Source organism: Hemiscyllium ocellatum (genome assembly GCF_020745735.1).
Source record: "Hemiscyllium ocellatum isolate sHemOce1 chromosome 27 unlocalized genomic scaffold, sHemOce1.pat.X.cur. SUPER_27_unloc_2, whole genome shotgun sequence".
Classification (NCBI taxonomy): domain Eukaryota; kingdom Metazoa; phylum Chordata; class Chondrichthyes; order Orectolobiformes; family Hemiscylliidae; genus Hemiscyllium; species Hemiscyllium ocellatum.
The window spans coordinates 1,343,176-1,415,264 of record NW_026867487.1 but is presented as its reverse complement, the minus strand read 5'-3'; the positions used below and the strand labels follow the sequence as shown (position 1 = coordinate 1,415,264).

Below are 72,089 nucleotides of genomic sequence, written 5' to 3'. Positions count from 1 at the left end.
CTATACATCCCAGAACACTAAAGGCAATTTAGCACGGCCAATTTACCTAACCTGCATATCTTTGGATTCTGGGAGGGAACTGGAACTCCCGGAAGAACCCCACAAAGACACAGGACTAATGTACAGACTCCACATAGGCTTTCACCTGAGGCTGGAGTTGAGTACGGGTTTCGTAGCACTATGAGGCAGCAATACTTGCCGCCTGTTAGGCATTATTCATGACTGACCCTTGCTGCTGCTGTGTAGACGGGGAACACGATAAAACCTAATGTCTACGATGCCATATGCAACATTTAGAAAGAATCACTCATTTGCTGACTATTTATTGTGTATCATTGTCTCTTCCAGTTTTGTTCGAATGAAAACCTGACACTGCAGCAAGTGTTTGATAGGAGCGCCTTGTTTTGGCCACGAGGAAATATTAATGCTCTGCATGGGGTTCATAATTATGTTAAGTATGTAGTCAGTGCAGTACCGAGCAGAACAATAAGTAATTTTGTGAAAACTCCAAGCTGCCAACTCATAGATCACAAAGAGGCTCACCAGGTCTTAGTAGTGTGAAAACAATTTGATTAAATTATTGCAAAGAAATGAGCATCGATGTTTGCTGCATTAGTCACAATTCTTGATTTCTATGTATTACTTGACATCAGGATTTCACACTTCAATTTTTCATTTATTTCGAAAATTAATGACTATTATTACCTACAGTTTAGTTGCATATATCGAATTTCTTTCCAAGTGTTGCACTGATTCCTGACACTTTATTCTGATTCCTCTATTTCAGGCAGACTTGTCGACACTCAGGCCGAGAGCACAGGTAAATGCAGATCATTATCACATGGAATAGAACCGTAATATTCTGGTGCAACATTCGAAATACCATGCTGTGGTGTTCATCCTCATGCATTAAACTTCATGTGTTAAAATACCATGTCTATATAACTGAAGGGGATGCATTACACCTGAAGGTCTGTATTTCTAAGATTCCTGGTGATGACAGTGTGTGAGCTGTGATCTCCCACTCTCACTGCTGTTCTCAGGTAGAAAGTGAATGAATGAGGATTCCTTGGGTAGGAGAGTCTGAAGGATCAGCTTCCATTTGCATTGCTGTTCTCAGATAGAGAGACAATGAATGGGGAGAGTTTGAAAAATCACCTACAAACACACAGTGCCGCTGTTGGAAACTCATTTTTATTATTTCAGTCACTACTGAGCGGTGAGATCATTCCTGGCCCTTTCGGCTTCACTGAAGTTGAAATACTTTCTGAACACTTGCCTGGATGGGTGCAGCTTCAACATTACACAAGAGGTTCGACACCATTTAGGACAATGCAGCCCTCGCTTGATTGGTACAATATCAATAAACATCGACGCCCTCCATCATTGACGTTCAGTTGCAGCAGTGTGAACCATCGCCAACAGGCACTGCAGAAATGCACCAAAGCTCCTAGGTGAGCATCTGCCAAGCACTGGACCACTTCCATCGACAGGAACAAGAGACAGCAGATACATGGGATAATCACTGCTCGTGCACTCCCCTTCTGAACCACTCACTGTCCTGTCTTGGAGATATATTGCTGATTGAGAATCCTAGAATTCCCTCCCTAAGGACATTATGACTCTACCGACAGCACATGGACTGCAGTGGTTCACGTAGGCAGCTCACAATGATCTCCTGAATGAGGTGGGGAGGGATATTTGATAAATGCTGTCTCAGGCAGCAACGTCTATGTCCCATGAATGAATAATACAAATATTTTCAAGTTGGCCCGTTTAGAACAGTTGTTTGTTTGGAAACATTTCTCTGACACCCACTCTCTGTGAGTGAGCCCCATTCAATTCAACGTCCTTTGCACATTCAAGATATGCGGTTCATTTACTGAGTTGTATTATTGCGGAGTGTAGGGTGTGCCATCCCCTCACAGCTACTGCACGATGAAGTGGGGATTTAGGCTGTGATAAGACTTTTCATGTTTATGAGTTCTTAACCTCTGTTGCTATTCCTGTGTTTTACAGAGACGGTGAGGCTGAGACTTGAGAATGGAGGCAGTCCTTGTGCTGGTCGAGTGGGGATTTACTACCGTTCGCTGTGGGGGACTGTGTATGATGATAAATGGGACCTTCTGGATGCTTCTGTTGTTTGTAGGGAGCTGGACTGTGGGAGTGCGGTCTCTGCCCCAAGGCAGGCCTACTTTGGAGAAGGATCCGGACCTATTATGACCTGGAACGTTGAGTGCAATGGGATCGAGCGCGCTCTGCGGGATTGTCAATCAGAGAGTTGGGCTCACTACACCGGGTCATACACCAACAATGCTGGTGTCATCTGCTCAGGTAAAAATAGGCCGCCGTTTGAGTGTAGTTGTGTCGCAACCCGGCACTGTGTGAATTCAGAAAGTAATACTGTGACTGAACGGTAGTTGTTCAACAGCTATCAACATCATTATAACAGTACAACTGAGTTGTTCGTTACCATTACATAACGTGTTGAATATTTGAAGATAATGTGAGAAATGGGTACCTGCTGCTGTTTCCACTCTGGTGACGCAGCAGGAGCAGGTGTCCATTGTGATGTCATTTGAAGCCACATTGAGAGAGCCACACCGCTGCAACTATCATATATACATCCCAATGGGACATGCAATTCGATATTTTGCCTGCCCCAAGAATCACTTCGTGTCATTTATCTGCAGCATGAAAGTATTTTTTCCCTCTCTATCAGACCAGCTGAGGCTCCAGAATCTGATGGTGTCTACAAACGAGGTCGACAGTATACCAGACCCAAATAGAATGATGAAATATTTCATGAGCAAATGCACCAATTTGTCATTAGTCAGATGAATGTTCATCTGTCAATTATTGTTCCAGTTACTTGTTTTTTTTCTGATTGAGTGGACTTTTTTTCAGAGCACGTCCTTCCAAGATTGGTGCCTGGAAGTGCCGAATGCTTCGGCAGACTGGAGGTCCAGTCCAGTGACACCTGGGAAACAGTGTGTGGCCTTGACTGGGATTTGAAAAACTCTAATGTGGTCTGCGCACAGCTTCATTGTGGGGTCGCCGTGTCTGTGTCAAGCTCTGCTCATTCTGGAGGCGGTAATGTGCTCATGTCTACTGAGGTCTTTCAATGTACGGGCAACGAGACTCATCTTGGGAAGTGCCCTCTGTCTCCAGCCAATCACCAGGATTGCAGTGCACGCAACAATGTCACCCTGATATGTTCTGGTGAGTCCAGAGTCAATGGAAGAAAAAGAGATACTGTTTGCTTCAGATTTTGTGAAAGTGATGGCGCAGGGATTTCTTAATTTACCTTACAATATCAAATCTAAACCAATCCTTGTTATTTCCAATGTGATAATCAGTTAAGTACAATGTGGTAAAATATACCCGCAATTATTGGAAATTTAACATGTTTTGAAATGTCTGTATTTGCATTGGAAAATAATTATTTTCAAGTTCGTTAACTGTCTGCAGTCAACATAATTATTGTCTAGATTGTCTAAAGGTAGATCATCGCAGTAATAGTAAGCATGAGTGAATATATAGACATTGAAGTAAATATCGGACAATTGAATTTATGCCAAGACTGTCTTTCTTTTTGTCCCGATAATGATTTTGAACAACTTTTCTGAAAATGTTCGAAATTATTGAACATCACGCTTTCCATAAATTCTTCAGCAAGAACTTCCATCTCACAATACGTCATTATCAGACGTGTATCATCATGGTCATTTGTTCCACCATTGTATTCCGAACGGAACGTGCGTCCAAAAGCGAATATTTTCGATCCCTCACTTTCTATGTTGTTTTTCAGCGCCCTTGCCCTAATATCACTATGCATTTTACAATAATGCCCATATCATCCGGTATCCCACTGAGTATCATTCCAGTTCACACCACAACTCTTCCCGTAACTTTAATATTTATGTCCCTTACTCTTCCAATGATCAGCTCATGAGATCAATTATTTTTCTTCCCCTGCTTTGATGGAGCAAGTCACATTCTTGGGTGACTCTATCTGCACCAGCACCATCGCTTAAAAGCCCAAGACAATCTTGTCACAGATAGAAACCTTTCATATTTTTAGTCGAGTATCGCTCATTTGCACTTCCTGAAGGGTGATAACAATCTTTGTGAATCACACATTGCATAGAACTGTGCACAATATTTTTCTATCGGCCTGAGGAGAACTGGATAAAAAAATCATCATAACTTCTCTGTTTATTCACGACAGAATTCTATTGACAATTTTAAGTTTAAGTTGCATTGCTGATTATTCTGCCAGGTATTCTATCAAATTCAACCATCTCAGCCTTTGAAGGTGCTGGTCCTTCTGTCTGAGCACATCTAATCAATAAGTAAACGTTGAAGGAATTAAAAAAAAACTTTAAATATACCTTACAAGTAATTTCCTAGGCTGCCAAAATTTTCCCCACCACCTTTATTTGCCTTTCGTTCCAGCATTTGTCTGTCCTTCTGCTGTCCTTTGCAAGCCCAACTAAAATTGGTAGCTGTCATGGTCTGAACACATCAATGTCTGGTATCATGAGCTAATTTTGAACTTTTATCCACACGTTCATGCAAATTTTGGAAAGTCTGTGCCCTATTCTCAAAAAAATCACAATTGCACGGCTTGTTGTCTTTTGTCTGTCATGGAAGTTTTATAAGAGCTCTCCTTTTCCGATTTTATGACCATTTTGCACATTTTAGTTACTTAGCTTTCTCCAATAAAGTTAATTGGTTGGAGTGTAAAAACGAAACACTTGAGGCAGAAAGGAACAGATATCTAGGCTGTGAAGAAAAATGACAGAGGCTCGCTTGGAGATTAAAGATTGCCATTGGGAAAATTGCATATTTCAGATAATATCTGATGCAGTGTTCGGGCCTCCTGGGTTTCTCCAGCTTTCTCTTCCTTTCAGATTTCCAGCCTCCAGTGTACTTTCCTTTCGTCCGGTTGTTTACTTGCTTTGGTATTTTTGTGAACGGGTCCATATTGTTGGAACAGACAACCGTTAGAAAGCAGGGAAAGAAATCCTGAAATCCTTGGAGGTTATTTAATTTGAAACCTTTTGGTTTCACGTTGAAGTTGTGGTTCGATCCAAGACTAATTTGTCATGGAAAGCGAAATTGTTCAGAACAGTTGAAAGAAAAGTTTCTGCGTTTCGTTTTTTAGCCTTTGTGACCAGGAGTCTTTCATCAGAATTATGCAAATGATTAAAAATGCTGACCATGTCTAAGCTTCAGAGACACGAGTATTGCAGTCATACACCTCTCAGTTCTCAGAAAAGGAACTGAGATGAAGTCATCAAGGGAAGCCAGCAGATCTATTAGAGAAGCAAAATTACTCTGGGTCTGGGTGTCTTGTACATTATTTTATTTTATACAGTACTTTCCAATATTTCTAAGTTGTAAAATGGAAAAACAAAAATGATTTCTTGTCATACAATATTTATTTATACAATAATGAGAACATTGTCGGATCAGATGACAATAACATCACGGTGAGCAGTTCCATTCATTATGTTGTTGAAGTTGTGTTTGTTAAACAGTCACTGAAGTGCATGAAATACGTTCTTAGAAGTTGCATCAACCATTTTAATGTTCACCGCATACCAAAGTTATAAACAACTGACTCCTTGATACACGATTGCTCTTTTATAAATGTATTAATTCAAAAAGAAACAAATCAGAAAACGCTTTGAGGAAGCAATATTCACGTAAAATTGTTCTCGTTTATTGTGACTTGAATTCATCATGAACGAAATTCTTGCAGTTTTCGGGTATAATTCAAAATCCATTCGGCAGGTTGTTTTATTGTTAGTTAATGATGGAAATCATATAGATCAAGACAGGAATAATGCATTCAATACCGAGTATTTTATTTATTTCCTGTATTATTTTCGTTGATTCACATTCAAAAGTGACAACTGGTCTGCATTTCTCTCACTGTCAGTAATTTGTTTCTTTATAGTCTCCATCACGATTGACATTTGATTGAAGTACAGTGACTTCATTCAAACTGCGATTACATTTTGAAATCTAAATAAATGGTACATTAAAAATAAAAGCTCCAATCCCCATGTGTAGCTGAAGCAGATTGGAAATGAACTTGACATCTTCCTAGTTGCACTCATTTAGCTGGATGGAGGCAGAAGTCTGCGTAAGGATAAAGTATTTCAGTGTGACATGTGAAGAACACAGTGATTACACCTACTGCTAGATAATTCCACATTGAAAAGAGAATCGCACTTTCTGAAATTATTTGCTGACTAGTTACTTTGAATCGTTATTTATTTGAGCCTTGTTGCACGAACAGACATCTTAAACTTATGCAACCTATCGATGGGGGCGCCTTGCTTTGGTCATTGAGAAATATTAATGCTCTGTATGAGGATCATAACGATGTTGAGTAAGTCGGCAGCGCAGCACTGAGCAGAACGTTCAGTAATTTTCCAACAGCTTCACACTGACAACTCATGAATGCAAAGAGGCTCACCAGTGCCCCACCGCATTGCGTTGGCAGTGTGTCAGCCTGTGTATATAAAAAAAGTTACATTTATGAAGAAAAATGACTATATGTGTTTGCTCCTGAAAATTCATTTCCTGTTTTCTATATTTGCTTGAAGTTATGATTCCACAATACTGGTTATCATTTATTTCGCAAAATAATGACAATTGCTACTCTCGCTTTATTGATATTTATTGAATTCATTTCTAAGGGTTGCATTGCTCCTTGACAGTTTATTCTTATTCCTCTATTTCAGGCAGACCTGTCGATACTCAGGCTAATAGCACAGGTAATTTCATGTCATTATCATATGCATTGGCATCACTAAGTTCTGGTACATCCGTTCAACACGGAAGGGGGATGCATTACTCTCGAATTTCTCCATATTCAAGATTTCTGAAGAAGAGATTATGAGTGGTAATCTCCCATTGGACGTTCTCAGATAAAGAGACGGTGAATCAGGAGAGTGCAAAAGGTCAGCTAGAAACGCAACGCCGCTTTTTGAAACTCATTTAAATTATTTCATTGTGCATCAGTCTCATATAACCATACATCCGACAATAGTTATGGCCGTGATAGATGAAAGTACCGTGACATTTGCTGACGTTTCAGCGTGGGTCCATGTTTTTTCTTGCCAGTCAGGACTGAGCACAATGGAATGGAAACCATTACTGACCCGTTCCTTCGTTTTGCTGAAGTTGAAATATATTCTGAACACTTGCCTGGATGTGTGCACATTCAACAGTACACTGGAAGCTCGACACCATTCAGGGAAAAATCAGCCTGCTTGATTGGCACCACATCCATTCCCTTCACCATCGATGTACACTCGCAGCAGTGTAAACCAGCAGTGGGTGGCCCATGGCACAGTGGTTAGCACTGCTGCCTCACAGCGCTAGAGACCCGGGTTCGATTCTCCCTGTGTCTGCGCGGGTTTCGTTTGTGTGCTCTGGTTTCCCCCCAAGGTCCACAAATGTGCAGGGCAGGTGAATCCGCCAAGCTAAATTGCCCGTAGTGTTAGATGAAAGGATAAATGTAGGGGAATGGGTCTGAGTGGGTTGCGTTTCGGCGGGTCGGTGTGTACTTGTTGGGCCGAAGGGCCTGTTTCCACACTGTAATTAATCCAATCTAATTTCAACAAGAGGCTTTGCAGACATTCATCAAAGCTGCTGAGTTCTCCTCCATTTCGAAGGACAAGGGTCAGCAGGTAACCATCACCTGCAAGTCCCTCCTCTAAACCACTCACCATCCTGTGCTGGAGATATATTGCTGGGTCAGAATGCGAGAATTCCCCTCCCCACTTCTCCGAGGACAGTGTGACTCCACCTACAGCACCTGGACTACAGCAGTTCGACAAGGCAGCTCCTCCCCACGACCTACTCAAGGAGGCGACTCGGGATGTGTGATAAATGCTGACCCAGGCAGCGACGTCCATATCCTCTGAATGCACAATAACTATCTTCTCAACTTGGCCAGTTTAGAGTAAGTGTTTCTGTGGAAACATTTCTCTGACCCCCGTGTGTGATTATCCCTTATTAAAACGTCCCTTCCTCTTCCACCCAATACAGTTCGGTTTCTGAGTTATTTGTGGCAAAGTGCATTTGTCCCACTCCCTCAGAGCCATTGCATGCTGAACGGTGAATCTGGACTGTGTTGAGAGTTTTCATGTTTAAACATTATCTATCGTAGTTGCTATTTCTGTACTTTGCAGAAACGGTGAGTCTGAGACTGGAGAATGGGAGCAGTCCTTGCGCTGGCCGAGTGGAGATTCACTTCATGGGTCTGTGGGGGAGTGTGGGTGATGTTTATTGGAACATGTCAGATGCTACTGTTGTATGTCGTCAACTGGACTGTGGGATCGCGCTTTCTGCCCCACGTGGGGCCCACTTTGGACAAGGACCTGGACCCATTGTAACTGGAAAGTTTTGGTGCAGGGGGACAGAGCGCACTCTGCAGGACTGTCCATCACATGAATGGGGTCACTACACCATTCCACATTCCAATGATGCTGGTGTCATCTGTTCAGGTAAAAATCTACTGTTGTTTCTGTGTAGTTGCATCAGAACCTGTTACTGTCTCAAACAAGAATGGGATATGTTAACAGAATGGCAAGTGCCAGTCATAATTGATGTCGTAATAATAGAATCACTGATTTATTCGGTATCATTATATAAAGTGTTGAACTTGAAAAGGTAATCACAGAGTTGAGTTCCTGTTACTGTGTACACTCCGGTAAAGGTGCAGGACAGGTATACTTTGTGATTTCACTTGAAGATACATTGAAAGAGTTGCACCGCTGGAACCATCACACATTTAACTCAATGAGTAATAAGATTCTGCGTTGTGTTAGCTGACAGAATCAGTTTATATAATTTATCTACAGGCTGAAAATCGCTTTGTGTTGGACCAGTTGATGGGGAGGAATGTGGGAGGTGAATGTAAATTTTATTGTAGGGGGACTACACCAACACAGAGTGATGGAATTATTCACGTTCAAATCTGACATTAATCGAATGAATATTAATCGGTCAATAATGTTAATTATTGTTTTTGCAATTCACTATGATTCAGTGATCTTTCTACAGAGCAAGTCATGTTAGTACCTGAATATTCTCAATGCCACGGAAGACTGGAAGTCCTGTTTGAAGACACCTGGAAAACGGTGTGTGGTCTTGACTGGGATTTGAAAAACGCCAATGTGGTCTGTGCACAGCTTCATTGTGGAGTGGCCGTGTCTGTCTCAAGCTCTGCACATTCTGGAGGCAGTACTGTGCTCATGGGATCGAAAGTCTATGAATGTACGGGCAACGAGACTCAACTGGGGAATTGTCGTCGGTCTTCAACAACTCACTTCGATTGCAATAGACACAACAATGTCACCCTGATCTGTTCCGGTGAGTACAGACTTAACGGGAAAAAAAGACACGTTTCACTTTCATGTTGGCGAAAGTGATGGCGCTGGGATTTCTGGCATTGCTCGATCAGTGCCAAATTTAAACTACTCCCAGTGTTTTCCAATGTAGTCATGCATTAATTTTAATTGGTAAAATATACATGCAATTATTGGAAATTAAGATGTTTTGAAATGTATCACACTTGAATTGGAAAAGAGATTTCTTCATGATTGCAAATTGTCTGCACCCAACGTATTGTATTGTCCAGATTGTCTAAAAATCTATAATGAGAATACCATGATTTGGAGATGCCGGTGTTGGACTGGGGTGTACAAAGTCAAAAATCACACAACACCAGGTTATAGTCCCAACAGGTTTAATTGGAAGCACTGGCGTTTGGGGCGCTTCTCCTTCATCAGGTGGTTGTGATGAAGGAGCAAAGCTCCAAAAGCTATTGCTTCCAATTAAATCTGTTGGTACTATAATCTGTCGTTGTGTGATTCTTGAATAAGAATACCAGGAAGCACAAGTTAACATAAGTATATTGGAGTGAATATCGGACAATTAAATTCACACGAACACATTGTTTTTTTAGCTTCATGGCCCCAGTAATAGTTCGAAGGACGGTTCCAAACTCTCTAAAGCAATTGGAAACCTTTCTTTCCAACAAATCCTTTAGCAAGTATTTCTAGTTCTAATGCCTGGTCACCTGACATATGTCGTCATGGTCATTTGTTCCACCATCGTATTCTGAACCTAATATTGATCCTGAAGGCTACCATTTTAGTTCCATCACCTTTCACGATGATTTTAGTTTAATATCAATGTGTATTTGACAATAGTGTTCAGTTGTCCGAATCAATATGATTCAAATGCAGACCACATCTCTTGCCCTCGAACTTGACATGTGTGTCCACCATGCTTCTGGTGATCAACGATTATGATTAATTTTTTTTCTTCAACTTCCTTGTTCAAACAATTGATCTTCCCACATAAGTCTGTCTGTGCACTTATATTTGCTCCAAAACAGGAAACCATGGTCCCCGATTGGTTGGTGGGAAGAACAGGTGCTCTGGGCGAGTGGAGGTCCTGCACGGGGAGCAGTGGGGAACGCTGTGTGGTGATCTCTTTGACTCAAAAACCGCTAGAGTAGTCTGTGAACATCTTCAATGTGGGACTGTCAAGTCAATTCACAGCGATGATCGATTTGGGAGGGGAGCCGGACCAGTGTGGACGGATAAGTACAATTGCCATGGAAGTGCGAGACGATTGTGGGACTGTCCAATTTCACAGGGGGAAATGTTCAACTGCTCTTATGGAAATGTCGCCAATGTCATCTGCTCGGGTGTGTCTGGTAAGTCTGGTACATGTCCTTCCTGAGGGAAGATAGTTAATCAGGTGAAATTTGGCGATAATTGACGTTGGTTTCCATGCCACTGTTACTTCGGCTAAATTTCATGCTGGGACTATTCACTGAGTTTGAACACCATCAGCTGCCATTCTGAAATGTAAAAAAGTGACATCCTTCCTAAACCTCACATTCCATCGTTTTATTATTCAAAGTTTCATGTTTGATTTGGCACAACGGTGTTCTGAGATATCACAGCTTTTTTTTTGTCGGACTTAATGCGTCTTAAATCCGCTAAATCTTTTACAAATACCACGTGAGATGACACTTAACTATCTTCATCTCTGCATGTATCTCGAACATACTTCAAACGTCAAATCCCCTTTCTCTCCGACGATGTTTCCAGACTCACTGCGTTCCTCTAGCACATTCCATGCGTGCCTCAGAGGCGGTGAGGAAATCCGATTTAGAAATACTCTGACACATTGGCATGATGTCTGGGGGTGGAGGATGGGGGAAGTGGTGGGTGGGGGGGAGGGGCGGGGGGAGGGGAGTTTGCAGCATCAGAATGGACCTGACAGAAACAAAGACGTTGAGTGCATTGTTTGGAATTTTTACGAATGTTTCCTGAGATAAAATGTAGCCAGACTGCAGTGATCTGTTGGGAAAAGGCAGGGATCATTTCAATTCCCTGCTTCTCAGTTTCTTCGTGTCACCTCCAAACCGACATTCTGTGCCCTTCACAGGCCATTCCACTTCCTGTTCTCAAATGTTTGGAAAAGAAAGGTGATTGCAATACTAAAACTTTCTTTAAAACTATCGGAACAGCCATCACTAATGATTTTTAAACATGGTACATTTACCTATAATTGTTATTTCTCAATTGCATCTTGTTCAGTGCAATGATTGTTCTAACTAAATCTCATGTTGCAGATGATAGTTGGTCACCAAGACTGGTGAATGGGAGAAACCGCTGTGATGGCCAAGTTGAGGTTTACTACAATGGAATCTGGGGAAGAGTACAGGACTCCCTGTGGGATCTGAATGCTGCTCATGTTGTGTGCAGAGAGCTGGGATGCGGTTATGCCTTGGAAACGCATAACTCTTCAAACTACGTGGATAGCAATGAGCGTCCATTGATGCATAGTATCCAGTGTCACGGACAGGAATCACAGATCCGAGATTGCAACATTTCCAATTCTTTGAAATCGTCTGTGACTGACAGCGGGGGCGTAGGCATCCTCTGTTCAGGTGAGAAGATTCTTCACAGATGAAGGTCTGATTTAGTCTGCTCATGTTGCCAGATATTCTGTTTCAGGGTTTTATTCCATCTCGCAGGAAACTGTGAAACTCGCTTTACCAGCATCAATATGCCATGCTGGAATGAACGAGGAAGGGAGTGGGTATTGAAATTATAATCATCTGTGTTATTGTCAAACAGAACATATCCAGTTAAGGCTGTCAGATGGAGGAACCCGTTGTGCTGGTCGATTGGAAATTTACTACAAAGGGACATGGGGATCAGTTTGTGATGACTCCTGGGATGTGAGAGACGCTGAAGTGGTTTGTAAACAACTGGATTGTGGAGGTGCACTGGAAAGGGCCCTTCCTTCCTCCTGCGGGCCGGGCACAGGGCCAGTTTGGTTGAAAAATGTGAACTGTTCTGGAAACGAATCAGTTCTCTGGGAATGCCCTTCAGCACCATTCGGTCAGCAAGACGACTGTTCTCATAAAGAGGACGTAAGAATAATGTGCTCAGGTGAGGACACTCTCAATTTTGTTAGTGTCATACAATGTCATCAACAAAGCTTCATATATAGGATTGTATAGTGAATTAGGGAGTATTTACAGCAGAGGCAGCAATTGAATGCCGTGGTCCAAATCATGCTAATGCTGAATTGAGTTCAGAGTTTACTATGGAGAACGACATGGAAGACATAGAATGTGGGGAAATAGATGGTGACATCTTGAAAAATGTCCATTTTACAGAGGAGTAGTTACTGGATGTCTTGAAATTGATAAAAAGTGGTTACATCACCAGGAGTGATCAGGTGTACCCTAGAACCCTGTGGGATGCTAGCGAAGCGATTGCTGGCCCCCTTGCTGAGACATTTACACCGTCAATAGTCATAGGTGAGGGGCTGGGAGACTGGAGGTATGCTGATGTGGTACCACTACTTAAGAATTGTCATAAGGAAAAGCCAGGGAACGGGAGACCGAGGTGAGCCTGACATTGGTTCTGGGCAAGTTGTTGGAGGGCGTCCTGAGAGACAGAATTTACATGAATTTGGAAAGGCAAGGACAGATTATGGATAGTCAGCATGGCTTTGTGCACGGTATGTCATGTCTCACGAAATTGATTGATGCTTTTGAAGAAGTAACAAAGATGATTGATGGGGCAAAGCAGTAGAGGTGGTCTTTGTGGACTTCAGTAAGGTGTTCGACAATGTTTCCCATGGGAGACTGTTTAGCAAGGTTAGGCTTCACAGATTACAATGGGAACTAAACATTCGGATATAGAACTGGCTCGAAGATGGAAGACAGAGAGTGGTGGTGGAGTATTTGTTTTCAGATTGGATGCCTGTGACCAGTTGTGCGCCACAAGAATCGGTGCTCGGTTCACTACTTTTCGACATTTACAAAAACTGATTTGGATGTGGATATAGGAGGCATAGCTAGTAAGTTTACAGATGACACCAACATTGGAGGTGTAGTGGGCAGTGAATAAGGTTACCTCAGAATGAAATGGGATCTTGAACAGATAGGGAAATAGGCTGAGGAGTGTCAGATGGATTTTAATTTAGATAAATACGAGGTGCTGCATTTCGGAAAAGCAAGTCAGGGCAGTAATTATACACGCAATGACAAGGTCCTCAGAAGCGTTGCTGAGCAAAGAAACCTTGGAGTTCATGCTCATAGTTCCTTGAAAGTGGAGTCGCAGGTAGATAGGATAGTGAAGAAGACGTTAGGTATGCTTTCCTTTCTTGCTCAGAGTACTGAGTACAGGAGTTGGGAGGTCATGTTGCAGCTGCAAAGGACATTGATTCGGCCAGCTTTTTGAATATTGCGTGCAATTCTGGTGTCCTTCCTATAGGAAGGATGTTATAAAATTTGAAACTGTCCAGAAAAAAAAAATTGCAAGGGGAATTTGCAAGGTTGGAAGATTTGAGCTATAGTGAGCGACTGTATATTCTGGAGGTATTTTCCCTGAAGTGTCGAAGACAGAGGGGTGACCTTATTGAGGTTTATAAAATCATAAGGGGCATGGATAGGATTGCCCTGGGTGAGTGTGTTCAGAAATAGATGGCATCGGTGTAAGGTGAGAGGAGAAAATATAAAAGGGAACTAAGGGACATCTTTTAATCTGTGTGTGTGGTGCTTGGATAGAAAAACCTTCCAGTGGACGTAGTGGAGGTTGCTACATTTGCAGTATTTGGAAAGCATCTAGACGGCTATACCGACAGGAAATATTTAGATGGATGTGGGGAAAGTGCAGGCACATGGGACTAGATTAGGTTAGGATAACTGGTTGGTATGGATGTGTTGGACCGAAGAGTCTATTTCTGAGCTGGACATCTCTATGACTCTCTGGTTTTATCAGTAATAAACAGTCTTCCCATGCATATATTTCTCCAAATAACACGTCATGCTCAGTGCGAAATGTGTAATTGGTGGACCAGCATCACTAGTCTGGGTGAAGTGAGTATTCTCCGCGATGTCCAAAAGGACTTACGTGTCACAGACTGTTATTTATGACTTCAAGTTTTATGCACAGCCACTGCCAGCCCAGCCTTCTGTGTCTCCCTTGATCTCTCTGCAACCAAGTATCAGAAGGATTTCTTGTTTACAATTCGTGTCTGCCCTCTTCATGCTTTCTGTCAGATTTCACCACATTAGACTTAAGTGAATTAAAATTCCATCACGCATTGGACACCCATACTGCCCATTTATTACTATGCATTTTTCTTTGTGGCGATTGTCTTTAATTGCAACTATCCTCTGTAATTTGTTGTCAATCAGAATGTTTGTAATTGGCTTGGGGTTACCGAATCTAATTTGCTTCCTGCAATACTAAATAGACATGCGACCCGTCCCAATTCCAGCAGATCACTTCCACTCATCTGTAAATATGACAAACTATTGTGAGGCCAGACTTTCGGTTTGCTGTCAGTTTCCTTTGTCTACAACTTTGCATTATCAATCCTATCAAGGTTCTAGTGGCACATTGTTCAATGTCTTTTCAAACTCAAACTCTTGCTTCTCCTTGATATGTCTTGAACTCCTTCCAATCGCATAATAAGGTTGCTTATGTACCACCTTAATTTATGGCACCTGTGCTGCATATCAGAGAATAGTCACTGTTTCGTACTGAAGACATAAACTATCTGTCAATATGGCGGTCTGCTATTATATAAACAGAACACAAGGAGATGCGGCTGGTGAATGGAAAGCATCGGTGTGAGGGGAGAGTGGAAGTGTTCTACAATGAGGCCTGGGGCACGGTGTGCTCAGAAAGTCTGGACTTCCACGATGGGGAAGTGATTTGTAAACAGTTGCAGTGCGGTGCTCTCCAGGACATTGATTATTACACTCAGCGATTCGGAGCAGGAACGGGACCTATTTGGCTCGATGAAGTGGAGTGCCTGTCACACGAGCCAACCCTGTGGCAATGTAAGAGAAATCCGTGGGGTCAACACAACTGCGAACACAGGGAAGATGCAGGTGTTATTTGTTCAGGTAACACAGCAAATCTCAAATTTCCATTGTCATTTCAAAAACTGATTTCCAATGGAGTCAACATGTTCCTCCTCTTCACAGAGACCAATGCAACAAAGGAGCAGTCCCTCAATTCAAATTCTTGCCATCAGCAAGCAGGTGCGTCCTCATGATTGTGTCAACTCTCGGAATGGCGTTTCTGCTCTGTCATGCTTTCAGTAATAACCAGTTCTTTATCACAGATTCGCAACACAACGTGACCCTGGTTGGAGGAAGCAGCAACTGTTCTGGGAGAGTGGAGATAATGTGCGATGAAGGTTGGGGCGCGTTGTGTGGCGATTCCTGGGATTTGACTGAGGCCAATGTTGTCTGCAGACAGCTGGGATGTGGCTTCGCTCTATCATCCCAAGGAGGGTCCGCTTATTCCCAGGCGAAAGGCATAATCTGGCAGAATGATGTGAAGTGTAAGGGAAGTGAATCCTCTCTGTCAGACTGTCTGTCCATGGAACCAACGCAAAAGGAGTGTGATCGCAAGGGAATTGCCCATGTGATCTGTTCTGGTAAGCATTATGTTGACTTTGTGACGATCACTCGACATTAAGTTTTCAAAATACATGCTGGCATTTGTCCTCCTGAATTAAATTGCATCTTCACGAATATTTGTATAATCTCTTCCACAGGACCTGATTTGTTGCTGTCATCCCGTTCATCTCCACTTGCTGGTAGTTATGATTGATACTATCATTAACATTTGTGTTGTTCCATTCCTGATGAGTGACTTTGATACTTTTGGCATTTTCGCGGTGTTGAAGCTAATTTCAACGTTTTCTGATGCATGGTCTCTTTACAGTTATACAATGCAGATGATAACTCAGCGAAATCTCTCTTTAATCCTTTCTTTAAGGACAGGCAAGGACATCTATTTCCATACCTGGCATCATCTGCTTAGCGTTGGCAGTCCTGTTAATCTGTGATGTGATCGCGCTGCTGGTCGTAATGCAGAGAAAATATCAAAGGAAAGGTAAACCTCTCGTCTCCCGACTGAACTGAGCTAGCAGTGACACTCTGCTCGTGTTTCATGTTGTGTCGGTGTTGGAGATTGTTGCTGCACTTTTCCATCATTCGGCCTTGATGATGATGAGGACGAGGTCGTTTCTGGCTGTCTTCTCTGCTCTTGAAGCGTCAAATTTAAATTGGCACAAAGATAAATCTTTAAATTACTTCAAAGAAGAGTTATTTTGAAATCAGAATTGCATTAAATATTCATCAAGTCCTTCAATACCTGGAGCGCGAAGCTGAATTAACCCTTAAGGTAATATTTGTCCTGAATCACTTTTAATGAGCAAGAAACATAAATATTGGATACCCCTTAATTTAATTAATCTGTCCGTGACACTCCAGAATAAATTACTAAGCGTTACAATGTGACTTTAGTTTTCATTGAGAGGTTGGCCCTCTGCCTCTAATTATTTATTCATCAGTTAGTTTTCCTTGACGGTTTTTCAGCTTCTTGGTGCTGATGACAGAAGTTGAGGTCAATGAAAGGGTTAATTGCACTTCTCGGTCATCGTTCTCTTGAGTAACCGGATCATACCTGTTCACTATTTATACCAATTTCAAATAAATTGTCTTCCACTAGGTGAGCGATGACGATCAACACGAATATTGTCATATATTGGAAATGACAAACGCTGGAGATCACAGCGGGTCAGAAGACATCCACGCAACTCTGATGAAGAATAATCTCGACTTGAAACATTACCTTGCTCTCTCTCCATGGATGCTGTCTGACCCGCTGTGATCTCCAGACTTTTTTGCTGTCACAATAGATTCCAGCATAGGCATGAATTTTCTCCTACGAATTATAAAATGCGTCAGCTTCTGTCCATATTAAGTTATCTTAAGAGTAGTTTACAGCCATCCGTCAAAGATACAAACTTCCTGTATGGTTATCAATGTCAAAAAGCTTCTCCATATTTCACGTGCTCACATTTTTGCACTCAACTAGTATTAGCTGCCATATAATTGTTTAGTTACAATATTCAGATTCTAAATACATCATTGGACTTGACGCTTCCTTTTTTAACACAACATTGATGTGTAACCGCCCCATAATCATCAAGGAGTTTTTCTATTGTTCATCAAATAATGATAAAAAAACTTTTTTCTTTGCGTTAAGCAGTTTCAGTTTTGAAAGCCATCATTTTCCCTCACATGCTCCATTATGACCTGAGAATTCTTTTTTTTACTAAACATTTTCATCTGGAATTAATCATTCCTGATTCGAACAGAACTGAGATATAGATCCCAACAAGCAACATTTCACTCTACACCCTCAACTAAATAAACATTGCATACAGATGAGAAATGAAAATTAATCATGGCCTGTTCACTTGCTTGTCCAAATTGTTGCTGCCATCAGTGATCAGTCAATATTGTGCCAAGACTCTATTTTCCTGGAATTCATGAACTACATGTGTTGTGCAGTAATGTTGTTTCAGAAATAAACTCAGTGTTGTGACGGGTGTTTAGTTACTAATGCTGACCTGTCTATCCCTCCTTTAACAGGCCGTTACACTGGTGGCTCAAGCCTTGGTTTGTATCAAGGAATTTATGAAGAAATTGCGGACATTCCCCCTGTCAAGAAGACTTCTGAGAAACATGGGTCAGGTACTGTATGTATTTACGATCTCACAGTTAATCTTAACCGGAAAAGTTTGGCTTCCCTTGAATTTGTAGTTTTGAATGGTCTGTGAACTAAGTAAAAATGGCTAGTTATAAAATCCTTGTCCTCGTGTGAAAGATGTTATCATAGGGAATGAGTATTTGTCTGTGTTTAGTGACAGACATATTTGATATATTATAATCACCATTTCCTATAATTGATGAAAGAAGAATATTTCTGACACTTGTCATTAAATACGAGCAGAATGACATTTTCTAGCTCGACCTTGATTCCAAATTGACGATATCAGATTTCCGATACTGTGAATAATCAATCGAATCATTGATTGACTTTACAATAATATAATCATAGGCAATACTGTCAGTTACACATGCCTACATTCTGGTAGGATTTTTTAACGATTTAATTAGATAATCGCCGAAATGTCATCAGTGCAAAGAGAAGTCGTTTGCCGCAATGTGCCAGCACAAATTCGAATGCCTGTTGCAGATTCGCCTGTCTTTCCCCATGTCTCTGAACACAATTTATATTCAAATAATCATCCATTACCCACTTGATCGGCAGTAAAATAATTATCAAACGAGAATTTGTGCTGCAACATTTTTACTTGACTGATACTGTGTGCCAAGTGGATGCTTAAAACATCCGAGGCTGGCATGCATGGGAACCACTGTCTAATAAACCTGCTGACGAGGGACGAGACAAATCAAATAGATCGTAGAATTTAGGTTAGAACTCGAGACTTTGATCTTCATCTTAGGATCATTACGATAGAGATGAGAGGGAATATTACACGACATCGCTTGAAATGATTGACTAAGTTGTCAAACTGAGAATAATACTGAAAAATAATGTATCAAAGCATTCTCAAAGAATGGCATACAACGATAAACAAAAGTGTAGAAATGGTATTTAATAGATTCAACAAATGCACATTGTGTTACCTAATTAAGAACATTTAAAGGCGAATCAGACACAAAGGAGTTGTCCAGAGACTGAAGGCAATACTTTCACTTTCTCACGTACTGTGATATTGAGAATTAAGTCATTAAACGTAATGTTTGGGAAAATGTTTGTCCGATGTGAGGATAAAAGTTTGTTTCAAATCTCTCATTGCAGTTAAATTGGACTTGAGTAAATTTCCATTGACTCTCTGCAATCTGTGCATTGGATGCTTTTTCTATAATAGGTTGCATTGAAAATATTTCCGTTATTGTTAAAGAGAAGACGAAGGAATTATGTTTTCGTCTTTGTTGTTACGGATTAGACTACAAATCATAAATCCATAGTCTATTCGACTGAGAGAGATAGCAGTAGAATTAGACCTTTCGGCCCCTCCAGTCTGCTGTTTTTCAATCACAGCTGATATGTTTCTCAACCTCTTTCTCCTGAGTTCTCCCAGAAACCTTTCACTCTCTTACACATCAAGAGCCCAGTCACCATTGTTTTGTTACAGTCAAAGACTTAATAACCACAGCTCTTCGTGTTAATGAATTCTAAGGATCCACCACCATGTGGTTGAAGAAATTTCATCTAATTAAATTTCTAAATGGTCATGCCTTCACTGTGACAGTGAATCTGACAATAACTCCCCATTTCCCGTTTTTAGTCATTTCTGCTTCCGTTGGTTCAGTTAATCGCATCGAATACTACACCAGCCATGGCTTCGGTGACAATAATCTGGGATCAGACGATCTTGAGGTGAACGCCAACAGAAGTTTGGGTGTGTATGTGTTCACTTTCAGTCAGTTCATTTTTGTCCTTGACTCTCCCTCTGCCGTCTGAACATAAAACTGTTAATGCTCACAAAACTGAGGATGACTCTGGCACTGATCGTGCTTACATGAGCAATGTTAATGATTAAGAAATGTGCTGTTTTGTACTCATAGAGGCATGGTCCATTGCGACTGTGCCTGTAAAAACAAGTACCTAAATATTCCAAAGCCATTTACCAGCACGTGGTTCTTTGCCTTATATGGGCTGACATCGCAGGTGCACCACTGAATACTGTTATATATTCTCAGCATATTTTGCCTGTTACATCATGATGGTCAGTGAGTCTCAGTTTCTCACCAGCTTCTGGCTAAAACAATTTTCCTCAAATCATCTTTAATTCTTCTTTCCCTTCCCTGAAATCGATTCCCCTGATCTTTTATCTCGCCCTCAAAAGAGAAGCATTCCTTCCTGTCTACCCCACATATGTCCTTCGTAATTTCATATCAACGCCTCAGTGTCCTCAGTTCGATGGAAAGAAATAATAATGGTTGGACAGGAGCAAGTCATTCAGCCTCCAAATCGTGCTGTGGCGTGCAGTGAGATCATGGCTGGTTGTTGTGTGGTCTAAATACAGATGTCTCCTTTGGCACTTATCTCTTATTGACTTCGTTGAAGAAAAAGCATAATCTGTCTCAGATTTAAAAATTGGCAACTGATCTGAATCAGCTACTTTAAGAGGAAGACAATTCCACATCCCTCCCAGCCTTTCTTTTCTGTGATGCCTCCAGAACTGCCATTCTCTAAATCATAGATTATGAATATGAGATCTAGAATCTACAACAATTCGAAGTAGTTCATCCTTATCTACTCATTTTAAAAAGTTGTAATACCTTCAAAATTGTGCTTAGTTTTCAAATTTAAAGAGAAAAAAGACCTAATTTGCTTCAAATGTCTATATATTCCCCAAACACTGGACTCCTTTGAACCATCTAACTCTTCGAATTCTACATTCCAGCACTAATACTCTATTCCAGCACGGATCTCATTTTCTCCATGTTATGTATTGCAATTTGCATCAATGACAATCAATCATGCATTTTCTTCAAGCTCCAGTTCAGGACCATTACGATGACATTGAGACTGAATCTCAGGATGGTCAGTCGCAATTGGAAAGTAATGCTGATGAATCCCTCGCACTGACAAATGCTGATGATGGTCTTTGTTCAGTCGGTGAGTTGAACTACAGTTGCTCACATCATAATCGCCGCTCTGTGTGTCCAAGCTGTCTTCATTCCTTTCCATTCTAAGATCAATATCGCATTTACAGCAAAGCGAAGTCGAAGCCTTATCTCCGCAAATTGTCTCTGAGAAAGTGTAGTGTTCATTGAGAGGATCTTAATTTCAATATCATGAAAAATTACATCATTTTGAAAAATAAACTACTTTGATATTGAGCAGGCAGTGCGTTTAGTCAGCTCTTTGAAAAGCAGGCACTGGCTTCATTCACTGGTGAGAGAGAAAGTCCATAAAACTACTGTTCACAATGAATCAGGGACTGGCTGGATCGAAAATATAGGAGGTAGGATTTTTAGCGGTCCAGGTTTTAAATGATGTAGCTCTTACTGCTCACATGGAAGACAAAACCTATGGATGCTTATTTTTAAAATCAAATAGAGCTTGTTTTGTTGTGTGTTATGAGATACCTTAAAATATTTCTAGAAATAAATGCAGACCCTGTTTCTATGACACAACCTTTGACATGAACACATCATCGTCTTCAACATCATCAGCACTGTCCAGCTTCATGGACAGCTCTCAACCGAGCCAATTGTTACTTGAATCAACTCAGTCAAGGGCATCATATGCTACGCCAGGTGTTGTGGCATTTTCCCAGATGCCCTGTCAGAAAATTCATCCGTTGTCTTCTGATCACTCAGGTGTCCATCGTGCCTTCAGTGTTGACATGCCCTGAAAGTGTGACGCTGAGTTGTGCACCAGACACACCAAACAGATAAGGCCAACCTTTGCTATTGAATCTTTGAAATACATTGCGAATAGTCTTCAGAACAGATTCCAGGCAGTCTTTTACAGCGCGCAGATAGAGTCGCACGTCAACATCTTGTTTGAAATACAACCCGTCATTGTCTGACATTTCAAGTGTAGATTTACTATTTTCCCCAGTCCAGTTTCAGCTGTGCATTGGCAGTTTGATGTGCTGTAAATAGAGTCATAAGTGATATAACATCAAGTAGACTGAAATTACTTTCTTTATCATTTCAGGTAAATGTTAGAGTCTATTTCAGCATGGGCTGTCCCGAGGCAGATAATATTGCAAGAAACCGTCCACTTACATTTTGAACATGCTGAGCATCTTTTTTTCTCAACACAAGCTTCTATTGATTGTATTTCATCAGCATTTACTTTATATTGGAAAAACTATATTTGCATTCATTCGTTTATTTTTGTTTAATTGTGTGTTTTGCCATGACTTAAAATGGGAAGTGAGCAGGTTGAATCGATTATTATCGTGTTTGTATTCATCATCTAATTCATTTCTCTGTATGGATTAATTGCCTCTGTATTGGGGGCGAAGTTCCTGTCGTTTGTTAATGAATCAGTATAAGGAATTCCATGTGTAATTTTTTTGCTTTCTCATTGCTCACGAGGGAGAGTTTAAAACGTCTTGAATCAAACAATTGCCCTAAGTATTATTTCGCTGTTTATTGACTGAAATTTCCCTTCCATTTGCTATATTTGCCATGACTTTGTAATCTTTCTGTAAGTGATCATGTAAGTTGCCGTTTATCATTAAAAATGCAGTGAATTCATTCCTGTGTTGAAATTCTGTCTCTTTGCAAGCGTCAGTGCCATAGAGAATATGTGTGTGTCAGTTAGTGTTGACTGTGTTTGAATGAATGTTTATGAAAGACAATGGGCAAGAATGTGAGTTCAGTTATCGGTGTTTTTCTGAATGTGTGCGAATGCGGAAGAATGGGTGAGAGTGGTGTAATTTTCTGTGATTTTGCAACTATGTATGCAATTATAATGCGAGTGGAATGGAGTTTGTGTGAATACTTGGAAGTTTTAATGCAGGAGGGAAGTTCAGGGATAACCAGAATGATGATAGAAACTTTTGGAACATTAACGTCTAGAGGATCCTGGTGTACAAAATCACAATTTCCTGAAAGTGGCAACATTTATAGGTCAACATGTCCTATGCCATTTCTCTTCCGTCATCAGTTAGGGCTCAGAGCATAATTTTTTTCAAAGTCAGATAGCTTTCTTTCAAAGTTTAGGATAAACTGAGGACTGTTGATGCTGGAGATCAGAGTCAAGAGAGTGGTGCTTGAAAAGCACAGCAAGTCAGGTAGCATCCGAGCAGCAGGAGAATTGACATTTCGTGCGTAAGGCCTTCAGGAGAATGTCTTCAAGGTAGGCATCCTTGGCAGAGGCTTCACAGTAACGTTACAATTAACTAGGAGCACGTGAGGACTGGAGATATTGGATGTCAGAGTCTATAGTGTGGTGCTGGAAAAGCACAGCAGGTCAGACAGCATCCGAGGAGCACGTGAATCGACGTTTCGGGCATAAGCCCTTCTTATGCTGCAGGGATTATGCCCCAAACATCGATTCTCCTGCTCCTCGGACGCTGCCTGACCTGCTATGCCTTTCCAGCACTGCACTCTCGACTGCTTTGAAAGTTTAGTTCGGCCGCTTTAAAATACTGTGTACAGTTCTGGTCGTCACGCTGCTGGAGGCATGTTGGAGAGAGGAAGGACACGGTTCATCACGAAGGCCTGGTTTGCTAGGATGTTGGCTACGAGGCGAGATTGGGCGACATTGGCGTTTTGTCAGTTGTAGGTCGGAATCTGAGGGTCGAGCTGATAATGTTTACAAATTGATGGGAATCACTGATAGATTGGATAGTTGATGTATTCCCCACCCCACCACCTCCGCATGTCATCAATGTCAACGACGTGGGGGTCATGGATTTTAGAAGCCTATCGCCAAAGACATTGCATATAAATAGGCTGTGAATACAAGGAAATAGTCACCTAGAAATGAAAGGTTTCTAGTTGAGCAAGTCGCCATACTTCATTACAATATAAACAGTTCTGTTTATGAGTTCTTTGTTCTTTGATCTATCAATTGCGGGATCACTTAGCTCCATCTATCGGTTGGAGCAGGTACTGTTTGTCATGCAATTCCTCTTGTTTGATACCTTCACCAAATTGTCCCTTTCACTTTTAGTTTTGCTGCCTGATCTCTAAACATAGAACACTTGGAATCTGACGGTGAGAAAAATTGATCACTGATGATGGAGCAGGATCCATCCCTGGCATCCAACACAGGCTTTGGTGTAAAATCTGAAGGGACTTCCAAACCGGGCGGAGAGGAGCGATTAAATATATGGAAGGAGACAAATTTGGGGGTTGCTTGCGAAAATTGGAAGTGGGATCGTTTTGAAAGTAGTCTTGATGGCTAACTTCACCAGATCCTCCTCTCAGTTTTAGGTGTGCTGTGCTGTGACAATCCAAAACAAGCAAGGACACTGATACTCTGAAAGCTGGGAAAATTCATGACCACCGACAGAGCAGGGCGCAGCTGTGGGATCCTGCACAGTTGTGGTGTAAAATTGGCAAGGTCTTGTAAACTGGGGTATTTTTGGTGTGTCGGTGGGGACTAAATATTTGAGAGAACACAAATTTGTGGGTGTGAAGGGAAAAATTGGGAGGGCACAAAACTTCAGAGGTGCTAATTTGGCGGGGGTAGTCTTGCAAAGTTTTGGAGGGGTCCAAGTGCGAAGGTGGGGAAATTGTGGAAGTATGTGAATTGAGGTGTCAATATTTGAGTGCCAAAAAATTGAGGGAAACATTTTGTGGGCAGAAATTGAGCGTCAAAGTGAGCCAGAGAGGCAAAAAAAAAGACATAAAAGAGACTGGCTGAAAGAAAGAAAACGAGATACAGATGGCATGTCTGTGCCTCCGTCTGTGTGCAATGAGGCCTCTGTTGCATTCAGGGGTGAATCCACTGAAATGGATTTAACACCCATCCACCTTTCTCTCTGTCTGTCCTTCTTGTGTTTAAAGCTGATGGTCATGTTGATGTGTGCTTCTCTTTGTGTGTCTCTGTGTTTTTGTGTCTGTGCATTTATTTCATCCTGCACTATGACACACTCTGTACTGGAGGGACATTTGAATGATGGAATTAATTACCAAACGAATCAAAAGTTCCGTGTCTCCTTCTTTCGTTCAAAATGATACAATGCTGCCCTCTGGTGGCCTCGCCACGCTACTACACAAGCGAAAGCAGCTTTTTTAGGGGATTATCAAAATCTGTGAATCTGTCAGGTTGCACAATCGTTTCATTCTTCAGACAATGTCTTTGTAGAGAGAGAGCAGTTGTTTTGCTCTGATCCACGTTGCCCCTCAGATATCACTGGAAGGATACGAACAAAGAGAAAGTGAGGACAGCAGATGCTGGAGATCAGAGCTGAAAAGGTGTTGCTGGAAAAGAGCAGCAGGCCAGGCAGCATCCAAGGAGCAGGACAATAGATGTTTCGGGCATGAGCCCTTCTTCAGGAATGAGGAAAGTGTCATTCCTCATTCCTGAAGAAAGGCTCATGCCCGAAACGTCGATTCTCCTGCTCCTTGGATGCTGCCTGACAACGATAGGAACAAACCCAGCGCTTGTCTGCTCCCCTAACTTTTGAATTCTTTCGTCACTGAACAATTTAAAGTGTGGAGTACAAAACATAACAAATTGCAGAGCCTCATTCCTGAATAAGGGTTTATGCCCGAAATGTCGACTCTGCTCCTCCTTGAATGCTGACTGATCGGCTGTGCATTTTCAGCACCGCACTCTTCGACTTCCCAGCATCTGCAGCCCTCACTTACGACAAATTGTAGAATGCACGACAGAGTTTATCATGCTTCCTTACAAAACGGTTCACTAAAAACTGCCTGGATGCAGTTGCAATAAAGATGCACTTTTACATGTGTAAATTGTCAGGAATACAGCCCAAAGATAAATCATTTCCACATTGCATGGGGAATACGCACTCTTCTGAATATGTGGATGTTTCATTCTAAGGGAAAACGTAGTACAATGCCAATGTATTCCTCACCAGAATGTTTTTTTGTGTGTGTCTATGTCTGAGTTTGAGCATGTTTGTGGCTGTGTGGTGTATAGTAGCCTCTCGATAACCGCAGGGGATACGTTGCAGGACCTACCCCAGAATCCCCAAAACGCAGATAGGAGAAAATTCATTTATTTTAATGGGAGAAGTACCTTCCCGATAATCTCCTGGTCCCATGTTCCCGAAAGTATGTTCGGTGCAATGTAACTGAAACTACGGAAAATGGTTCCACGGATACAGGGGTCAACTTTTATGAGCCTGTGTGGTATCAATGTGTTTGAGTAAGCGTGGTGTTTTTGTTGGTGTGTTTTTGCCTTTAATGCTACTATACGTTATTCCCTCTCTTTCTACCTTGTTCTCTGTCGCTGCTTCATTCTGCCACCCGTCTCTCTCCATCCGCTCTTCCTCTCTCTCCTCTCTCTATATCTCTCACTGTCTCGTTCTTTGTCTGTCTCCCTTCTTTCTTCACTTTCTCTCCTGCTCTCACCCTCTCTCTACCTCTGTCCTTCTTCCAATGTCTCCCTTTTTCTCTCTCATTCTCTCTGTTGATCTATCCTTTTCTCACTCTGTCTCACACTCTCTGCCCCTCAATCTACCCCTCTCCAATCCAACTCCCTCTCTGTGTTTCACTCTCTCTCTCACACATTCTCACTGTCTCTATAAATGGCTCTCCTCCGAGCATCTTCCTGTTGCTCCTATGCACTGTCTCTGTTTGTCTGCCACTCTCTTCTCTCCTGCTCTCTCACACTCACGTTCTCCTTTCCTCCCTCTCCTTCTCTCTTTATCTATCCCTGTATTCCTGTCCCTCTTTCTGTCTCACACATACATTCACTTCCCTGCCTCCTTCTGTCTGTCTTTCTCTCGCTCTCAAACCCTCTCCATCACCTCTATCCTTTCTCTGATTCTCACTTTCTTGCCCTCACAGCCGTCCTTCTATCTCTCTTCCTGTAGTTCCCTCTCTCTTGCTCAGTCTCTCAGTCTCCCTTTCTCCGTCCATTTCCTTTCTCTCTCTCTGTTCCTATCCCTACCTGGAAATGTTGGACGTGGACCACCGAATGAAGCACATCTACCAGTCACCGGGAACCACGTGGTGCATACTGCAAATCAGCTCTTGCCAACTGGGATCAGCGATTTCGCCGAATAAATGCTGAATGTGGCAGTCCCTATGCCGGGAACAGAACTCACTCTTGATTCGGGGTATTACCCCCAGGGATGAATTGACGGCGATGTCAGTGCACACAGTGACAAAAAAGTTCACCCACACATACGGGATGCAGGGAATCCCGCAATAACAGGACCATAGGTGATCAGATCGAACTCCCAAAATCCCATTAGGGCATGAGGTGTCAGCCTCCAGCTCATGACCTTCAGAGATTGAAAAAAGTTGTCAAGCAATTGAGTGGAATTTAGATGAGTTGCGGTTTGCGAGCAGAGAAATGTCACTTGGAGCTTAATGCGGGCAAATGTGAGGTTCTGCTTCCGTTTATTGGTGGGTGAATTGAGTACAAGTGCCAGGGAGTCAAGTTGCAGCTTTGCTTGGTTCGCACTTCGCCTGTTGCATTCAATTCTCGTCACCACATTACAGGAAAGATGTCCAGTCTTTCAAGAGTTTGCTTGAGAGGTTTACGTGTATGCTGCCTCCATTGGAGGCCATGGGTAACTAGGAGAGGTTAGACAATCTGTGTTTTCTTGCTCTGGAGCGGCGGAGGTTGAGGGGAGACGTGATTGAAGTCTTTAAAATACTGAGTTGCATAGATAAGGTTGACAGTTGGAATCTATTTCCCAGATTTTAAATTTCTAATAAGACGAAGTATGAGTTCAAGATGGGAAGGGGAATGTCGAATGGAGACGTGTGGCAGATGTTTTCTTGGCGCGGAGAATGTTCGGTTCCTGAAACGAACCTGTGTAGTTCTGGAAGGAGATACTAACGAGAGGTTGAGGGCTGTTTTCGATCCGCACAAGAATATGCAAGGGATGGAGGGAAATGAATGTTGGGCAGGAGAATGAATTCGTTTAATTTGCCATCATAATAAGCATACCACATGCCCGAAACGTCGACTCTCCTGCTCCTTGGATGCTGCCTGACCTGCTGCGCTTTTCCAGCAATACATTCTCCACTCCGCCAGCCAGGCCTGGGTCAGAAGTGATCGTGGAGATAATGCATTTACTTCCCTTCACGAAATCATGAAGATACATATTGTGTGCAGCGAGGGTCGAACACTCGTCCCTGTTGTTCCCATTAGGCATTAGATCCCACGCTGAACCTGACCAGTTTCTTGCTCCATGCCACACAGAGCAGGGACCTGTTCCACACTTTGCAGTGCTGATGGAAACTGTAGGATTGGAGGTGGTTAACTCAGCCTGTGTGCTGACTGAGTGTCGTCATTGGATCTCCCAGTGGATCCTCACTGCGGGGGCCACTGAGGATCTTGCTATTTGTATTCATAAGAGAGTGGAGGGTGCATGCAGTGTGCTACCACATCAGTGCAAGAGGGAGAAACAGCTCCAGATCAGCAGGTCCAGAGAGAAAGAGAGGGAAATGGGAAATCAGAATCTGGGAGCAATGGAAGTGAACGGCACAACAACTGGGAGGAGTTTATCCACGGCAATTCACTTGCTTTCCTCAGACTATGAGTGGATAACTCTGATACATCGGATCGTGTATACACTTCATGCTATTCAAGCAGGTTACTATCCAATTCTGGCTCTCATTGGAGTCCCTGGTGAGTCTCTCAATCCATAGATTATATTTCAAAAAGACTTTGTAATTCCTTTCAGTTCTAGTGATTACAATTTTTGGAATATATGAAATATTATCCTAGGCACAAAGCTGAGTTCTCTATCTTGCTCCCCTATCTCCCACAGAGCCAATAAACAATGCTATTGAATCTGTTCACTGCCGATCAGGTACTGCAGACTCTGAGATAAACTGTGACTCCAAATCCTTCCCATCCCCAATGTCGTTGCTTCACCATCCTGGGTTAGTTAAGTAGTCCGTGGTCAAATGTAATTGTATCTGGGCAATACCCAGGCTTGGGATGACAAGGGGTAAGTAAGTTTTACGCCAGGCAAAGACCATCTTCAACAAGAGACAATATAATCAACGTTACTTGATATGCAACGGTGTCTCTAACATTGAATAAACTCGACATCAATAGCCTGGGCGTTACTATCTTCAAAGAGAGAGAATCTAACCATCTCACCTTCACATTCAATGATCTTGCCATCACTAAATCCCCCACTGCCGGTATTCTGGGTTACCATTGACCATCAACTGACCTGGAACAATCACACAAACACAGTGGTCACAAGAGTAGGTCAGCGACTGGAAATCCTGCAGAAGGTAACTCACCTCCTCACTCCTCAAAGAGTCTTCCCCGTTGGCAAGTCAAAAGACCGGAGTATGGTGGAATACTTCCTACTTGCCTGAATGATTGCAGCTCCAATAACACCCAAGACGCTCAACAATTTCCAGTGTTGGATGATATACCATCTGGAATGATTAATCCATAGAGAGAGAGATGAAGTTTCAGGATAAAGGGATTTATGCAATTTTCTCGGGACAATCGCTTTGAAAGCAAATCTTAACTCATAAATTTGTATCCGCCTTTATTCTTTGTGCCTTAAAGTGCATGAAAATGACCTGCTAGTGACGTAGCAATGACAGAATTGCAATTAACCACATGCACATATCAATTTAAATGTCCAAATACCTTTTAAATGTTGTAGTTATACTGTCTCTACCAGTTCCTTTGTCAGCTCATTCCATCTACAAGCCATGCTCTGAGTGAAAAAAGTGCCCCTTGGGCCGTTTTTCAATCTATCCCTTTTTAAACCTTTGGATCTGGACCTCTCTACCCGAGAAAAACCGACATTGCCTATTCAACCTACCTTAGCCCCTCATGATTTTAGACATTTTAGCTTCCACATCACTTTCTACTCAGTCATGGCAACTATAATCACATCTGCCCCAACTCTCTTGATGTTCTGGGGTCCTGCTGGTGTATTTCATCATGAAAATCTTTTGTTTCCTCTGATAATGAGAAAACCACAAGACCATAAGAGGTAGGAGCAGAAATTAGGCCATTCAGCCCAGTCAATCATAGTTGATACATTTCTCAAACCCAATCTCCTACTTTCTCCCCGTAACACTTGATTCCATTGATACTGAAGTACCTATCTATCTCAGTCCTAAATATTCTCAGTGACTTGGTATCAACAGCTTTATGTGGCAATCAATTCCATAGATTGGACAATCTCTGGCTGAAGCTGTTTCTCCTTATCTCCATTCAAAAATGTCTTCTCTTTACTCGAAGGCTGTGTCCTCGGATCCTAGTATCTCCGATCAATGGAAACATCTCCCACCATCCACTGTGTTAATGCCATTGCCTTAGTATCCCTGTTTCTCCCACTTGCATCAATAACATTTTTCCATTTCCCCCATTTGCATCCATCAACGCACTGACCAAAACTCCACATCACAGCCCATTAATATTCGTGAATATATTGACGACTGGCTTACAGGTATTGAGATTCCATCTCTCCCACTTTACACTAATTTCCCATATTACCTACAGTTAATTAATTACATCACTGGAAGCTGTAGATCTTTGCAAACAATCTGAACAAGTCCTCGTTCAAACTGCAGACTTTGCCTTGGCCAAATGTACAAATTTGTTTCTGTTTATTTGTTTTCCATTCCTGACAGTTAACTTCCTGACGATTATGATTCTATCTTGTAAGAATTGTGGTCTCTCCAAAAGTGTCACTCTTTACCTAGCGGCTATGGTAGTGGCGGATCAACTGGTGGTTATCCTCGACCTGATAATGAGACACATTCCAATTGTTTATCGTGACCAGTTTACTTTCCTTCGCAAACTCCCCGTGTGTAATATCCACGCCGTCCTGCTCTATGCTGCCACAGACTGTTCTGTCTGGTTCACCGTCACCTTCACGTTTGAGCGATTTGTGGCCATTTGTTGCCAGAAGCTGAAAAATAAATATTGCAATGAGAAAACGGCGGCTGTGGTTCTGGTGACAGTGTCTGTGCTGAGCTTGTTAAAGAACATTTTCTGGTACTTTATGTTCAGTGGCCGGTACTGGATGGAGAACCAACCCTGGTTTTGTTTCATCAGGGCGAATGTTACCAATTCTCCAGTTTGGGCAGCATTTGAATTCGCCCACAACATCCTCAACCCCTGCATCCCGTTTGCGTTAATTTTGCTACTCAATGTTCTCACTGTAAGGCACATTGCAATGGCCAGCAGAGCTCGCCGCAGACTGTGGGCGGGAAGCTGTGGGAAGAGATCTAGAGACGCAGAGATGGACAGTCGAAACAAATCGATCATTTTACTGTTCGCTATGTCGACCAATTTCATCCTGTTGTGGTCAATGTTAATGGTTTATTCCATATGGAGACGGATGTGGTTTTTGGGATATCGGTCTGTCTGGATAGATAGATATGTGCTTGACTTAGGCTTCATGCTGCAGCTCTTGAGTTGCTGCACAAACACTGGGATATATGCTGTGACCCAGACTAGTTTCAGAGAGCAGTTCCAGAAGGTACTAAAACATCCTTTCAATATAATTCTTCAATTTATTCATTGATCAGTCACTTCCAACTGTGTCTCGATTTTTGGATGCATGGGTTGGCGAGTAGTGTGGACAGAAGAGTGGAGTGCAGTCAGAGCTGTGGTTCAAGTACCCAACTTCTCAATTTCAATGAATAGATAGAGAAAGACTGGCATACATTACAGAAACAGAAGACGAAACCGAGCGAGAGAATTAGAGACAGGAATTGAGAGACTAAAATCAACATGGAAAGCTAACAGATCAGAAATAGACAGCCACAAACAGAACGGGTCAGAGGGAAAGCAATCTATGGAAATGAAAGAAAGGCAGAAAGGTAGGGGAAAAAGAGAGAATGAAGATGAGTGAGAGCAATAGAAGGAAACACTGAAGGCAACAGGGTGCGTAGGAGAGATGGCATATAGGAGACAAAGACATGACTTGAGAGAAAGGAATAAGGAAGTAGAACACGTCATAATGACACAGAAAGAGATGGAGAGACATATTCTAAGGGTCAAATAAAAGAGAGAGAGAAAGGGGAAAGATAGAGAAGGTGGAAAGAGGGAGCACCAGAGAATATATAACATCAAACCTTTGGCACTCGATGTTGTGCTGGCCTTTTATCCTGCTCTCAGATTAGACTAACATGCATACCTTTCATTGTAATAACTTCAATGTGACTATCCAAGAGTCGCTTAAGTATTCCTATTGTATCTGACTCTAATACCACTACTGGCAGTGCATTCGACCCACCAACCACTCTCTGTGTAAAGAACTGGCCTCTCACATCTCCCCTAACCCTCCTTACAATTAGCCTTAAAACTATGCCAACTCGTGATAGCCATTCCTGCCCTGGGAATAAGTCTCTATTTATTCACTCTATCTCTGTCTCTCATCATCTTCTACTCATCCATCAAGCCACCTCTCATTCTTCTGCACTCCAATGAGAAAAACCGTTGACTTCCTCAAAGTGTCTTCTTAAGACATGCCCACCAGTCCAGGAAGTGTCCTGGTAAAGCTCTTCTGCATCCTCTCTAAGATTTCCAAATCGTATTTGTAACGAGGTGACCAGTTGTGAATACAATAATACAAGTATAGTCTAACCAGGACTCTATTGAGCTACAGCATAACCTCACAGCTCTTAAACTCAATCCATATGCTAATAAGAGCCAACACAGCATACGCCTTCTTAACAAACCGATCAACCTGGGTGGCAACTTTGAGTAATCTATGGCCATGGACCCCAAATTCCCCTTGTTCATCCACACTGCTAACAATCCTGCCTTTAAACCTATTTCTGCATTCAAACTTCGACCTTCCAAAGTGAACAACTTCACATTTTTCCAAGTTGAACTCCATTTGCCATTTTCTGCCCGGTTCTGCATCTTGTCAATGACTCATTGCAACCTCGAATAGCCTACCGCACTATCCACATATCCAGCAACTTTCGTGCCATTGTGAAACTTACTAACCCACCCTCCAACTTCCTCATCCAAGTCATTTACAAAAACAGAAAGAACAGAGTTCCCAGAAGAGATCCCTCTGGAACATCAATGTTCACCAAGGTTCAGTCTGGAAGCCTTCCATCTTCCATCACATTCTGTCTTCTATGGGTATGCGAATTATGTAGAACGACAGACAAATTTCCTGTTATCCCATGCCTGCTTGCTTTTGGAATGAACTTACCATGGGAAACCTTATCAAACGCCTTGTCAAAATCTATGTATATCACTTCCACTGCCTTACCTGTATCAACCTGTTTTGTCACATCCTTAAAGAATTCTGCAAACTGAGTGAGGTATGACCTGCCCCTCACAAAGCCATGTTGACTGTTTCTAATAAAATTATGGCTTTCCAAGTCATCATCAATCCTGTCTCTCAGAATTCTCTCCAATACTTTGCCCACCATTGACGTAAGACTGATTGGTCTATGATTCCCAGGATTATCCCTAGTCCCTTTCTTTAACAAGGGAATAATATTTGCCACCCTCCAATCATCTGATACTACTCCAGTGGACAGTTAGGATGCAGCAATCTCTTCCTTCGCTTCCGGTAGTAACCTAGGGTATATCCCGTCTGGCCCCGTGGGTTTATCAACCCTTATGTTTTTCAACTTTTTCAGCACATTGTCTTTTCTAACATCAGCTTGTGCTAGCATATCAGTCTGTTTCACGCTGTCCTCAGAAACATCAATGTCTCTGTCAATGGTGAATACTGAAATAAAGTATTCATTAAGGACCTCACCTTCTGCCTCTGTCTCCAGCTGCAAGTTCCCTCCACTATCCATGATTGGCCCTACCGTCCCTCTGGCCATCCGCTTCTTCCTCACGGAAGGGTAGAACGTCTTCGGGTTTTCCTTAATCCGACCCACTAAAGCTTCTTTGAGCCTCCTTCTAGCTCTCCAAAGTCCATTCTTGAGTTCTTTTCTGTCGACCTTGCAACCCTCTAAAGCCCTGCCTGCTCCTTGCCTCCTCAACCTTAAATAAGCTCCCTTCTTCCTCTTGCCTGGACGTTTCACATCCATTCTCACTCAGGGCTTCAATTTACCATCCCTTCTCTGCCTCAGTTGGACATACCTGTCCAGCACTATTAGCAGATGCTTCCTAAATAACCTCCCCATTTGTTGCATCCTTTCCCTGAGAACATTTGATTACAATTTAGGTGCCCCAGTTCCTGCCTAATAGCATTGTAATTCCCCCTCCCCCAATTAGATACTTCCCCATACCATCGGTTCCTAACCTCGTCCATGTGTATTGTAAAGTTTAAGGAGTTGCGATCACTATCACCGAAGAGTTTCAAACAAAAGCAAAATGTAGCAGACAGACATAGAGAAAGGTGGAAAGTGCGAAATAAGGAGAGAAAGTAAACACTAGTGGCAGGGAAGGTGAAGAGAGACAGACCGAGAATGACACATAATTACACATCATGCATAAAGAAAAGTTTAGAAAGAGGTGAGAAACCGAGGTGGAGGAGTTCAGTGGGAAGAAAGTAATTCGAGAGGTGACCCAGATGATGGAAAACTGGGCAAGACAAATCCCATAGTGAACCCTCGTTTGACGCGCCACTTGGTTACCATGGTGAACACTTACTGAACACGACGTTGATCAAAAGACCAGAAAGTTCAGACCAACGAAAGAAAGCCCAAAACCTCATCCTCCAACGCAAGTAGTGCTTGAAATTAACTCATTAAAAGCATAAGGAGAAAAAATTTGACTCGGATTTTCCAAAACTGGCACCTTTCCAGACACCCAAAACTCACTGAAGGTGATGCTTCCCTCCAGTGTAGTACCCTCTCCTTGTCCCTACACTTTTGGAAGGAGGTTATTGAACTAGAGAAGATGTAGAGGAGATTCTGTTCATATCTCCTGTTCTGGTAGATCAACAGATTTCAGAGTTTGCCTCTCTTCCAAGACAGAGCAAAAAAAAACAGCCTTTTCTTCCACATGGACCTTAACTGCTCTGGCAATTGATGTTAATCGATCCCTCTGCTGTGAAAGAACTCCTCTCTCTGAGAGAACCTGTCTACCTTTCCATGACCTTCGTTTCTCTCTGAGTACCATTGTTCCGGGATCCCTCTTCAACATCAGTCTTCAAAATTACTTCAAGTTCCAAACTCTGAGGCATGGTATCGGTTGCACTCTCTGCAACTGGATGCTTGAGCTTCTGACTCATCGACCACAATCAGTGAAGACAGACAACAGCACCTCCTCCCCGAATCCTCAACACCAGCAGCCCACAAAAGTAGGTACTGAGCCCCCTCCTGTACTCCCTGCACATTTCTGACTATGTGACCCAAATTCTTCTGAATTCCATCCACAAGTTGGCTGATGACACCACCATTGTAGGCCGGATGTCAAACAGTGCTGAGAAGGCATGCAGGAAGGAAATAGAATGCCTGATGACGTGGTGCAAACAACCCTCCCCTCAATGTCATCAAAACTAAAGAGCTGATCATTGACTTCAGGAAGCAAGAAGATATGCACGCCCCTTCCAACATGAATGACGCTAAGATGGAGATGCTCAACAGCGTTAATCCTTGAATTGACGATCACCCACAAACTGTCCTTGTGCACCCACGTTAATGCAATGGTCAAGAAGGTGCAGCAACACCTCTTCGTCCTCAGCAGGCTCAGGACATTGTCCATGTCCATAAGGTCGCTCACCAATTTTTACAAATACACCACAGAAATCTTAAAATCTGGGTTCATCACAGCCATGTGCTACATTTTGCTTCTTCGTGCTCCCTTTTGGCTCTCCTACATGCATTTTCTAGTTCACTTCTGGCTACCTTGTCACCCCCAAAAGCCCTGCCCGAACCTTGCCTCCTCAACCTTAAGTGAGCTTCCTTCTTTCCTCTTGACTGTACCATATGAATACTGTGAACACAGCCCAGACCTCACACAAACCAATCTCACATTGCTTCCATCTACAACTGTCAAACATCCTAAAGGCACCTAATATGGAAGTTAATTTGGTAGTTGTGCAGGTAACATTGTGTTGTAATGCATGCACAGGATCATATTACAGAGCTGCGGTAAGAGATAATGGTAGTGCATTGTGATGGGCTAGTTCAATCACTATTAGATGAGCTAATACTGAAGACGATGGTGTTGTAATGTAATAGATTAAGTGGAATGTAGTGAACCAGTTTGGCAGAAGATGAGTAGGTTAGGAAGACAGAGCAAGCCAGCATAAGTGGGGATGCTAATGCAATCAGATAAGTGCGGGAATCTAAGACTGTATAAACTGCAGAGAAACTAAGGTCTCAAGGGCAGATAGGGAAGACATTTTCTGGCTGTCACAGCTTTGATTTTGCAAGTCTACAGTTTAATTTCGTGAAGGATTTTCTGCTACTCCTGTAATATTTTTGCAGACTTTTGAATGACTGTTCTACAATACCAGTAGCATCAAAGACACCTCGCACACCAGATATACTCTCTTACAACCTCTTCCAGCATGCAGAAGAGACAAAAGCTTAAGCACACACAACAAGTTCAAAAGCCTCTTCTTCCCTGCAGTTATTAGACTCCTGCCTGGATCTGGCGGAAGTGAGGTCAGAGTTGAAATGTGTGGGGTTGGCAAAACTCAACAGGTCAGACAGCATCCGAGGAGCAGGTGAAGGGCTTATGCCTAAAAGTCGATGCTCCTTGCTCTATCATCTGTCTGCCCTTGTATGTTATGATCTGCCTGTACTTCAGGGAAAACAAAACTTCACTGTACTGAGGTACACGTGACAGTAATACATCAAATCAAATGAAAAAAAACTTCCTATGGTACAGAATCCAATTCAGCTAAAACCTCACCAATTATCGGCACAGTGCTTTCTAGCTATTTCGTGAAAAATCACAACACTTATTGGAAATGCCCTTCATTTGTGTCACTGTTCAAAGATCATTCCAAGACCTTGTCAAATAAAAATAAAGTGCCTTCACAAAACTGAGAATCAGAAACACTTTTTCCTCCTCGAATAATGACAATATACATCGTGCTTTCAGAACACCTTCCCGGGTTGAGAAAAAGGAAAATTGATATTTCAAAGTCTCTCCCCTTTCTTCCGATAATTGCTTCTCATAATCGCTGTTTTCATTGTAGACGTTTTACTTCGATTGTAAAAAATATATTCATTGTGAAATAAATGCACATAGCCTGGTATCCTACTCACCGAGTCACCCTTTATTTATATGTACATAGCAGTTGACATTAAACTGTTTTTTTCAGAGCCAAGTCTCAGGGCGTAAACAGAACTTCTGACAGTCCTGTTTATGTCTGTCAGCCAGGGCTCCCTGATTGGAGCATGTTGACAGCCCGAATTCTATGAGGTCCACATGGCAGATCTTGTTACAATCTCTGCAGCAGAAAATACACAGTGACTGTCCAACAGCAATCATTTCCTACATTGGCCCATGGCGACCATCACATTTGTTTACCATCATGTTGTCTCTTGTTAGATCACTGCAACACTCTGTGCTTGAAGTACTAAATCCAAATAAAACAGCATCAGGTTTGTCGTGAAATGTCAGGAGGTGAGTTAGGGGGTTATAATTAGTACAAAATACAGTCTGTGCAGAGTGTGAGAGATCATAGGATTTACAGGACAAAAGGAGGCCATTCATCCCCGACATTTCTATGCTGCATATTCTTATGTACCAGGCCAGAACCCCCTCAAAATATTTCAAGAAGGTTCCATAGGCTCTAACTTCTACATCTTTTAAAGGCAGGTGTCAAGTGGGTGTTCCAGTTGTCACAACTGGAACACCCACTTGACATCTGCCTTTAAAAGATGTAGAAGTTAGAGCCTAGGGCTTTAAGCAAAACAGAATTTATTTAAATACTATAGTTGAAACACGAACAAAATAAAGTATAATTTAGAATAATTGAATGATTGGAGAGCTTAACTGACACGATACCACAACTTAACTAATGAGCTACTCCAATCTAGCAACATCCCATAAACACGCCTCTTGACAATAAAGACAAATTGAAACACAGATTCTTCGAGGCAGGAGGGAACAACATCCAAAGGCAGTTCAGAGGGATAGTCAGTCAGGAATCATCTGCTGAATTTTCAAACTTCCTGGACTGCAACATGTTTCACCGCCACAGCTAAACTAAACCAGAAGGAATCTGAATTGTGAGGACCAGCAACTCCTTTGCTATTGTTAAATTAGGCTTTTCCTAGACCCAATGGCACCTCTACTTTTACAACCCCTCTTAAAAAAATAAGATCAAACTTACCTCGTTAAAGCATTGTCACAAGATGTAGATATGTCAGCTCCGAGTTGATGCACAGCAAGCATTCAATTCATTTTCCACAGTTGTGTTTTGTTTTGGGATGCGTTTAATTTGTATTAAACATGATGGATTGATCATTTGATCCCTGTCTCACTGCGCCACAGCCGATGTTACTTACATCAAAAGCGACCTTAAACGGTTTAGCGTAATTTGGTGCTGCTCAGAAGGGAGTGATGCACAACACAGCTTCCAAAGTTTCAGAGCAACTTTGTTCTATTCACATTTGAAGCAATGTTCTGAATAGATCCAGAGCGGTGCAGCGGTTCAAGATGAACATTCATCAATATCCAGATTCGTTTATACAGCTGGACCATCATCCCTCTCTCTCAGGCAATCGAGATTTCAGGATACTGGATCAGATCTAACCTCCGCAGTTGTACTTTAATTGATGGACAACTAAAAGGAAGAGGAGGCTCCATTAATGTCCCCATCCTCAACGATAGAAGAGCCCAACGCATCAGTGAGCAAGTAATGGTCAGCACAGTGGCTCAGTGGTTACCACCGCTCCCTCACAACACCGGGGACCTAGATTCAATCCCACACTCCAGCGACCGCCCCTGTGGTGTTCAGGCATTCTTGCCGTGTCTGAGTGGATTACCACAGAGTGCTCCAATTTCCTTCCACAGTCCAAAGATGTGTGCCTTAGGTGGATTGGCCATGTTAAAGTGTCCAGGGATTGGAAAGGAGAGATGGGGTTGAGTCTGGGTGGGATACTCTTACCAGGGTTGGTGTGGACTTGATGGGCAGAATGGCCTACTTCCACATTGTTGGGATTCCGTGACAAGGGCTGAAACCTTCACAGCAAACTTTACTCAGAAGTGCTGTGTGAATGATGCATCTCGCCTTCTCCAGTGGTGCCTATTTTTACAGATAGGAGTATGATACTCTCCTTGATATCGAAAAATGTTTGGAAACACTGGATGCTACAAAGGCTATAGGCCTGACACTATTCAGCAATGTTGCTGAAGGCTTGTGCTCCATAAACTCTTGCTCCCCTAACCAAGCTGGTCCAGTGTAGTTACAACTGTGGCACCTACCCACCAATGTGGGAAATTACCAGGGTATGTTGTGTACATGAAATGCAGGACCAATTCAACCTGGTCAATTCCTGCTCCATATACTCAATCATCAGTAAAGTGATGGACAGTATATGTAACAGTGCTATCAAGCAGCTGCCACTCAGCAACACCCTGCTCAGTGATGCCCAGTTTTGGTTCTGTCAGCTGCTGATCCTCCACCCAGTCTCTGTCAAGAGCTGTATTCCAGAGGTGAGATGAGAATGACAGCCCTCAACACCAAGGCTGCATTCGATGGCGTGAAGGAATTGGTGCAAAATTATGGGCTAATATCTCTGCTAGTTGGAGGCATACCTGGTACATTGGAAGGTGGTCATGGTTGTTGGAGGTTAGTCATCTGAGCTCCAGGACATCTGTGCATGAATTCCTCAGGTTAGTGTCCTGGACCCCAGGCATCTTCAGCTGCTTCATCAATGACCTTCCCTCCATCAGAAGGATGAAGGCAACAAGATCAGTTGAACAGCCAAGCTTGGGTTGACAAGTGGCAAGAACATTTACACAACGATTGGAAATATTTCCCTTTAACCACTTCAGTCTCATTCTGGTGTCAGACTGACGATGATGTCAACGGAGGTGTGACGATTGCTGAGAAATTCATGGTTTTACCCTCTGTCCTTTCCTGTGGCTCTAGATTTAGGCACGGGTCAGTAAAGAATATAGATATCTATGCATTTTCTTGAAATCACCTGATCGGAATTGTGTTTATCTATGTTTTTCAGGAGTGATCATTTGCTGTGCTTTGGATTCCCCTTTTGAAATAAATTACACTTTCCCACTTGTTCTTTTAGATTCTGTCATATAAATACATCACATGATACAATAATAGGTTTTATATTCTTATAAAACCATTTCATAACCTGAAAAAGTCAAACTTGCACTGGGAAATGTACCAGCCCAGGTGATCGAATTTTCGATGGGACAGCATTTTGGGAAAGGCAATCATAATTCTGTGCGTTTTAAGTTAGTTTAGGATAAGGAAAATACTGGTCCTGGGGTGAAAATATCAAATTAGATTGAACACAGAGTGGAAACAGGCCCTTCAGTCCAACAGGTTCACACTGACCCTCCGAAGAGTAACCCACCTAGACCCATTTCCCTCCGACGAATGCACCTAATACTATGGGCAACTTAGAATGGCCAATTCACCTGACCTGCACAACTTTGGACAGTGGGAGGAAACCCACGTAGACACAGTGAGAATGTGGAATCTCCATACTGACAGTTGCCCAAGGCTGGAATTGAACCTGGGTCCATAGTACTGTGAGGCAGCAGTGCTAACCACTGAACCACCGTGCCATAGGGGTAGGCTACCTGCACTGGTATGATAGAGGAACTTGAGAAATAAAATGGGGTGAGCAGCTTTTTGATGGTAAATCCACATCTGACGTCTTTTGAAGGTAGTGCATCTGGTCATAGAGTCATAGAGCTGCAAAGCACGGAAACAGACCCTTCGGTCCAACCTGTCCGTGCCGACCAGATATCCCAACCCAATCTAGTCCCATCTGCCAACACCCGGTCCATATCCCTCCAAACCCTTCGTATTCATATACCCATCCAAATGCCTCTGAAATGTTGCAATTGTACCAGCCTCCACCACTTCCTCTGGCAGCTCATTCCATACACATACCACCCTCTGCGTGAAAAGGTTGCCCCTTAGGTCTCTTTTATATCTTTCCCCTCTCACCCTAAACTTATGGCCTCAAGTTCTGGACTCCCCCATCCCTGGGGAAAGACTTTGTCTATTTACCCTATCCATGCCCCTCATAATATTGTAAACCTCTATCGGGTAACCCCTCAGCCTCCGACACTCCAGGGAAAACAGCCCCGGCCTGTTCAGCCTCTCCCTGTAACTCAAACCCTCCAACCCTGGCAACATCCTTGTAAACCTTTTCTGAACCCTTTCAAGTTTCACAACATCTTCCTGATAGGAAGGAGACCAAAATTGCACGCAATATTTCAACAGTGGCCTAACCAATGTCCTATACAGCCGCAATACAGGAAGAATGTGGAAACTTTGGAAAGGGTTCAAAGGGGATTTATTAGGATGTTGCCTGATATGGAAGGAGGTTCTTACAAGAGGAGCTTGAGGGACTTGAGGCTGTTTTTGATAGAGAGAAGAAGGTTGAGAGGTGAATTAATTGAGACCTATACGATAATCAGTCTGAGATCCGGTGCAAACTGAGAGCCTTTTTCCGAGGATGGTAATGGCCAGAATGAGAGGGCATAGCTTCAAATTGAGGGAAGATAGATATAGGACAGATGTCAGACGTAAATTCTTTAATCAGAGAGTCGTCGGGGTGTAGAACACACTGCCTGCAATAGCTGTGGTCTCGCCAACATTATGGGTATTTAAATGGTCATTGGATAGGCCTATGGATGAGAATGAATAGTGTAGGTTAGATGGGCTTCAGGTTGGTTCCACAGGTAGGCACAACATCGAGGGCTGAAGATCCTGCACTGCGCTGTAATGTTCTCGGTTCTGTGGATCAGAGTTCAGAATTCGTATGCTCTTGTGTCGATGAAAGTTAAGGACCTGTGGATGACAAGAGAAATTCTAAGTTTGTAAAAAAACAAAATGGAAACAGATGCAAGGTTTAGGAATGAAGCAAAGCCCTTGAAGAATATTCAGGAAACGTGAAATAACTTAAACAAAAAGTAGGAAGGATAAAGGACGACGTCAAATGCCCTCGGTAAGGAGGATTAAGGAGAATCTCAAGGCATTTCATTTGTATGTTGACAGCAAATGCGTATCTAGGGAAAGAGCAGGTCCATTCCAGAACAGAGGGGAGTGATTATCTGTGGAGCCTTAGGAAGTGGGTGAAGTCCTTAATGAGTGCTTCACTTCAGTATTCACCAGGAAGAAGGACATGGATTATGGGAAGCTTAGAGAGGGTTTGGTTGATACAGTGCTGATGGTTATTCAGTTGGGAGGTCATGTTGCGGCTATACAGGACATTGTTTCGGCTATTTTTGAAATACTGTGTGCAAGTCTGTTCTCCCTCCAATTATGAAAGATGTTGTTAAACTTGGAAAGGTTCAGAAAAAATGTTTACAAGGTTGTTGCCAATGTTAGGGAGAGGCTGAGGAGTGATGTTATAGGGGTTTATAAAATCATGAGGGGCATGGATGAGCTCAATAGAAAGGTCTTTTCTCTGGGGTGGGGGAGTCCAATCTAGATAGTGCAGGTTTAGGGTATAAGATAAAAAAGTTTAAAAGGGACCTAAGGGGCAACATTTTCACACAGAAGGTAGTAACGTGCATGGAATGAGCTGTCCGAGGGAGTGGTGGAGACAAAAAAAAACTCTGCAGGTCTGGAATCCAAGGTAGACAATCTGGAGGCTGGAAGAACACAGAGAGCCAGGCAGTGTCAGGAGGTGGAGAGGTCAACGTTTCCAGTGCAATACTTCTGCAGGACTGGGAATGGAGGGAAGGGGAGCAGCAAATAAAGGGGGTGGGTGGGGGTGGGGTAGCGGGCAATGTGGTGAGGTGGGGAGATAAGTGCACACAGGTATAGGGTACAACCTGGTTGGTCAATGGGAGGAATGTATCTGGTTGGTAGCTGGAAGGACGTGTAGATCAGAGGAGTTTGAAGGGATTCAAGGAAAGAGAAGGGAGTTGATTTGAAATGGGAGAACTCAATGTTGAGTCCTGTAGGCTGTAAGGCTGCCGAAGTGGAAGGTGAGATGCTGTTCCTACAATTTGTGGTCAGATTCGCTACGGCAATGGAGGAGACTGAGGATGGTCATGTCAGAAAGAGTGTGGGAAGGGGAATTAAAATGGGCGGTGACTGGAGGTCATGTCCGCCCCTGTAGGCTCGGCTGAGATGATCGATGAAATGTCCCCTTAGTTTACGTTTGGTGGAGGCGGTGGCTAGTACAATGAGAGCATTTGAAAGGCATCAGGATGGGGACATGAATAGGAAGGGTTTAGAGGGATATGGGCCAATTTCTGGCAAATGCGACTAGATTAATTGAGGATATCTGGTTAGCATAGACGGTCTGTGTCCCTGCTGTGCGTCTCTGATTCTGTGACTCCATGGTGATGTGTATTTCCGTACGTGCATCTCTATTTTTCTGTGCATGTGTCTGCGCGTCCATCTTTGGCTACAATAAACACACATTGTCCTGAAGGGAAATTTGAATGAATTAATTAATTCATTAACATGTGATGCCTCAAAGGCGCAGAGACTCTTGAATTCTCTTCCCCCAATCTCCGGTATATAAAGTGGTGCCATGTTACCTTCTAGTGACCTCCTCACACCAGTACACAAGCAACAGATTTTTCTTTTTCAGAGGAAGTGTAAAATTTCTTTGATTGCAATGTTGGTTCCTGCTTCAAGTAATGCCCAACTTTGGAGGCACACAGTAGTTTTGTCTGATCCATGTTGCCAATGAGATCTGGGCAGAGAGACGAAAAAACCTATTGACCATCTCAGTTTTGAATTTTTTTTCTCACTGAGGATCTGAGAGACTTGGTTGACAAAACATTGCCCCTGGTTCATTCAGGGGCATCTACAATCAGCATTTCAGGTAGTCTGAGAGTCTATTTCATCAGGTGATGTCCCGAGGCAGACAGTATTGTGAGAAGCCCTGCAATGGGGCACGGTAGCTCTGTGGTTAGCACTGCTGCCTCACAGCACTAGGGTCCAGGGTTCAATTCCAGCCTCGGGTGCCTATCTGAGTGGCGTTTCCACAATCTCCCCATGTCTGTGTAAGTTTGCTCCGGTTTCTTCTCACACTCCAAAGACGTGCAGGACTTGCCATGCTAAATCGCTCAAAGTGTCCAGGGAAGTGCAGATTAGGGTAGATTGGCTATCCTAAATTGTCCCGTAGTGTCCAGGAGTGTGCCGGTTAGGGTGGATTGCCCATGGCAAATTGTCTCACCATGGTCAGGGATGTGCAGGTTAGGGTGGATTGCCCACAGTGCTCGGGAGTGTGCAGGTTAGGTGCATGAGTCAGGAGAAATAGGATAGAGGACTGGGTCTGGATGGGTAACTCTTTGGAGGGTCGGTGTGGACCTGTTGGGCCGAATTGCCTGCTTCCATACTGTAGGGATTCTATTCTATTCTATTCCCAAATTGGTGATTCTTTCTTCTCGAAATAAGCTGCACTTAATTGTAATTCAGTAGCATCTACTACATCTTGAACTAAGTACAATTGCAATCTCGGCTTCATTTGAGTGTATGTTCTGCAATGAGTATAAAGGGAAAATTGTGAATTGCATTTATTTTCGTGTTTCGTTTAATCATTTAAAATTCATTTCTCTACGTGATTCAAAGGTCACAACATTGGGGCGGTGCATCACATTCTATTGGTCGGTCCTTCCATCAGTCAGCGCAGATCTCTCTCGCTATTGGTCTGTTGTGCCAGGGACATCATCTGCGATTGATCAGCCCGGCTTTCAGTCAGCACGGATCACCGTCCTGATTGGTCAGAGTAGCCGCCCATTGACGCGACGTTCGCTCGCGATTGGTCGGATCCCTGATGAAGGGCTTGTACCCAAAACGTCGTTTCTCCCGCCGTGAGTCACGCCCCGCTCTCTGTTTATTGGTCATAGGTGCCGTCAGTCAAGACTGATCACGCTAACCATTGGTCAGCCGCCGCATTATTAACTCGGTATTCCCATGCTCTCAATCTTGCTCTCACACTATTGGTCAGCCATAACGTCAGTCACCGTCCCTCTGTCTCACGATTGGTCAGACGCAGCGTCAGTCAGGGCCCTCACATTTACTATTGGTAGTAGCTGTTGCCAGTCACCGCCCCACTCCCTCAGTATTGATATGGCCGATAGTAAGTCACCGCCCCTCACCCCGCTACTGCTCAGGACTGTTGCCACTTACCCTCACTGAAATACGGCTGCTGGCGATTAGAGTCGAAGAGTGGGGTGTTGGAAAAGCTCAGCCAGTCAGGCAGCATCCGAAGAGCAGAAGAATCGGCGTTGCGAGCGTAAGGTCTTCATCAGGAAACATGAATGGTCAGACCTGCTGTCAGTCAAGAGCGATCCTCCTTATGATTGGTTATTGCGGTTGTCAGTCATCAGTCATCTCCCTCGCCGATGGTCAGAACGGGAGTCAGTCACCGCCCACACAGTCAAAGCAACCGTCAGTCACCGCCTCTTCACATTGGTCAGGCAACTCGCTAGTCACCGCCTGCCCCCTCACTATTGGTCGGCGGCATTGTCAGTCACCGCCCGTCACCATTGGTCGGGCAACACATCACGTCACTCTCCCTATTGGTCACCGCCTTGTCAATCAGCGCCGGCACGACCTCACTGTTGGGCGGGTCACCGCCAATCACCGAGCGACGCCCTCCCCATTGGTCAGAACTCGTCGGTCCCCGCCCCTCGCCCTCACCATTGCTCAGGGCTGTTGTCAGTCATCGCCGGGTCGCCTCACTATTGGCTGGAGCCGACGTCAGTCATCGTTAGGCAAAAGTCCTGCAGCAGGAATGCAGGCAGTGAATCCCCAGGTTGGAGAGATCAATGGGAGGGAGGTGGGGTTGGGGAAGAAGGTGGCTGAGGTTGCAATAGGTGGATGGAGGTGATAGATCAGAGGGGAGGTTGCAGTGGATAGATGGGAAGGGAGATTGGCAGGTAGGACAGGTCATGAGGATGGTGCTGAGCTGGAAGGTTGGAACTGGGGTGAGGTGGGGGAAGGGGAAAATGAGGAAACTGGAGAAGTCCACACTGATGTCCTGGGCTGAAGCGTTCCGAGGCGGAAGAGGAGGCGTCCTTCCTCCAGGTGTCTGGTGGTGAGGGAGTGGCAACGGAGGAAGCCCAGGATCCACCTGTCCTCCGCAGAATGGGAGGGGGAATCGAAATGGTGGGCCACGAGGCAGCGGGGGTTCATGGGTGCGGGCGTCCCGGAGATGTTCGCAAGTAGGCGTCCAGAGAAGTTTCACCTGGCCGATCCCGGGAACTGTCTGACGAGGGAGGACTCAAGTCGGTTGGGGCCTGTACTCATTGGGTGCTAAGACGAATGAGAGGCGACTGGATTGGAACAGAAAATTCTTGGGTTGGTGGGGGGGGGGGGGGGGCGGTGGGATCTAGACAGGATTGACATGGAATGAGGTCGTTTCCCTTTCCCCCTCGTGCGGGAGTGTCTGTGACCCAGAGGGGCATCATCTCAGATGCAAGGAGAAGTGCAGCCGGGGGAGGAATTTCTTCACTTTGCTAGGGGAGTGAATCGTCAAAGAGAGAGAGAAAGAGAGAGAGAGAAAGTTTCAGAGAGGAAGGGGGATCAAGGGGAAAGGATTGCAGGTTGTGGCATTGAGGGTATTCAAGGTTGAGATAGAGAGAAAGACAGACGGGGATTCAGGGGGCAAGAGCAGGAGGTTGGTAGGTAGTTGAGGAGGATCAGATCCGTCAGAGCTGACTCAATAGGTTGCTGCTGCTCTTTATGTCTCTGGGTTCTTCTGTAAAGATGAAATCCCCAGAGACTTGAATGAAGATCTAAAATTGTTTTAATTTATTATTACATTCAAGCAAATTTGGATTTCTCGTCAACGTTTCAGACAGAGCTTATGATACAATGAGCATACAGCGGTTAACATGATGGAGCCGGACAGAGGCGGAGATTTCGTTACAGGATGAAGACAGACAGAAAGCTGCGGGGTGCCTAGGACGGGAGAGTCCAGTCACCTCCCGAAGGTGGATGCTTGGGTACACAACAGGCAGGAAGTGGAGGAGCCAAACAACAAGACAGCGTCACCCTGGCAACACGCCTGTGTCACCCAGTGTCGTCCAGGCGACAGGGAAGTGTCACCCTGGCAACAGGACAGCGTCACTCAGCATCACCCCGGCAACAGGACAGCGTCACCCCAACAACAGGACATCACCCAATGTCGTCCAAGCGACAGAACAGTGTCACCCAGGCAACAGTACAGCATCACCCAACGCTGTCCAGGCGACAGGACAGCATCACCCCAACAACAGGTCAGCATCACACAAGCAACAGGACAGTGTCACCCAGCGTCACCCTAGCAACAGGACGGTGTCATCCAGACGACAGGACAGTTGTCACCCAGCATCACCCTGGCAACAGGATAGTGTCATTTAGTGTAACCCCAGCATTTTACAAAACTGGGACACTTGGAAGTTTGTATAAATATGCAGAGACAGAGGGACACCACCACTGAGTGCGGGGAACACAGACAGGAAAGGAACCTGCTCCTGCCCGGTGCAGCAATTATCCAGGACCCTGTAACCTCAGGGCACCACATTTACCAGGAGAACCCTGTACCAGCACACCCCCACCTCCAACAAGACCGACTAGCGAGGGGGAGGGAGCAGCTTCGAGGGGGGAGGGGAGTCAGTTATTGTGGGGGCTGGGGGGGGGAGAATGTCAGAGTGTAGAAGAGGGGGGGTATCATTTTGTAGCGGAGGGGGCTCAGTTTGAAGGGACAGTTTGTTGGGAAGGGTGAAGCGCGGTCAGTTTGGAGGGTTGTCAGTGTAGGGGAGGTGGTGGGATGTCAGTTTGTGTGGGTGGGGGAAACTATTATCGGGGAGGGGAGCCAGTCGTAGGGAAAGAGAGGTGGTCAGTTTGGAGTGGAGGAGGGTCGGTTTGGAGGGAAAGGGGAGTGGTCGGTGCAGTGGAGGCTGGTCAGTTTGTAGTGGGGGGGGTCAGTTTGTAGGGAAAGGGAAGAGGTGATCAGTTTGTAGTGGAGGGGGCTCAGATTGTAGGGAAGGGATGGGATGGTCAGTTTGTACAGAAAAGGGAGATGGTCAGTTTGTAGGGGAGGGGGGTCAGTTTGTAGGGGAGGGGAGGGGGGTCAGTTTGTAGGGAAGGAGAAGGGGCCAGTTTGTAGTGAAGGAGAGGGGGTCACCTTGTAGAGGAGGGTGAGGGGTGGGTCAGTTGGTCATGGGGGAGTCAGTTTGTAGGTGGAACAGGAATGGGGGTTGGTTTGTCAGGGGAATCAGTTTGTAGGGCAAGGAGTGACATGTTTGCAGGGGTATTGGCTCATTGTTTCGGGGATGGGAGGGGTCCCCTTTCCAGGGGGCAGAGACCCCAGTTACGGTTCCATTCATTGGCAACAGCGCCTCCCTCTGGTCCTCCTTGAGGAATGTGTGGAAACGTGTTTCAAGGGAGGTAATGAAATGGTGTGGTGATCAGAGACGCTGCCCCCTGGGGACAGGAGGCTCTCAGCTTAAAGCAGGGCCCGGGAGCCGGAGGGCGAATCTGGACCGGAGCGAGGAATGAGTTCCCAGACGTGTCTCACGTTCTGGTGCATCCATTTCAACTATCCACTCATGGAAGAAGGGGGCAGCAGTGAATGAAGACAGAAGAGAGTGGGGGTTGGAGAGGGGCTACGAAACAGTATAGTTGGGGCTGGGGACTGTGTATTAGAGGTGGTGATAGGATCCTGTATTGTGAGAGGGTCTATTGCAGGTGGTGATGGGATCCTGTGCTGTGAGAGGGTCTATTGCAGGCAGTGATGGGATCCTGCACTGTGAGAGGGTTCATTGCAGATGGTGACGGGATCCTGACCTGTGAGAGGGCTCATTGCAGGCAGGAATGGGACTCTGTAGTGTGAGGTGCTTATTTTTCCAGACATTGACAGGGGGGCCTGTAGTGTGAGGGGGGGAGGTGGGGAGGATGCGGGCTACAGGGCGGGGGAGGTTATTGCTGACAGTGACCGGGGGGAGGTGGACTCTTTAGCGAGAGACCCTGCTCACTCCCTCGGGACACGGATGGTCAGGAAGGGGACTGTTCCGATCACATCCCCACAATTCCCTCTCCCACCCCTTCCTGCCCCCCTCACCCTCGCCCACCTCCTGCGCCTCCCCTCGTCAGGTCAGGAGAAACTCTGGATGGGGTGGCTGACTTTCAGGCAGCCCCAGTAACAGGCCCGGGCAAAGCAGCAGAGCGAGAGCACCATGAGAACAGCCCAGCCCGCGTAGATTCCATGGTATCTCCTGGCCTGCCTCCACGTAGATACCTGAGAGAGGGAGAGAGAGGGGAGGGATGAGAGAGACAAACAGAGGAAGAGAAATTACCACTTAACACCCTCAACAGACAAGGCTGCACGGGAAAGCAGCACCGATGGGAGATCTCGTGAAATCAACTTAGTCAAACTGCAAAACAACTAGTTTCAAGTAGACAGGCAGGAGGAACACATCCCCAGCACCTCGCTCCTCACACTTTTCGGGTGCTCGAGTCCCGAAGACGGGTTGCACCCAAAACGCCGACTTCCCCACCCCCCGATGCTGCCTGGCTTGCTGTGTTCTCCCAACCCCGTGCCTGTCTACTTTGGATTCCAGCATCTGCAAGGGTTTTTTTCTTTCGTCTCTACTAAACAACCAGATCAAAACAGACCAAAAAAAACTAATTAACCATCACGCGCATTCCCCCAGCTCAATTTAAGGCTCAAGCTTAAAACGTCGTGTTTAAGTAACTTGCAAATTCAAGGAAAACGGAGATTTTGGATAAAGAATCGGGTGAGAAGGTGCCGCCTGGGCACAGCCTTTCTCCCACTCCCTGTCCCTAGTCACCCCCCTTGTGTGTTGGGGGCAGGGGGGTGGAAACTGCTTCCTTGGACTGCTGCAGTCCATGTGCTGTCTGGTAGACCCACAACGCCCTCAGGGAGGGAATCCCAGGATCCTTACCCAGCCGCACTGAAGAAACGGCCAAAATATTTCCAAGTCAGGACTGTGAGGGGCTCAGAGGGGGGTCTTACACTGGAACACCAGCCCCCTGCATCTGCTGCCCCTTGTCCTTCAGGGTGGAAGTGGCCGTGGGGTTTTGGGAAGGTTGCTGTCTGAGGAGCCTTGGGGAGTTTCTGTAGTGCGACTTGTACACGGTACACACTGCTGCTACTGAGGGTTGGGGGGTGCAGGGAGGGAGGGGATGTTTGTGGGTCTGGGGCCAATCGAGCGAGGGGCTTCTTTGTCCCTAGACGATGTCGAGTTTCGAGTGTTGTCAGAGCTGCCACCCCATCCAGGGGCAAGTGGGGAGTATTCCCTCACCTTCTAGACTTGTGCCTTGTCGATGGTGGGACAGGCGTTGGGGAGGGAGTCAGGAGGGGAGTTACTCGCTGCAGGATTCCCAGCCTCTGACCTGCAGTGTTTAGATGGGGCTGGGTCCGGGTCAGTTTCGGTCAGTGGTAACTCCCAGGATATTGTGGGGGGATTCAGTGATAGTAAGACCATTGAACGTAAAGGGGACGATGAGTTAAATTCTCTCTTGTTGGAGACGGTAACCCTCAGGATGTTGATAGTGGCAGGGGGAGGGGAGGGGAGCTCAAGAATGGTAATGCCATTGAATGTCAAGGGGGCGATGGTTAGCTTCTCTCTTAGTGGAGATTTATAGATTCATAGAATCCCTACAGTATGTAAACTGGCCCTTCAGCCCAACAAGTCCACATTGACCCTCTGAACAGCAACTCATCCAGACCCATTCCCCTACACCAAATGGACCAAACCTGCACCTCCCTGGGCACTATGGGTAATTTAGCATGGCCAATCCACCCTAACCTACATTTCCCTGGCACTATGGGTAAGTTACCATAGCCAAGCCACCCTAAACTGCATCTTCCTGGGCACGAAGGGTAATTTAGCATGGCCAATCCACCCTAACCTGTACATCCCTCGGCACAATGGGAAATTTAGCACGGCCAATCAACCCTAACCTGCACATCCCTGGGCACTATGGGTAATTTAGCATGACCAATCCACCCTAACCTGCACATCTCTGCGCACTATGGGTATTTTGTTATGGCCAATCTAACCTAACCTGTACATTCCCGAGCACTATGGGTAATTTAGTGTGGCCAGTCCACCTTAACCTGCACATCCCGGGAAACTATGGGGAATTTAGCATTGCCAATCCACCTTAACCTACACATCCCGGGAAACTATGGGTAACTTAGCATGGCCTATCCACCCTAACCTACACATCCCTGGGCACTATGGGTAATTTAGCATGGCCAAGCCACCCTAACCTACACATCCCGGGAAACTATGGGTAATTTAGCATGGCCAATCCACCCTAACCTGCACATCCTTGGGCACTATGGGTAATTTTGCATGGCCAATCCACCGTAACCTGCACATCCCTGGCATTATGGGTAATTTTGCACGGCCAATCCACCCTAACCCGCACATCCCTGCGCACTGTGGGTATTTTAGTATGGCCAATCCACCCTAACCTGAACATCCCTATACACTATGGGTAATTTTGCACAGCCAATCCACCCTAACTTGCACATCCCTGGACACTATGGGTAATTGAGCATGGCCAATCCACCCTAACCTGCACATCCGTCGGGGGAAACCCCAGCTCCCGGAGGAAGTCCACACAGACACGGTGAGAATGTGCAAACCCCACACAGACAGTTGCCAGAGGGTGGAATTGAACCCAGGTCCCTGGCGCTGTGAGGCAGCAGTGCCAACCACGGAGCCACTGCGCCACCCTGAGGTGGAGGTGAAGCTGACTGTGACGGACGTGGTTTGATTCTCTCTGCTTGGAGACGGCAAACCCCTCAGGATGTGGATCGTGGTGGATTCTCACACAGTAACACCACTGAATGCCTTGGGGCAGTGGTGAGTTGGAGGAGGCTGATACATTGACAACATTTTAAAGACACCTGGATGGGGACATGAACAGGAAGGTTTTAGAGGGGCGTGGGCTGAGTGTTGGCAACTGGGAATAGATTTATTTCGGCTATCTGGTCAGCATGGACAAGTTGGGCCGAAGTGCCTGTTTCCGGGCTGTATGAGTCACTGACTGTTTAGCAATCTCTGGGACACGTCTGTAATTCTCAAGTTAAATCCAGATTCGGTCTATGGCGTGTCAGCCGGGAAACGAAAATCAAAATGGAGGAATTTCGCGCACGTTGTGTCGTCTCTGGGAATAGATCGGCTCCACGTCCAGCGCTCTCCCTCCCTCACCCACAGCAGGAAATGTGGAAGAGAGCAGATCTCAGGGGGACAGGACAGGGCGTGCAGAGGTCACTCAACTCCGCAGTGTCTCAGACACCCGTACGGGAGGGGAGCAAGGACTGGTGGGGGATCGGACCCAAGGAGTGGCAATAACTCCGTACTCACCGCCACGCCAGCAGCGATAACAGCGAAGAGTAATCCCACCATGAATATCCACATACATCGGCGCCGTGGATACTGCCGGCCAATCGAGGAGCTACAGGACAAAACAGAGAAGTCCCACGTCAGATGGAGGGGTGGCGGGGGTCATGGGCAGGGTACGAACCCGCGGGCACGGGCACCCTGTTGGAGCGCGAAGCCGAGGAAGAGACAGAGGGGTTACTTACACGTGTCGACAGTGAGGACAGCGGGCCAACGTCCTGTCTGTGAACTCTCGCCACTGCAAGGCACACAAAACAGAACAGGTCACCAGGACGGCACATGGGTAACTGCGTAGCACAGACAGATCAGCCAGTCCCTGACACACGTGCACAGGCTCATCCTGAAGCTCACGCACGCACACAGCACTGTCCCTGGCATGCGCGCACAGACACACACACACGCACATGCACACAGCACTGTCCCCGGCATGTGCACACAGATAGACACACGCACGCGTGTGCACACAGAGCCCTGTCCCCGACACACACACACACACACACACACACACACAGAGCCCCGTCCTTGGGAACCATGCACACAGACACAGAGCCTTATCCCCAGCATACACACATAGCTCCGTCCCCAGCAATCGCGCATGCATGCACACAAAACTCCCCAGTCCCCAACACACACACAGAGCCCTGTCCCCGACACACACACACACACAGCGCCCCGTCCCTGGCAATCACGCACACAGACACACACCCCTGCTCCTGACACACACACCCAAATCCGTCCCCAACAATCTCACACACACAGCTCTGTCCCCAGCAATTTCTCTCACACACACACAGCCCTGCTCCCGACACACACACACACACCTCCGTCCCCAGCAATCGTGCACGCATGCACACACAGCTCCCCTGTCCCCGGCATGCACAAGTACACATACATGCACACAAGCACAGCCCTAGCCCCAACTGGGCCCGCTCGCACGCACGCACACAGACAGAGTCCCGTCCCGTCACTAACTCACACCTTACCAGGAATGTGTTTTTACAATGCCCGCAGATAACCCGGGTTCCAGAGGGCTGGGGCTCCGGGCTGGTTGGTCCGGGGTGGATGGGTCCCAGGTTTATTATCCTCTTACTGTGTGCACAACGTCAGATGGAGGGGGAGAGAGAGAGAGAGAGAGACAGGTGTAGAGAGTTCAGATCAGAGGAGACAAAGCACAGGGCAGTCAAAAGATACATGCACACCTTCATGCGACCTCCCCACACTCCCCTCAAGCCTACAGCACAGGAACAGGCGGCCATTCAGCCCCTCCCTCACTGCCCAACCTGACCCACAGGAACAGGAGACCATTCAGCCCCTCCGTCCTCCAGCCTGTTACACAGGAACAGAAGGCCATTCAGAACTATCTCCATGAATGATCACACTGAGGCTACCATTGATCTTTCGGAGTGGGTAGCGTTAAGACGTGGCTGCGTGCTTCCCTCTTTGAACACGGACCACGCGATAATCAAACAGTGCCTGAGGAATGCCTGAACTCGGTCAGTCATTCAGCTGCCCTCACTACACACCACCGAAGGCCAGGGCGAGGCAAGGTGCTGCTGGTACTAACGCTGCGCTGTCAATCCATGGCCGCCAGGGAAGGTTCTGGAGACCGGGTTTGGAATCCCGCCTCCGCACAGGGGAGGACTCACATTCGTGATCAATAATCGGGAATGAGGAATCTAATACCATCCATGATTGTCGACGGTTGGGGGAAAACCCCATCTTTCAGGGAACGAACATCCTTCCTTACCAGGTCTGGTCAACATGTGAGTCCAGATCCACAGCAACGGGACTGACTCTCGAAATACCCGAGGGGGATTTAGGGACAGGGTAATAATACTAGCTGGGCCAGTCACATCCAATGAATGAGTAAAGCCAATAAATACTGAGGATATGCACCATCTCCAACCCTATTTCCAATGTTACCTTAGAACCAACCACCAGACACTTCCTGCTACTGGCGGATCCGAAATCCCCATTGCACTGACTTCGTCCCGTCCCCCCCCCACTCCAGTTTCACTCTGACTCCACTTCCCCAAGCTGCAGCTCACTACACACATGTACAATTCACATCATATTCACGTACGTGAACTGGTGTGTCTCAGTTTCCCCACCCCCACCACTGTCTCTCTGGCTCGGTCTCTCTCAGGGAGCTGTCTACACACTAACTGGCGACTCTCAGTCATCCCCTCTCTCTCTCTCTCTCTTGGGGATATGTGTAACTGACTGGTGTCTCTCAGTCCCCTCTCTCTCACTCACGGAGATATCTGCACAATGACTGGTCTCTCACAGTCTGCCCTCACTCAGGCACTCTCTGGGAGATACCTGTACACTGACTGGTGTCTCTCAGTTCTCTCTCTCTCTCTCTCTCTCTCTCTCTCTCGCAGGGAGATATCTGTACACTGACTGGTGTCTCTCAGTTCCTTCTCAGGAAGACCTCTCTGCACTGGTGTCTCTCAGACCTCACACTCTCTCTCAGGGAGAAGAACGTGTACTGACTGCAATCTCTCACTCGTGTGTGTGTGTGTCTGTGTCTCTCTCTCTCAGAGATACCCACACACTGACTGGTGTCTCTCAATCCCCTCTCTCTTTCTCTCAGGGAGATATCTGTACACCGAACAGTATCTCAGTCCCCTCTTTCAGGGAGATCTTTGTGCGCTGACTAGTATCTCAGTCCTCTCTCTCTCTCCATCTCACACACAGAGAGGCAGCATTACACTGACTGGAGATTGTAAGTTGCCTCTCCATTTCTCAGGAAGTTATCTGAACACTGACAGATGTCTCTCAGTTCCCTCTTTCTGTCTTAGGGACACAGACCGGCATCCCGCAGTCCCCCCTCTCTCAGGGACATATCTGTGCACTGACTCAACTCTTACTCGTCTTTATCTGTCTTAGGAAGGTATCCGTACACTGACTGTTAACTCTCCCTCCCCTCTCAGGGAGATACCTGTACACTGAGTGGTATCTCTCAATCCTCTCTCTCTCGGGGAGATATCTGTACACTGACTGGTGTCTCTCAGTCTGGTCTCAGGGAGGTATCTGTATACTGACTGGTGTCTCTCAGTCCCCTCCCTCTCAGGGAGATATCTCCAAACTGACTGGTGTCTCTCAGTCCCCTCTCTCTCTCAGGGAGAAATCTGTACACTGACTGGTGTCTCTCAGGCCCCTCTCATTCTGAGGGAAATATCTGTACACTGACTGGTGTCTCTCAGGCCCCTCTCATTCTGAGGGAAATATCTGTACACTGGCTGGTATTTCTCTGTTTCTCCATTTCTCAAGGAGATATCTGTACACTGACTAGTGTCTCTCAGTCCTCTCTCTCTCTCTCTCTCTCTCTCAGGGAGATATCTGTACATGGACTGGTGTCTCTCAGTTCCTTCTCAGGAAGACCTCTCTGCACTGGTGTCTCTCAGACGTCACACACTCTCTCAGGGAGAAGAACGTGTACTGACTGCAATCTCTCACTCGTGTGTGTGTGTCTCTCTCTCTCTCTCTCTGCCTGAGAGATACCCACACACTTACTGGCGTCTCTCAATCCCCTCTCTCTTTCTCTCAGGGAGATATCTGCAAACCGACTGGTGTCTCTCAGTCCCCTCTCTCTCTCAGGGAGATACGTGTACACTGACTGGTGTCTCTCAGTCCTCTCTCTCTCTCTCTCAGGGAGATATCTGTACACTGACTGGTGTCTCTCAGTCCCCTCTCTCTCTCAGGAAGATATCTGTACACTGACTAGTGTCTCTCAGTCCTCTCTCTCTCTCTCAGGGAGATATCTGCACGCTGACTGGTGTCTCTCAGCCCTCTCTCAGGGAGATATCTGTACACTGACTGGTGTCTGTCAGTCCCCCTCTCTCTGAGGGAGATCCCTGTATAGTGAATGGTGTGTCTCAGATCCCCTCTCTTTCAGGGAGACATCTGTACACTGACTGGTGTCTCTCAGTCCTCTCTCTCTCTCAGGGAGATATCTGTACACTGACTGGTGTCTCTCAGTCCTCTCGCTCTCTCTCAGGGAGATATCTGTACACTGACTGGTGTCTCAGTTCCTTCTCAGGAAGACCTCTCTGCACTTGTGTCTCTCAGACCTCACACTCTCTCTCTCAGGGAGAAGAACGTGTACTGACGGCAATCTCTCACTCGTGTGTGTGTTTCTCTCTCTCTCTGAGAGATACCCACACACTGACTGGCGTCTCTCAATCCCCTCTCTCTTTCTCTCAGGGAGATATCTGTACACTGAACAGTATCTCAGTCCCCTCTTTCAGGGAGATCTTTGTGCGCTGACTAGTATCTCAGTCCTCTCTCTCTCTCTCCATCTCACACACAGAGAGGCAGCATTACACTGACTGGAGATTGTAAGTTGCCTCTCCATTTCTCAGGAAGTTATCTGAACACTGACAGATGTCTCTCAGTTCCCTCTTTCTGTCTTAGGGACACAGACCGGCATCCCGCAGTCCCCCCTCTCTCAGGGACATATCGTACACTGACTCAACTCTTACTCATCTTTATCTGTCTTAGGAAGGTATCCGTATACTGACTGTTAACTCTCCCACCCCTCTCAGGGAGATACCTGTACACTGAGTGGTATCTCTCAATCCTCTCTCTCTCAGGGATATATCTGTACACTGACTGGTGTCTCTCAGTCCCCTCTCTCTCTCTCAGGGAGATACCTGTACACTGAGTGGTATCTCTCAATCCTCTCTCTCTCGGGGATATATCTGTATACTGACTGGTGTCTCTCAGTCCCCTCTCTCTCAGGGAGATATCTCCAAACTGACTGGTGTCTCTCAGTCCCCTCTCTCTCTCAGGGAGAAATCTGTACACTGACTGGTGTCTCTCAGGCCCCTCTCATTCTGAGGGAAATATCCGTACACTGGCTGGTATTTCTCTGTTTCTCCATTTCTCAAGGAGATATCTGGACACTGACTGGCACCCGTCAGTCCCGTCCCCCTCTGTCTCTCAGGGAGATATCTGCACACTGACTGGTGTCTCTCAGTCCCCCCTCTCTCTCAGGGAGATATCTGTACACTGACTGGTGTCTCTCAGGGAGATATCTGTAGACTGACTGTCAGTCCTCCTCTCTCTCAGGGAGACAGCTATACACTGACTGGTGTCTCTCACTCCTCTCTCTCTCTCTCTATCTCAGAGAGATACCTGTACACTGACTGGTGTCTCTCAGTCCCCCCTCTCTCTCTCAGGGAGACATCTGTACACTGACTAGTATCTCTCAGTCTGCTCTCAGGGCGGTATCTGTATACTGACTGGTGTCTCAGTCCTCCTCTCTCTCAGGGAGATATCTGCACACTGACTGGTGTCTCTCAGTCCCCTCTCATTCTGAGGGAAATATCTGTACGCTGGCTGATATTTCTCTGTTTCTCCATTTCTCAAGGAGATATCTGGACACTGCCTGGCATCCGTCAGTCCCGTCCCCCCCTCTCTCTCAGGGAGGTATATCTGTACACTGACTGGTGTCTCTCAGTCCCCTCCCTCTCAGGGAGATATCTGTACACTGACTGGTGTCTCTCAGTCCCCTCCCTCTCAGGGAGATATCTGCACACTGACTGGTGTCTCTCAGTCCCCTCTCTCTCTCAGGGAGATATCTGTACACTGACTGGTGTCTCTCAGTCCCCTCTCTCTGAGGGAGATCCCTGTATAGTGAGTGGTGTGTCTCAGACCCCCCCTCTCTCAGGGAGATAGCTATACACTGACTGGTGTCTCTCAGTCCCCTCTCTCTGAGGGAGATCCCTGTATAGTGAGTGGTGTGTCTCAGTCCCCTCTCTCTCTCAGGGAGATATCTGTACACTGACTGGTGTCTCAGTCCCCTCTCTCTGAGGGAGATCCCTGTATAGTGAGTGGTGTGTCTCAGACCCCCCCTCTCTCAGGGAGATAGCTATACACTGACTGGTGTCTCTCATTTCACTCCCTCTCGGAGATATCGGCACACTGACTGGTGTCTCTGTCCCCCCTCCCTGTCTCAGGGAGATATCTGCACACTGATTGGTGTCTCTCAGTCCTCTCGCTCTCAGAGAGATTGCTGTACACTGATGGTATGTCTCAGTCCTGTATCTCAGGGAGATATCTGTACACTGACTGATGTCTCTCAGTCCTCTCTCTCTCTCTAAGGATATATCTGTACACTGACTAGTGTCTCTCAATGCCCTCTCTCTCTCTCAGGGAGATATCTGTACAGTGACTGGTGTCTCTCAGTCCCCTCTCTCTCTCTCTCTCTCTCTCTCAGGGAGATATCTGTACACTGACCGGTGCCTCTCAGTTCCTTCTCAGGAAGACCTCACTGCACTGGTGTTTCCCAGACCTCACACTCTCTCTCAGGGAGAAGAACGTGTACTGACTGCAATCTCTCACTCGTGTGTGTGTGTGTGTGTGTGTGTGTGTGTGTGTGTGTGTGTGTGTGTGTCTGTCTGTCTGTCTGTCTCTCTCTCTGAGAGATACCCACACACTGACTGGCGTCTCTCAATCCCCTCTCTCTTTCTCTCTGGGAGATATCTGTACACTGAACAGTATCTCAGTCCCCTCTTTCAGGGAGATCTTTGTGCGCTGACTAGTATCTCAGTCCTCTCTCTCTCTCTCTCTCCATCTCACACACAGAGAGGCAGCATTACACTGACTGGAGATTGTAAGTTGCCTCTCCATTTCTCAGGAAGTTATCTGAACACTGACAGATGTCTCTCAGTTCCCTCTTTCTGTCTTAGGGACACAGACCGGCATCCCGCAGTCCCCCCTCTCTCAGGGACATATCGTACACTGACTCAACTCTTACTCGTCTTTATCTATCTTAGGAAGGTATCCGTACACTGACTGTTAACTCTCCCTCCCCTCTCAGGGAGATATCTGTACACTGACTGGTGTCTCTCAGTCCCCTCTCTCTCTCTCTCAGGGAGATATCTGTACACTGACTGGTGTCTCTCAGTCCTCTCTCTCTCTCTCTCAGGGAGATATCTGTACACTGACTGGTGTCTCTCAGTCCTCTCTCTCTCTCTCTCAGTGAGATATCTGTACACTGACTGGTGTCTCTTAGTCTGCTCTCAGGGAGGTATCTGTATACTGACTGGTGTCTCAGTCCTCCTCTCTTTCAGGGAGATATCTGTACACTGACTGGTGTCTCTCAGTCCATTCTCTCTCTCAGGGAGATATCTGTACACTGACTGGTGTCTCTCAACCCTCTCTCCCTCTTTCAGGGAGATATCTGTACACTGACTGGTGTCTCTCAACCCTCTCTCAGGGAGATATCTGCACACTGACTGGTGTCTCTCAGTCCCCTCTCTCTCAGGGAGATATCTGGACACTGTACATTGACTGGTGTCTCTCAATCTGCTCTCTCAGGGAGATAACTGCACACTGACTGGTGTCTCTCAGCCCTCTCTCTCAGGGAGATAGCTGTACATTGGTGACTCTCCCTTCGGGAAATATCTGTATTCTCACAGAACAACACAGCACAGACCAGGCCCTTCAGCCCTCGATATTGCACCGACCCGTGAACTAATCTAAGTCCATCATCATCCATGTACTTATCCATTGTAACCTAGTAAAAAGACTTGTACTTTACACCCTGTCCAATCCTCCGATCATCTTTTATGTCCCTATCAAATCCCCCCCTTAACCGCCTTCTTTCCAATGAGAACAGACCTAAGTCTCTCAGCCTTTCCTCATAAGATCTTCCCTCCAGACCAGGCAACATCCGGTAAATCTCCTCTGCACCTTTTCCAATGTTTCCACATCCTTTCTATGATGGGGCGACCAGAACTGTACACAATATTCCAAGTGTGGCCGCACCAGTGTTTTGTATAGTTGCAGCATGATATTGCGGTTCTGGAACTCAATCCCTCTACTAATGAAACCTAACACACCGTGTGCCTTCTTAACAGCACTATACACCTGGGTTGCAACATTCAGGGATTTATGCACATGGACTCCTAGATCCCTCTGCACATCCACACTACCAAGAATCTTTCCATTGACCCAGTACTCTGCCATCCTGTTACTCTTCCCAAAGTGCATCACCTCACCTTTAGCTGCATTGAACTCCATTTGCCACCTCTCAGCCCAATTCTGCAGTTTATCCAAGTCCTCCTGCAATCTGTAACATTCTTCCAAACTGTCCAGTACTCCACTGACTTTAGCGTCGTCTGCAAATTTACTAATCCATCCACCTATGCCTACATCTAAGTCTTTTATAAAAATGACAAACAGCAGTGGTCCCAAAACAGATCTTTGTGGCACACCACTAGTAACTGGACTCCAGGCTGAATATTTTCCATCAATCACCACTCGCTTCCTTCTTTTAGAAAGCCAGTTTCTAATCCAAACTGCTAAATCCCATGCCTCTGCATTTTCGCCAACAACCTACCATGTGGAACCTTTATGGAGGTCCATGTACACCACATCAACTGCCCTACCCTCATCCACATGTTTGGTCACCTTCTCAAAAATCTCAGAGGTTAGTGAGACATGCCCTGCCCTTGACAAAACCATGTTGACTATCTGAAATCAACTTGTTAGTTGCTAGATGATTATAAATCCGATCTCTCGTAATCCTTTCCAAAACTTTTCCTACAACAGATGCAAGGCTCACTGGTCTGTACTTACCGGGGTCATCTCTACTGCCCTTCTTCAACAAGAGCACAACATTTGCAATCCTCCACTCCTCTGGTACTAAACCTGTAGACAATAGCAACTCAAATATGAAAGCCACTGACTGGTGTCTCTCAGTTCTCTCTGTCTCTCACTCTCCCTCTCTGTCTGTCTCTTTCAGGGACATATCTGGACAATGAAAGTCATCTCTCAGACACCCCCCTCTCTCAGGGAGATATCTGTACGTGAACTGGGGGTGTAGAAATGGGATGAAGGTAGTTGTGTCTCACCAGTAAGGTCGAGGGCAGGCAATTCTCTGAGAGGTGACTTTACAGATGAGCAGACAGTTACAGGGACAGCGGACATACTTCTTCCCAAACGGAGCATTCTTAATGGGCTGCAGCGAGGGAGAGAGAAACACAGACAAGCGTGAGAGAGAGGACAAGTGACTTGGGCTGCCCAGGAGTGAGCGAGCGAGGGAGGGAGAAGGGCGGTCACAGAGAGAGAGAGAGAGAGAGCACGAGGGAGATAGGCAGGCAGGCAGGGAGAGGGGGGGGGGGGGGGGGGGGGGGGCGGGGGGGGGAGAGAGAGAGAGAGAGAGAGAGAGAGAAAGAGAGAGAGTGTGTGAGGGAGACGGGCATGGAGAGAGAGCGAGGAAGATGGGTGGGGGGGAAGAGAGAGAGAGAGAGAGAGAGAGAGTGTGAGGGAGACAGGCAGGGAGAGAGAGAGGGGGGAGATGGGCAGAGAGAGAGAGGGAGAGCGAGGGAGACTGAGTGAGAGTGAGAGAGAGAGGGAGAGTGAGAGAGAGAGAGGGAGAGTGAGAGAGAGAGAGAGAGAGCGCGCGAGGGAGACGGGGAGAGAGAGAGAGAGCGAGGGAGACGGGCAGGGAGAGAGAGAGAGAGAGAGAGAGAGAGAGAGAGAGAGCGCGCGAGACGGGCAGGGGGAGAGAGAGAGAGAGCAAGGAAGGGAGACGGGCAGGGAGGGAGAGAGAGAGAGCGAGGGAGACGGACTGGGGGAGAGAGAGAGAGAGCGAGAGAGTGAGAGAGTGAGAGAGAGAGCGCGAGCGAGGGAGACGGACTGGGGGAGAGAGAGAGAGAGAGAGAGTGTGAGGGAGAGGAGCAGGGAGAGGAAGAGGGGCAGGGAGAGTGAGAGAGAGTGAGGGAGGGGGGCAGGGACAGAGAGAGGGAGAGAACGAGGGAGAGAGACAGAGAGAGAACTGAGAGAGCGCGCGAGGGAGATGGGCGGGGGGGGAGAGAGAGAGAGAGCGAGAGAGGGAGATGGGCGGGGGGGGAGAGAGAGAGAGAGAGAGAGCGAGAGAGGGAGATGGGCAGGGAGAGAGAAAGAGAGAGCACGAGGGCGAGAAAGAGAGAGAGTGAGGACGAGGGGCAGGGGGCAATAGAGAGAGAGAGAGACGGGCAGGGAGGGGGAGAGAGAGAGAGAGGGAGACGGGCAGAGGGGGAGGGAGAGAGAGAGAGAGTGAGGGAGAGAAAGAGAGTGAGGGAGAGGGACAGGGAGAGAGAGAGAGAGAGAGCACGAGGGCGAGAAAGAGAGAGAGTGAGGACGAGGGGCAGGGGGCGAGAGAGAGAGAGAGAGACAGGGAGGGAGGGAGAGAGAGAGAGAGAGAGCGAGGGAGACGTGCAGGGGGAGAGAGAGAGAGAGAAAGTGTGAGAGGGAGAGGGGCAGGAAGAGAGAGAGAGAGAGGGCAAGAGCAAGGGTGCAAGAGCGAGGGCGATGGGTTGAGGGGGCGAGAGCGAGGGGGCGAGGGGCAAGGGCGAGGGGGTGGGGGCGAAGGGCGAGGGGCAGGGGGGGTGAGAGTGAGGGGCAAAGGGCCGAAGGGCCCCGGGGTAAGGGGCGGGGGGGAGCGCGAGGGGCAGTGGGTGAGCACGAGGGTGAAGGGCAGGGGGCGAAAGCGAGGGGTGGGGGCGAGGGGCAAGAGCGAGGGTGAGGATCGAGGGGCAGGGGGCGAGAGCGAGGGCAAGGAGCAGGGCGTGAGAGCGAGGGGCAAGGAGGCGAGACCGAGGGGCAATGGGCGAGGGGGCGGGGTCCGAGGGGGAGGCAGGGTGCCGAGGGCGAGGGCAAGGGGGCAGGGGACTGGGGCCGAGGGTGATGGACAGGGGACAGGGAGAGAGCGAGGGAGATGGGCGGGGGGGTGGGAGAGAGAGAGAGAGGGAGGGAGACGGGCAGAGAGAGAGAGAGAGAGAGAGAGGGAGGGACAGGGGGAGGGAGAGAGAGGGGGAGAGTGACGGGTGGGCAGAGAGCGAGGGAGGGATGGAGAGCAAAGGAGGGAGGGAGGGCACGAGGTAGGGTGAGCAAGGGAGCACAGGACATTAACAAAGTGGGGAGGGGGAGACAAGGAGAGAAACACCGTTACTTCCCGAGGGAATGATGATGGAGAGGGTCGGATTGTGTGGAATTACAGCTGAGCACACCCCCGCCTCTCCCATCAGGTCAGTCAGTGCTGACCGACCACTGCTCGGTCAAACCTGTCACCCCTCCCCCTGCATTCCCTGCTCACCCCCACAACCACGTTCTCAGCTCACCCACCCACCCACCCCCTCAACACCGCCACCGATGCCCGCGTTTTCAGTTACCCCCACACGGCTCGCCCCCGCCCCCTCCTGCCCTCACCGTGGCCTCGTTACAGATGGCACACTTCACCACGTGCTGATGCATCTTGCCCTCCACGTTGATGAGGGTTTGGCACACACGGCAATTAATAACGGGGCTGCCCCCGCTCTCGGGGCTGGTCAGGGGGGAGTACGGTGGGGGGTCCTCACCAGGGAACATGGTCGGAACGCTCTCTGGGAACTCCGGGAATACCGCTAAGGAGAGAGGGAGAGGAGGGTTACTGCAGCCAGTACCAACACATACACACACCACCACCACTACTGCAACCCCTTCCCTCGCTCTCTGTAACCCGCCTGCAACCCCCTCCCCATCTGTTACCCCCTACACCTCCACCCTATTTGTTACCCTTTCCAGCCCCTACACCCCCTCCCTGTTACCCCCTACAACACCTCTCTATTTCTGTTACCCCCTAAAACCCCTCCCTGTTACCCCCTACACCCTGTCCCTACTTCTGTTACCCCCTACACCCCCCTATTTGTTAACCCCTTCCAGCCCCTACCTATTTGTTACCCCCTACACCCCTCCCTATTTGTTAACCCCTTCCAGCCCCTACACCTCATCCCTATCTGTTACCCCCTACACCCCATCCCTATCATTGTAACCCCTTCCAGCCCCTACACCCCCTCCCTATCTCTGTAACCCCCCACACCCCCTCCCTATGTGTAACCCCTTCTAGCCCATACTCCCCCTCCCTATTTCTGTTACTCCCTACACCCCTTCCCTATCTCTGTAACCCTCCACACCCCTCCCCATCTGTGTAACCCCTTCCAGCCCATACTCCCCCTCCCTATCTCTGTACCCCTCTCTGGCCTATGCACTCCCTCCCAACCAGAGATGTGCTGCAGCCTCTGCACACCAGTTTGGAGGGAGCCTTACTCTGCAACTCATCCCGTGCTGGGAGGGGACAGTGTAGAGGGAGCTGTACTCTGTATCTGACCCTGTGCTGTCCCTCCAAATATATCAACATGTGCACGCATTACCCCATCCCATTGAACCCTGCCAAGATTCAATGAGCTGCCCCATCATGAGGCCCAATCTAGCAACAGCCTCTGGCCACACACTCTCCCAATCACTCCAGGGCTGAATACCCCTCTCACCTGCCCCTTCCCATATACTGAAAAACATAAATACATGTATCACTGATGGGGGACAGTGGAGAGGTTGGAGTGGGTATGTTGATGTTGTGCAGGGGTGTGTTTACTCGATGAGCAGAGGCTGTAGTTTCTGTTCCAAGTGGAGCTATGCCTATCTGGAATTCCCCGTTCAAAACCTCAATAATGAGGAAGAACGACACAGTGTGGGTGGAATATGAGCCAATCCCACCTGTCTGGCTGTCACGTTCACGGCTATTAATTCCAGTCAATGCCCAAGTCCCAAACAAGAGAGAATCGAACCATCACCACACCCCACCTCCGAGGTTCCATCACTGAATCTCTCCTCCCCCCACTATCAACATCCTGGGGTTACCGTTGACCAGAAACTGACCCGGACCCAGTCCCATATAAACCCAGCGGCTACAAGGGCAGGGTAGAGCCTGGGAATCCTGCAGCGAGTAACTCCCCTCCTGACTCTCCCCCCAAAGCCCTGTCCCACCATCGGGGACAGAGGCTGGGAATCCTGCAGCGAGTAACTCCCCTCCTGACTCTCCCCCCAAAGCCCTGTCCCACCATCGGGGACAGAGGCTGGGAATCCTGCAGCGAGTAACTCCCCTCCTGACTCTCCCCCCAAAGCCCTGTCCCACCATCGGGGACAGAGGCTGGGAATCCTGCAGCGAGTAACTCCCCTCCTGACTCTCCCCCCAAAGCCCTGTCCCACCATCGGGGACAGAGGCTGGGAATCCTGCAGTGAGTAACTCCCCTCCTGACTCCCCCCAAAGCCCTGTCCCACCAAGGCACAAGTCAGGAGGGTGAAGGAATATTCCCCACTTGCCCCTGAATGGGGGGCAATTCCGACAACACTCTGGAAGCTCAACACTGACCAGGGTCAAAGCAACACCCCCCCCCCCCACCCCCCCGGCTCGATTGGTATCACACCCACAAACACCTCTGCCTGCCCTCCCTTCAGCCCCCAGCGCTTAGTAGCAGCAGTGTGTGCCGTCTACAAGACGCACTGCAGAAACTCCGAGGGTCCTCAGAAAGCACCTTCCCAAACCTCTATGGCCCACTTACACCCTGAAGGACAAGGGGTAGCAGATACATGAAAATAACAGCCCCTGCAAGTCCACCTCCGAGCCCCTCCTCACCCCAATTCAGAAATATATTGGCCGTTTCTTCAGCGTCAATGTGTCAGAATCCTGGGAATTTCTTCCTTGCGGGACATTATGGGTCTACCCTACAGCAGTTCAAGAAGGCAGCTCACTACCAGCTTCTCCCGGGAGGCAACTGGGAATGGGAGGGATCAATGCTGGACCCAACAATCAACTACCCTGTAGCACAGCTCTCATCCCACCCCTCCCTGCACCCCCCCATCTCAAATCCCCCTAGCAACCTTGTGACATACTCATCCCTCACATTTACTAATGTTCACCAGGAGCTCACACCCTGGTCTACTGATATCCACATTCCAGGCCACAAAAGCACCCAGTATATTTGTGCACCTATTTGTATTCAACCTCAATCCCCATCCACACCCCCACATTAACTCCTGTCCCCAGGGGCAACCTAGCAACAGCCTCTGACCACTGCCCCAGGATTCACTCTCCACATATACAACCCCCCTCGCCTGGCTGTCCCCATATATTGATGTATATTCTCTGACCACCTCTCTCCTCCCCAAACCGTCTCAGGTGTTCTCACCTGCACCCCCATCCCAGGGGCCGGTCCAGAACAGCCTCAGTAAGAGAGTGCAGAACATCTTTACCTAACCCTCGCCATATATTGACGTGCATACAGCCCACCCATCCCACTAAACAATGCCTATCCAAGAGCTAAGCCTAACAATAGCATTACGCCGCAGGAATATGCCACACACTCACCTGCCTCTTCCCTACGCACTGATATATATGTATTTGTGTTACACCTCTCCCAAACCCCTGCCCCATTCATCTGCAGCTCCCTTCCCCAAATCAAGGATGCTGCCTAACAATAGCCTGTAGCCCCAAGGTCCCACACTGCCCCCAGGACAAATAGCCCTCTACCTGCTCCTCCAAATATATCAACATGTGTGCGCATTACCCCATCCTTTGTCCCTTGCAAATACTCAATAAGCTGCCCCATCATGAGGCCCAATCTAGCTACAGCCTCTGGCCCCACACTCTCCCAATCACTCCAGGGTTGAACACTCATCACACCTGCCCCTTCCCGTATACTGAAAAACATAAATACATATATTATCAACCCTCTCGTCAACCAAAGAATCAGTGAGCTGCCCCATCCTGGGGGCCAGCCTAGCAACAGTCTCTGGCCCCAGGCTCTCCCAATCACACCAGGGATTAATAGCCTCTCAGCAGATCCTCAAAATATATTGACACAGATTTAAATATATGTTACACCACACCACCCCACCAAGACCAGTGAGCTGACCAGCCCCGAAACATTGATTTCCCTGCTCCTCGGATGCTGCCTGACCTGCTGTGCTTTTCCAGCACCACTCTAGTCTTGACACGAATCTCCAGCATCTGCAGCACCCACTTTTGCAGTTGGGCAATAGCCTTGGGTCCCAGGGTCTCCCACTCACCTGCCCCTACACATATACTGACAAACATGTATATGCATATTACTACCCCCGCCCACAACGATTCAGTCAGCTGCCCCATCCGAGGAACAAGTCCAGCAACAGCCTCTGACCCCTGGGTCTCCCACTTACCTTCAGGATGACTACCCCTCCCGTATACTGACAAACATGCATACACATTTCACAACCCCTGCCACCACCCCCCCCACAATAAGACTGAACGAACTGCCCCGTCCTGGGGCTCAGCCTAGCAACAGCCTCTGCCCCCTGGGTCACCCACACTCCCACCCCCAAGGGGTGAGTGTCCCCTCTCACCTGCCCCTCCCCATATATTGGCATAGGTGCGCATATATTGATCACAGGCCGTTCCCAACAGGGCCGCTCCCGCCACTCTCACCTGCCCCCATCCCGGCGGCCGGCCTAGCAACAGCCTCTGGCCCCAGACCCGGGGTCTCCCCCCCGGGCAGAAGGGGGGACTTCTCGCCGCTCTCGCGCTCCCCTCCTCCTCCAGCCGCCGCCATCTTCCGGGACCTACGTCTGACGTCAGTGCGCACCTCACGGCCACGCCCCCTTCAGCGTCCCCTGACGTCAGCTCCCACTGCCGCGCCCCGCCCCGTTGACCTGCGTCTGACGTAATCGCGGGCTCCCTTAAAGGGTATAGTCTAAGAGATTTAATTGGAAGCACACTGGCTTTCGGAGCGATGCTCCTTCATCAGGTGATAGTGGAGGGCTCGATCCTAAAACACAGAATTTATAGCAAAAATTTGCAGTGTGATGTTACTGAAATTATACATTGAAAAATTGATTGTCTATTAAGCCTTTCATCTGTTAGAATACAGTAATAGTTTCGCTTCTTTCATGTGTAAATCACAAAACCTTTTTTTTAAAGTTGCATTCTCGGGTTAGCTGTTAACAATGTCCTACACACACACACTCTCACATACACACGGACATGGGTACACACAGACGCGCACATAGACACCCACACACATACCCTTACACACACACTCCCACCCTCATACATGCATCCCCTCACAGACTTCAGACACTACACTCACTACACACACACGCACACACACTTTCTCACACTCACAACCCCCACCCCAGACAGACAGACACACAGACAAAGACCCACATGCACACATATATTTTGTGGGATGAATTTGTACTTGCAGAGTTACATTGCATTTTGCTCAAAAACTGCATACATTCGTGTAGAACTCAGCTCAAAAACTGCATGACGCTATGTAAAACTCTGTTATCTCACTTATTAGATTAGAATCAATCTAAACATCAGGTCATAGACAGAGAACACAGGGGGCTAACACCTTCAACATATTGTCTAGCTATCACCATTTTTAACAGCTAACCCGAGAATGCAAGTTTAACAAAAAGGGTTTTGTGATTTACACATGAAAGAAGTGAAACTATCATTGTGTTCTAACAGATGAAAGGCTTAACAGACATTCAATTATTCAATATATAATTTCAGTTACATCACACTGCAAATTTTTGCGATAAATTATGTGTTACGATCGAGCCCGCCACAATCACCTGATGAAGGAGCGTCGCTCCGAAAGTTAGTGTGCTTCCAATTAAACCTGTTGGACTATAACCTGGTGTTGTGTGATTTTTAACTTTGTACACCCCAGTCCAACACCGGCGTCTCCAAATCATCCCTTAAAGGAACACCACCCATGTCGCGCCGCTGACAATATATACCTCCATCTTGGGTTGGGTTGGGTTGGGTGGGGTTGGTTGAGGTTGGGTTGGGTGAGGTTGGGGTGGGGGGTGGGGCAAAGTTGACTAAACTGTCCCAATCCGTTGTTTTTTTTGGGCTGGGGGAAGACTGAAATCATTCATTTCCAAGGGGAGGCAGGGAATGTATTGTAGGTGGAGGGGCATCAATGAATCTTCCTCCTTTGGGGTTGGCATATTTTTGGGAAAGGAAAAGAGTTTCGGGGTAAGAAAAGTGCCCACACGATGTTTAAAATCACTCCCCAGCTCCTCCCTCTCCCCCCACCCCTATCCCACTCCTATTTGCTCCTCACCCCCTGCCAACCCCTTCCCAAACACAGGGAGATCAAGACAGTTGGTTCTGTGCAACGATGGGCTGAATGACATCATGGTGAATATGCTGTGGCTCAGTCTGAAAGAATTGATGAAGACCTAGCTCTTATTCTCTCTCTCTCTCTCTCTCTCTCTCTCACTCTCTCTCTCTCTCTCTGTTTCACTCTCTCACACACTCACTCATTTTCTCTTTCTCTCTCTCTCTCACTCAGTCCCTCACTCACTCAATCTCACTCACTCATCTCTGTCTCACGCACACACTTGCTCAGTCTATCTGTCTCTCACATGCAAGCTCAGCGAGTCTCTCTCTCTCTCTCTCTCACGCACGTGCACCCACACACACAGACACACACCACTCACACACAGACACATACTCACAAACAACCACTCATTAACTGTGTCTCACTGTCTTTGCTCTCTCTGCTGTCACTAGCCCACCATGTCAATGCCAAATAACAAAAACCAAACTACCCTATTCCTATTTCAGCTTCATTTGGTCCATAATCTACTCTTCTCTGGCATTTTTTGTGCTCATCCCAGATGGTTCTTAGATGTTCTCCAGTGTACCTGCCTCCATTATCCTCTCAGGTAACACAGTGAATATATCTATCACCCTCTGGGTGAAAAATACTTTTCTCAGGTTTCCTCAACATACTTACTCCCCACTCATTACATGTATACTCTCTGATCTTTGACACATCTGCCAAATGGGAGAGATTCTCGTTATCCACTCTATCTTATGCCTGTCATAATTTTGTCTACCTGAGTGAGATCACCCCCTCGACTTCCTCTACACCAAAAATCCCAGCCTATCCAGTCTCTCCTCTTAACTGAGACCTCCGATTCCAAACAACATCCTGGTGGGATCTCCTCTGTACCCTCTCTAGTGCGCTCACCTCCTTTCGAGAGTGCGGTCACCAGAGCTACACATTAATGATTCATCACTGGGAGAAAGTGAGAACTGCAGATGCTGGAGGTCAGAGCCAAAGAGAGTGGTGTTGGTAAACCACAGCCAGTCAGGTAGCATCCGAGGAGCAGGACAATCAATGTTTCAAGTATGCACTCTTCATCAGGAATGCGGCCACATTTCTGATGAAGGGCTTATGCTCAAACTGCAGTCTCCTGCTCCTCCGATACTGCCTGGCCAGCTTCATTTAAGGTCAAAACTATTTTGTGTAATGTTTTCAAAACTTGCTCCAATATTCTAGGTCGTGGCTAATGCTGGCTGAAATAACTGCACAGACGCTGGTAGCCCGTCACCGAGTCACCCTTTGTTCACACGTGGAGAGTCCTTGTCACCGATCCAACTCTCAGAGTGAGCAGGACCCCTGACACTCCTGTTTATATCTGTCGGCCAGGACTCCCTGATTGGACCAGATTAACAGCCCCAGTTAGGGAACTCATATTCTATGGGGTCCACTGGGTTGACCCTGACAAAAGGTAAGCATCTTGTCTGCATTCTTCACCAGCCTATGTGTCTGTGCTGACACATTCAGGGATTCCTACACTAAGATCCTTTTGTTCCTCAGTACTCTCGAGTGATTTGCCATTCATTGCGTATGTCTGTCACTTATTAGATCCCCCCTCACCTCACACTTGATATCATAGAGCTGTACAGCAGAGATACTGCACTCCAACTCGTCCGTGCCAACGAAATATCCTAAATGTATCACTTATCAGCATTACATTCCATTTACCATTGCTCTGCCCACTCTACCAGCTGACCAATATCAGATTGTGGCCAGATATCATCCTCCTCACTATCAACAACACCAATAATTCTCTCCTCACTTGCGACCTATTAATTATACCTTCGACATTCACATTCAAATTGTTAATGCACATTCAGCCATAGAGTCATAGAGATGAACAGCATAGAAATAGACCCTTCATTCCAATTGACGATGCCAACCAGATATCCTAACCCAATCTAGTCCAGTTTGCCAGCAGGGGTTGGCCCGTATCCTTCTAAACGCTTCTGATTCATATACCCATCCAGGTGCCCTTTAAATGCTGTGAGTGCACCAACCTCCAGCATTTCCTCCAGCTACTCATTCCATACACACACCACCCTCTGTGTAAAAACGTTGCCCCTTACATGCCTTTTATATCTTTCCCCCTCTCACCCTAAACCTACGCCCCTCTAGTTCTGGACTCCCCCACCACAGGGAAAAGACTTTGTCTATTTATCCTATCTATGCCCCTCATGCTTTTATGAACCTCTGTAAGGTCACCGCTCAGCTCCTAATACTCCAGTAAAAATAGCCCCAGCCTGTTCAGCCTCTCCCTATAACTCAAACCCTCCAACCTTTGTAGATCTTTTCTGAACCCTTTCAAGTTTTCCAACATCCTTCCGATAGGAAGGAGACCAGAATTGCACGCAATATTCCAAAAGTGATCCAACCAATGTCCTGTGCAGTCGCAATGTGACCTCCCAACTCCTGTACTCAATGCTCTGACCAATGAAGGGAAGTGTACCAATCCTCTTCTTCACTATCATAATGAACAGCAAGGGTCCCAACACTGATCCCTATGGTACACCGCTGCTCACTGGCTTCCAGTCACTAAAGGAACCTTCCAACATTACCCCTTCCTTCTGATCTGGAAGCCAATCATGATAAAGTT

General features: G+C 46.6%; 2 protein-coding genes across 2 annotated transcripts; one reads left to right on the top strand and one right to left on the bottom strand.

Annotated features, from left to right (window-relative positions):
* Positions 1-15,653: 15,653 nt before the first annotated feature.
* On the top strand, positions 15,654-19,934 carry LOC132807652 (scavenger receptor cysteine-rich type 1 protein M130-like). The gene is made up of 5 exons (XM_060821704.1): positions 15,654-16,023; positions 16,144-16,185; positions 16,368-16,484; positions 18,032-18,133; positions 19,759-19,934. Exons 1-5 carry the CDS (start codon positions 15,654-15,656, stop codon positions 19,932-19,934), a joined length of 807 nt encoding a protein of 268 aa, XP_060677687.1.
* A 21,799-nt stretch (positions 19,935-41,733) lies between these two features.
* Positions 41,734-67,924, bottom strand: pip4p1a (phosphatidylinositol-4,5-bisphosphate 4-phosphatase 1a). The gene is made up of 8 exons (XM_060821729.1): positions 67,792-67,924; positions 63,723-63,916; positions 61,385-61,491; positions 53,501-53,606; positions 52,703-52,755; positions 52,482-52,572; positions 49,199-49,375; positions 41,734-41,973 (listed from the first exon to the last, which is right to left on the bottom strand). Exons 1-7 carry the CDS (start codon positions 67,913-67,915, stop codon positions 49,232-49,234), a joined length of 819 nt encoding a protein of 272 aa, XP_060677712.1. The 5' UTR covers positions 67,916-67,924; the 3' UTR covers positions 41,734-41,973; positions 49,199-49,231.
* Positions 67,925-72,089: the final 4,165 nt, after the last annotated feature.

Coding starts and splice junctions, on each gene's coding strand:
- LOC132807652 (XM_060821704.1), top strand. CDS start 15,654: ATGGCGTTTCTGCTCTGTCATGCTTTCAGTAATAACCAGTTCTTTATC. Junction 16,186..16,367: donor CCGTTCATCTCCACTTGCTG/GTAGTTATGATT, acceptor CCTTTCTTTAAG/GACAGGCAAGGACATCTATT. Junction 16,485..18,031: donor GAGAAAATATCAAAGGAAAG/GTAAACCTCTCG, acceptor CTCCTTTAACAG/GCCGTTACACTGGTGGCTCA.
- pip4p1a (XM_060821729.1), bottom strand. CDS start 67,915: ATGGCGGCGGCTGGAGGAGGAGGGGAGCGCGAGAGCGGCGAGAAGTCC. Junction 53,607..61,384: donor GCCTGCCCTCGACCTTACTG/GTGAGACACAAC, acceptor TTGTGCACACAG/TAAGAGGATAATAAACCTGG. Junction 49,376..52,481: donor TTATCGCTGCTGGCGTGGCG/GTGAGTACGGAG, acceptor TCCCTCTCTCAG/GTATCTACGTGGAGGCAGGC.